The sequence below is a fragment of the Mya arenaria genome, chromosome 14 (genome assembly GCF_026914265.1).
Source record: "Mya arenaria isolate MELC-2E11 chromosome 14, ASM2691426v1".
NCBI lineage: Eukaryota > Metazoa > Mollusca > Bivalvia > Myida > Myidae > Mya > Mya arenaria.
In genome coordinates this window covers 56,316,537-56,388,625 of record NC_069135.1, presented here as the reverse complement: position 1 = coordinate 56,388,625, position 72,089 = coordinate 56,316,537, and the positions used below count along the sequence as shown (strand labels likewise).

At 36.5% G+C, this 72,089-nt stretch overlaps 1 protein-coding gene and 1 pseudogene across 1 annotated transcript; one reads left to right on the top strand and one right to left on the bottom strand.

Moving 5' to 3' along the window:
- Positions 1-1,943: 1,943 nt before the first annotated feature.
- LOC128218530 (uncharacterized) lies at positions 1,944-30,182 on the bottom strand. Its single transcript, XM_052926216.1, has 5 exons — positions 30,001-30,182; positions 11,072-11,163; positions 8,953-9,961; positions 8,531-8,647; positions 1,944-3,591 (listed from the first exon to the last, which is right to left on the bottom strand). The coding sequence occupies exons 3-5, from the start codon at positions 9,947-9,949 to the stop codon at positions 2,741-2,743; spliced, it is 1,965 nt and encodes a 654-aa protein (XP_052782176.1). The 5' UTR covers positions 9,950-9,961; positions 11,072-11,163; positions 30,001-30,182; the 3' UTR covers positions 1,944-2,740.
- A 25,011-nt stretch (positions 30,183-55,193) lies between these two features.
- Positions 55,194-58,124, top strand: LOC128216272 (uncharacterized; annotated as a pseudogene).
- The last annotated feature ends 13,965 nt before the right edge of the window (positions 58,125-72,089 follow it).

The following is a 72,089-nucleotide window of genomic DNA, read 5'->3' as shown; positions in this document are numbered from 1 at the left end:
CAAGTCATTTTCCAAACTTAAGTCATTTTCCTAACTTAAGTCATTTTCCAAACTCAAGTCATTTTCCAAACTCAAGTCATTTTCCAAACTTAAGTCATTTCCTAAGTTTAATCATTTTCCTAACTTAGGTCATTATCCAAACTTAAGTCATTTTCCTAACTTTTGTCATTTTCCAAACTTAAATCATTTTCCAAACTTAAGTCATTTTCCTAACTAAGGTCATTTTCCAAACTTAAGTCAAACTTAAGTCATTTTCCAAACTCAAGTCTTTTCCAAACTTAAGTCATTTTCCTAAGTTAAATTATTTTCCTAACTTAAGTCATTTTCCAAACGTAAGTTATTATCCAAACTAAGTCATTTTCCTAACTTTTGTCATTTTCCAAACTTAAGTCATTATCCAAACTTAAGTCATTTTCCTAACTTAAGTCATTTTCCAAACTTAAGTCATTTTCCTAACTTAAGTCATTTTCCAAACTTAAGTCATTTTCCAAACTTAAGTCATTTTCCTAACTTAAGTCATTTTCCAAACTCAAGTCATTTTCCTAACTTAGGTCATTTTCCTAACTTAAGTCATTTTCCTAACTTAAGTCATTTTCCAAACTTAAGTCATTTTCCAAACTTAAGTCATTTTCCTAACTTAGGTCATTTTCCAAACTCAAGTCATTTTCCTAACTTAAGTCATTAGGTCATTTTCCTCACTTATGTACCTTCCTTATATGATAAAATACGTTAATATTGATAATATCTTAAATGCTTGATATTCACCCAATTTATCAAAATTACGCTTTTTGTATGTTAAAAATACATCTACTTTTCTTTTGATTTGACTATGAAACAAGGACACCGACCTAAGTTAAGAAATATCTTAATATGTTTGATGACTACTTCCCATGTTTTTTTGTATTAAATTGACTTGATTGTGAATACATACAAGATCATGGAAATAAAAGGAAATATCTGCCGACTTTAACTTTGTACATTTTTGGACATTTTAAACGCATTGTTGTTCATTGTGTTAAATGAAAGCCACACCATTTAAAACGCATTGTTGTTCACTGTGTTATAGGAAAGCCACACCATTTTAAACGCATTGTTGTTCACTGTGTTATAAGAAAGCCACAACATTTTAAACAACGGTTTTGTTCACTTTCAAATCTTAATATTATTCTCGAAGTTTCATGGACACGCCTGTTATCTGTAGACCTTCGGACAAAATTGGAGACAAATGTTCCATCTGCATACATAAGCTATTTCTGAGAGGCTTTCCAGGGGATTTGGGTCTGAACTCATGGGGAGTTATGTCTGTATCTAGGGGAGTTTGGTCTGAACTCCAGGGGATTTTGATATTAGATCAGGGAACTTTACCCAACAGAATAAAGCAGATATTTAATTTATGATATAAGACTAAACCCTACAATCTGAATGATATTTACTAACATTTATTTATGGTTTAATATGCATACAAGAAAACAATAAATGTCGTATTATAAAATAATAATCAAGTCAACGTATTGCATAAACATCCTCATTTAAATAAAATATATATAGAAAAGCCAGACATTGTGATTTAACAGCGCTATAAACTGACAAGTTTTTTTTCCAGGTATTTTCTCTTCAAAAGTATAATTTCATCATCTATTGTCATTATTGTATCATTTTCCACATCAATTAGTCTTCAATTAAGGTAGTGAGACCCTAATGGGCTTCATTTCAAACAATGCTTAATTAATAAGTTCTAATGTGTAACATGTCCTGGATTCAAATACAGAATATACAGAACAGAACAGAATATTTATTAGACTTAAGCATAACAAGCTTATCGTCATAATAACATATATACAAACAAAACACACACACACACACACACACACACACACACACACACACACACATATATATATATATATATATATATATATATATATATATATATATATATATATATATATATATATATATATATATGGCATGCAACAATTTTAACACATATCATATTATACGCTAAATTCATTTGATTTGATTGTTTCTGGAATATACATGTGAGAATGAATTAATATTATATGATATAATATTTAATTGAATATTACATAAAATATAGAAGAATTTACAGTGAATTAACAATTAAATTCAAACGTGAATTACTATAGAATCTATGCCCATCTGAGCTTTATTCATCAAAACACATGGGTGAGAAGACCAAGTTAAACAAAACTTGCATTTGCATGTTTTTAGATCGAACAAAACGTGCTATAAGTCGTAAGAATAGAGTACTATCGTTAAGTAATATCGTTATATTTCTTTTATTATTTCCATGTTTAAACGAAACGCTTTTAGTTTGAAGTGACACTCGTATTCGAAATCAATACATACACATGTATAACAAAGATAAATTTTGATTGATAAACTATTAGCTAGTTACTAAAAATGCATTTATAGAAATTATCAACTGATAACAATTGTTAACCGTTAAAATCGTATCTGAAAACGCACGACTATAAAATGACCGATGGGTCTTAGATCTGTCAGGATGACTGCATATTCTTCTGTGAACAGTAAGGCACATGCGTCGGCATAGCAGAGATAACCGTTTAACTATTATTTTAGTTGTTATCGGCAAAGTATTTAAATCATAAAACAATTGATACATAAATAACATTGGAAAACGTGTGCATTTTCCCAAAGACATAGGTATACCATATATTTACAATGACATAAAATCATGTAAAACTAAATGCAATTGTTACGCAACTTTGAAAACTTTCACGAAATTCCGTATGTTATAGTGCATGCAGGTGACAAACATCATCTTTCTCAGTGAACAGTAAGCCACACTGAGTGGCCTCTCTATCCCCTCTTCCTTCCCCAACAGTTGGGTTATCTTGCCGGTGAGCGTATCCAATAACAGGATGTTGTAACTGTCCCTCCCACACACGAGCAGCTGGTTGTCCCCCACGGCTGTTAGACCGCGTGGTGATCTCAGTATCGGGTCTCGGTACGACTGGAGCACCTCTAGTGAGATGTTCAGCTTGGTTATGGTGTGGGTGTGCAAGTCTGAGACATATATGACTGGAGGGGTCTGGCTGTCTCTGGTCACTGTCAGATACAAGAGTTCCTGAAACAAAGGTTTTCCACTGCTGTCTTTGTCCACACTCTTCTTCACCTTTCCCTTCATGTCCATCAACACAACCTTGCCTGGGTTGACAAAGGACACTATCAAGTTGTCATCACAGAAATCTATTCCGTGACATTCTCCATCTACTTTAACAAGATCCAGTAATGTGGCATTTCCCTGAGTAGATACGAACTGTATCATTTTCACCTTAGGCAGAGTTACAGCTGCCCTGTCCACAGGCAGGAGACACAGGTCCCACGGATGACCTGGAAGTTCCACCTGGGACACTATCTTGTTGGGAGTGGTGTCCACAAGCTTTACTGACCAATTGAAGTGGTCAGCCAGTAGGAGCCTGCCTCTAGACAGGAGGGCCATACTGGTCAGGAAGCATTCACAGGTGTCGGCTGCCTTCTTCACTGGAATGTCAGGCAGCTTGCTAAACTGGGATTGGCTTAGATCTGCTCGGCACTGGTTTAAGGCTGAAATATCGAAATAAAATTGTTCATGAACAACAATTTGAAATAGTGTTTATTTATATCCGCTTCGCTGGTATTTAACATTTAGCAAACGAAGATATGTTCATAGTAAACGCATGTATCTAAAGATGTGTTTACGACCTTGATGGAACGTGCATGTATGAAACAATATAAAAAAAATGGGCATGTACACAAAGAGATATTTGAAGCTTTAAAATACATCTTCTTGGATTTTTGCAAATCTATAATTAAATTGTATAACTATATATTTGAAACTTGGTTTTGGTGTTAAAAATGTTTTTCACTTAAATGTTATAAAATTATACTTAAAAGAATATAAAGATTAAGCCTCTATTTGGAACATGGATATGTATTTAATCACACTTTCTGAATGAAAGCAAAAGCCAATTACAGGCTATATGAGTATCAGTCAGAAATATATTATGTAACCATAGGGGGCAAAATAAGTCCGAGACGTATACAGTGTAACCAAAGGGGGCAGTATCTGGAAGAGGTATGCGGTGCAACCCTTGGGGCAATATCAATCAAAGAAGTATACGTTGTAGTAAAAGGAGACAGTTTCAATCAGAGAAGTACGTTGTAACCATAGGTGGCAGAATCAGTCAGGGAAGAATACGTTGTAACTATAGGGGGCAGTATCAGTCAGAGAAGTTAACATTGTAACCATTTATAGGGGAGTTATCAGTAAAAAAGTATATGTTGTATGCATAGAGGGCAGTATCCGAAAAAGGAGTATACGGTGTAACCATAGGTAGAAGTATCAGCCAGAGGAGTATACGGTGTAACCATTGGTAGCAGTATCAGCCAGAGAATTATACGGTGTAACCATAGGTAAACGCTGATTTGTTCATAATAATACATGTATATATACAATACTTAACAACCTCTGACTGAAACTGCCGCCTATGCTAGATATGATATATTCTAGCACACTGGATAGGCATTTCCGGTGAATTCAGCCGTGCTGGAAAACTCCATCTGGCATCCCCCCATGCCAGATGAATCACGCGCTGTGACGTAACAATTTCAATTTCTTTTATAATACACTTTATGTAATCATAATTATGATATTTAAATAGATGAGTTTCATTAACATGAACTTCACAAAAATATACTTTAAAAAACAAAACAAAATAACCCTTAAAAGACGTGATGTCGAAGGAACTAATTGACGTATGCAGTGAATACAAATTACTGCGCCTCATGAAGTCAGTTAACATGATCGCACGCGCTTTTTGGTGATAGGTACAAAAATGCGCTTTTTATGTATTTTCTTAACCAAAAAATATAATGCATGTATGCTAGAAAAAATATCTATCATGTGTGTCCGTTCCTGATAGAAAAATACGACCCTCGGGCACGCTGCGTAGCCGCGTAGCAACGCAGATGCCCTCGGGTCGTATTTTTCTATCTGCAACGGAAACACATGACATATATTATTAATACAGGGGCTTCTTATCATAATTTATATAAATATATAAAACAACCTCTGACTGAAATTGCCGCCTATGCTACATATGATATAATACAGGACCTTCTTACCATAATTTATATAAATATATTAAACAATCTCTGACTGATACTGTCGCCTATGACAGCAACAATATAACAGAGAGACCTTCTAATAGTAGATTTATATCTTAAACAATCTTTAACTAGTACTGCCGCCTATGATAGCAATGGTGTAACACAGAGACTTTCTAATAATTATATCAAGCAATCACTGACTGATACTCTCGCCTATGACAGCAACAATATAACAGAGAGACCTTCTAATAATATAAACATCTCAAACAATCTCTGACTGATTTTGTCTTCAATGATAGCAGCTATGTAACAAAGAAACCAAATATATCAAACAATTTCTGACTTAAAATATCGCCATTGATGTTACACAGAGATCTTCTGATAACGTAAATAAACAAGGCTTTTCTGCCAAATTTCGGAAATAGACTCTAGACATTTTGCGGAATAAAAAGTGTTGTTACGAAAAATGCCTGAACTTGGAACTTTTAAAGTTAAAAGAACAAGCTTTTCAGATTGGAACTTTTAAAGTTAAAAGAACAAGCTTTTCAGATTGGAACTTTTAAAGTTAAAAGAACAAGCTTTTCAGACTCTTGCGAATGAGGTAATTATTAAATATTAGTTTCTTCTCGCTGTCAAAAGACCTGACACGGTTGAAATATCAATCCATCGGGTGTAAATGTATATTGCAATAAATCATGACAGATAATATTCCATACTGATCCCTGAATGTGATGAAAATCAACGATTCAGAATTAAATTATCCACACAACTTATCATCACATAATTATCAGGATGTTAAATGAACAAGTTCAGGTAAAAGACTTTCATAATTTATTCATTTTTATTGCTTTTTTAGTTTGATTTGGATTTTTTTCTAAAGATTGAGAAAAATATTGTTAATTTTGCTTTGGGAATGGGTCCGATAGTCGGACCCGTTGGTACTATAGAAAAAAGCCTGATATATACCAAACAATCACAGACAAATACTGCCGCTTATGATGGCAACGATGTTTGTACCATCTTAAAATGTGTGATAATGTAAAATATTTCATTTGATGTTTCAAACAAACAAATTTTGTATTTACACCAAGACCTGCGCTAGTAACGAATCACCGTAGATAAATAATTAAATATTGAACAAAATCTAACAACCGATGACCCTGAAGAGATGTTTGGAATGATCAATTAAACTTCTTAATTTTTTTTATTTGTTCTTGTAGATGACCAGTCTATGCTTTGTAAAAATAGTAAGGCTGATTTGAAAATGATGTCATTTTGTTCTCATTTCCTATATTCACCTACCGTTTAAATCAATACATACACACAGATTCAGTTCTAAGTAAAATATAGTAATAATTTCGAGATGTTACTTTTAGAGTACATACACTGTAACACAAGAAATGCACACGCATACAGTAGTAAAAGCTACAGAAACAAGCTCAGTAGCAAAAAGTTTAAACATAAACCCGGTTTACTGGCACTGGGTTAACGCCAAAGACATAGAACATAAAATCACAAACAAGAAGTGATATTCATGTTTCGTCAGACGGCCGTATTGTAAAACTGAGTGAAACTAATCACCCTATCAAACTTCGGTATTAAAATGAAGGCGGGGCTCTTTAAGCGGCATATACTGCCCTTTGTTTTACTTATAATGGTGTAGTAAAATAAAAGTTATTAGTCGGCGCCCAGAAGGGCGCCGACTATATTTGATATTACTTTAGAAATATTCCAACTTAGGGACCAATTCATAAATTGCAGAACAATGCTTTCAATAGTTTCCACGTTGCATGATAAAATATGAAGTTTAGTTTGTTTTTATAAAACTTTACACTTTAATTGATCATGAAACCTTCAATTATAATAGCCCTGCTTATCGTTTTGATTTTAAATACCAACTCAATCATAACAACTCGGCCATCTCCGAGATAGATACAGGCCGAGGTGTTCCGATTGATATAGATGAAGGTTACATGGTACTATTAAAATATCCTTTATGTCTGTAAACCTCCTACGCAGTAATCTCCCTTGGTGACAGCAGAAATGTCGAGTTTTGAAATTTTTTACCTTGAGCTTATTTGTTTGTTTTGAAAATGCCATTCGAAAAAATGAACTCCAGATAATTCCCCTTTGATATATAATATTTTTATCCCCATTCTATATACTCATATGAGTGAAATGTGTTACATAAACTTGTACAAAATATAAAGCAAGGAATTCACAGAACATGCCGGTACAAATAAAAGGTGAGTTTCATGCTATTGAAATTTATGTATTAGACCATTGACTCTATTTAATCCGAAGAAACGTATGTATATTTTTATTATTATTCAGTTTTAACCGGAGGATTAGCTTGGGGAAAAAATAACCATAATGTCTTTCGAGCATATGTACACCCAACATAAAACAAAATATTTTCATTGAAATAATAACCATTTTTGGTTATCTGCATGCACGTTTTTCTTCTTATTTAATTGCGCCGACTTGATGCTATGCATCAACTTTTTTCTTGTCTTTGATTGTAGTCTTTATTTTAAGCCAAATGTTGCCTTCCGACGTATCATATATGACGTAATTTATCATGTGGTATGCACACACTGAATACGATATTAAGGATAAAAAAGCAATATAAGTTAGCCTTTTATTAATTATATTCCTGGCTAAATGTCACATGTTTTCATTATAAATGCAATTTTAATTACGCAATGTTTTGTTTAATGACGTCATTTCAACATTCTCACATTTCTTTCATTCGGAGCTCCTCGGCCTTTTTTCCCAAAAACAACCTCGGATGCATATCAATAGAAGTAGTTCGTATTTTCTTAATTAAATCATCAATTAAATTTAGTGATTCAGAGTTTTATCAATTATCTAAGTTTAAATTGATTGCCAGTGAAGTGTATTATTACAAACATAGTAAAGATTCCCATGAGTCTTAAGTCATTAACTGCTAAATTAAATTACTACGCGATCTACTTGCAGCAAACATTCCAATCTCTGAGTATGTGAACAGTCCATATATATCCGATGTTATTTTCGATGAAATGGCGGAGGAGTTCCGAATGCATTTTTGTAATGTGACGTCAGCAGAGTAGAATACAGCCATGTTGCACTGACAGAAGTAGAATACCGTAGAAATACCGTATTGTAATACCCACATAATATGGTTTATAGCATTAAAAAATATATGCCTAAAGTTTATTTGGATCGTTATTTATTTGCGCAATATTATTTGTCGTAGTTCTTAATTAGTTTGCTTTTGTTTAGTACTTTACAACATATCGTTTAACTCAGCGTCAACGTGCCTGGTTATCTTGAGTGACATCAAAAGGCTTTTGAAAACAGACTGTACTACATAGGGCAATGTCAAATTTGTGTGTGGCTGTACACAAACCTTTTGGTGATACGTCTTGCATGTATTTTTGTAGTTGCTGCATAGTCTCGAGTTGCCGTGGTTGCTGCTCCTTCTGTTGTTGTTGTTCTTGCTGCCCTGCAGCAGTAGTTGATTCGCCTGGAATTATGATTGGTACTGATAAAGAATATACACTTATTATTTTACCTAAACAATAAAGTATATATCATTCAAAATAGATGCCTTAAGTTTATTTGTATCTCAATTTTAGTTGCGAAATATTATTTGTCCAAAGTATTTCATTATGCCATTTTTGTAAAGCACTTGATGAACTTTACAACATGGTTTTTAACGTAATGTTAACGTGCCTGGTTAACTAAAGCGAGGTCGACAGGCTTTTGAAAACAGACTTATCAACTGCATTACTTAGGAAATGTCAAATTATTCATTGGTTGTACCCAAACCTTTTTGTGATACAACTTTCATCTGTTTTTGGTGTTGTTGCATCGTCTCCTGTTGCCGTTGTTCCTGCTTCGTTTGCTGTTGTCGGTCTTGCTGCCCTAACGCCGACGTTGATTCGTCCTCTTCCAACCGTCCTATTGCTTTTTCGGAAGCTACTAACTTCTCAGTTTCGGGGTCCCTGTGAAACTTGTATCGGGGAACTTCACTCCTCCTGCTCACATCTTCCAGGGCTGCCTGGAGACCTGCCAGCTCTTTTATAGCTCGTTTTCCTACTATTAATAGCTGGTTGCTATTGTCGTCCTGTGCTTGTAGCTCCGACTTTAGTTTCTCAATGGATGATTTCATGTTTGTGCATTTTGATTTCAGTTCATCTAGCAGTGTCTTAGATGTTCGTTTCTTCTGATCAATGTCTGCCAAGAGTTCGTGTTCCCTTTTATCCAGGTACTGGTTAATTTCAGTCCTAAATTTGCGAAGCTCATTGATATTGGTAAGGCTTTCTTCGTCAACTGATTTCATGATCACCTGTATGTTATGTGACAGTTTGCCAATGTCAGTGGCCGTCTGGACAAGTCCTGTTTTCAGGCTGTTGTATTCTGCACCCTCCTTATACCGTTTTGCAACTTGAGAAATCCTTTCAATATTGCATGAGCGATGAGCTTTTTCAGCCAAGCAGTCTCCACACAGAAGTGTCTCATGATTAAGACAGTAATATTTTATGAACTCTTGAGCATGATGCTGACATGTTTCTGTAAACTTTTCATCTTCACTCTCTTCGCGGAATGAGGAAGGCATACTGTCCTTGTCCTGGAGGGCGTGACTTTTGGTTATTTTCTGGTTCCGGTGGACTCGGGCACAGTTAGAACACAGGAACTCCTTACAGACGGGACAGAAGGCCTCAGGGAGGATTTTCTTTCCGTCCTCCGCGCATGGCTGGCAGTAGGTGAGGTCAGGCGCCGATCCAGATGCCATTTGTGCCTTTCGTCCGGGAACTGCATCCATCCTTCCGAGTGCCTTAAATGTTTATAAATATAAGGACCATGAATTTGTTAATACGGAAAAGAAATATTGATTCCATAATTTTCACCTCTCCATCTCTCTCTATCCCTCTCTCTCTCTCTCTCTATCCCCATCCCCTCTCCCCTCTGTTTTCTCTCTCTCCCTCGCTCTCTCCCTCTCTCTTTCTCTCCCCCCCCCCTCTCTCTCTCTCCCATCTCTTTCTCTCTCGCTCCCCATCTCATTTCATCCTATCACTCTCTACATCTTGTTCACTCTCTGAACCGCACACCCACCCCCTTTATCCCGTCTCTCTCTTTCTATTTATCTCTCTGTGTCCCTCTCCCTATTCCCTCTCGTTCTCTCCCTTTCTGTCTTTCTATGTATCTCTCTGTGTCCCTCTCCCTATTCCCTCGCTTTCTCTCCCTTTCTCTTTCTCTCTTATTCCCTCTCCTATCCCCCCTCTCTCACCCCCTCTGTACCGCCACCCCCCATTTCCCCCCTCTCTATTTCTATCTGTGCCTCTATTCCCATCCCCTCTCCGTCCCTCTCAGTTCCTCACCTCCTATTTCTTCTCTCTCTCTCTCTATTTATCTGTCTGTGCCCCTCTCCCCATTCTCTCTCTCCACCCCCCCCCCCCTCCTCTCTCTCTCTCTCAAATATAAAACATGTTTTAATTGTTATGCTTTATTATGTTCAACTTAATTGATTAAACCAAATAAGGCTCAGAGTTGTGTACCATTAAAACAGTTAAGCCTTTATAAAGGGATTTTTAGTTTATAGCTACGTGGCCACAATTATCCAAAAAGGGCTAATATATCGCTAATGTTTTTCATACGTTTACAGTTTCATAGCTGCATGGTCGATCTGTATTGATTTAAGTTTGGTAGGTCAAAGGTCGAGGTCAAATGTCATTTTGTAAGAATATACAAATATTGGTTGAATTGTTGGGTGGTCGTAAGATACGGTAGGCTATATATAGTTCTCCTCATTCACTTTATTACAAAGTATCTATATGTTTTTTGTTAAACAATAAACTTGAAGTGAATTTAACAGGGAAATCCAGTCACCGTTTTGTATAATTCTGATAAATACGATTGATTTACTACTGAGTATATATCTACTTACCTAATATGGAGAAAATTGTTTTCTGTTTTGACCAATTCCCGTTGTTTTGACAGATTTTGTTCGGTGGGGACTGGCTGCCAAATCAATTTTGTCTGAAAGACAGAACACAGTTGATTAATAGACCAGCCTTTTGAAATCGAAACTAACAACTTCCTGTTTCCCTATAATTTCATGATTGTGTTGAAAGGGAGCTAATCGCTTAAGCTAAGTAATGTTGTTCTTTGCTTTACTTCCCTTTTATAAATGACAGTTTAGCACATTCATGATGGCAGGTGCCATATACCTAGGACATTGTTTTACATATTTACCCGGTGACTGAAGTCATACACATAGATGATAGTTCCGGATATTGACCGAATGGCAGAGGCTCTATGTGTTTATGGAGACAAAGTGCGGGTGTGCGTACGTGTGTGTGTGGGGGGGGGGACAGGTCAAGCTTGTGTTCGTACGTGTGTGTTGGGAGAGGAGGTACGTGTGAGCGTGCGCGGAGATGGAGTGCGTATGCGCATGCGTGTTTGTGTGGAAATAGAATGCGTTGTGTGTGTGTGGAAATGGAGTGCATATGTGCGTATGTTTGTGTGTAGAGATTGGGTGCTTGTGCGCGTACGTTTTTGTATGTGAGTGTCGAAATGGAGTGCATGTGCGCCTACATGTATATGTAGCGATGGAATGCATGTGTGCGTAAGTGTGTGTGGAAATGGAGTGCGTGTCCGTGTACGAGTGTGTGTGTGTGTGTGTGTAGAAATGCAGTGCGTGTGCGCTTACGTGTGTGGGGAAGATTGAGCGTGAGTGTACGTACGTTTGTTTGTAGAGAGGGAGTGGGTGCGCGTACGTGTGTGTGCGGAGAGGGATTGCGTGCTTGGGGAGGGGGAGTGCGTGTGCACGTACAAGTGTGTGCATAGAGGGAATTTGTGTGCTCAAACGTGTATGGGGGAGAGGGAGTGCGTATGCGCGTACGTGTGTGGGGAGAGGGAGTGCGTATGTGCGCACGTGTTTGTGTGGAAATAGAATGCGTATGCGCGAACGTGTTTGGGGGGAATGGAATGCGTATGCGTGTTCGTATGTGTGTGTGTGTGTGTGTGGAGAGGGAGTGCGTACGCGCGAACGTGTGTGAGGGGAAGGAGTTTGCTTAAGTGTATGGGGGAGAGGAAGTACGTGTGTGCTTACGCGTGTGTGTGTGGAGATGCAGTTCATGTGCGCTTACGTGCGTGGGGAGAGGGAGTGTGTGTGCGCGTACATGTGTGTGTGTGTGTGTGTGTGTGTGTGAAGATGGAGTGCATGTGCGCGTACGTGTGTCTGGAGAGAGGGAGTGTGTGTACGCGTAGGTGTGTTGGGTTAGAGTGAGTGTGTGTGCACTTACGTGGGTGGAGATAGAAAGCATTTGCGCGTACGCGTGTTGGGGTAGAGGGAGTGTTTGTGCGCTTACGTGAGTAGAGATGAGTGGGTATGTGTTCGCGTACACGTGTCTGGGGTAAAGGGAGTGTTTGTGCGCGTACTCGTGTTTGGGTCTTGGAGCGTGTGTGCGCGTTAGTGTGTGTGGGGAAAAGGAGTGCGTGTGCACGTACGGGTGTTCGGGGAGATTGAGTGCGTGTAGGCGTACGTGTGTGAGGGATAGGGACTGTTTGTACGCGTACGTGTGATCGGGAAGAGGGAATGCGTGTGCGCGTACGCGTGTTGGGTAGAGGGAGAGTTTATGCGCGTACGCGTGTTTGGGAGAAGCAGTGTGTGTACACGTCCGTGCGTTCGGTGAGAGGGTTAGCGTGTGCACTTATGCTAATAACCGTCTTTTTTAGTTCTTATGCGAGTACTGGTATATATATGTTTTCAATACTTACACGCATGCTAATCTGTATTAGATTTTAGGTTCCAATTTTGGCCTGGTAAATAATAGTGTCCCTTCCGGTATTGATGAATGTTTTGAAATATATATATATATATATATATATATATATATATATATATATATATATAGTTTTAAAACCTCTAAAATATTGGGGCCCTGTTTATATTTACACCCGAATTATTGGGTCCACGGTGTATTTATTGGGGCATACCTCAATATTGGGTCAAAGACCCAACATATAAGGACCCAACATAATTGTTTGTTTTAAATGTATCTGCAGGGTCAAATACGTGATTGCAACCTGTATTCCTAAACACATTTATTGGGTCGCAATTTCACTGTTGGGTCGCCAAATATACACGCACCGTGTTTCGTGTATATTTGTATATTATATTATATATTTTGACCCAATATTGCAATATATTGGGATATCACAATAAAGTGGAAAAGCTATCGTTATTGGTATATGTTATACTTATTTTTTTCCATACACAGTAACAACAAACCTTAACGTAGCAATATAACACCTTAACCGTTTAGTTGATGTACTATTATATAGATGATGACATCATTTTCTATAAATAATTCAATTTTTTTTTTTGCTTGTGAATAGCTTTGAAAATATGATGTAAAATGGAGAATTTGCTCCTTAGGAGCAAAGTTTCCATGTTTCATCGTGTTTTTAAATATCACATTCTACATTCTCTAGATGCGTTAGAATGTGTCTCTATCAGTTATTGGGTAGATGTGAACATTAACATGTAACTCAAAATAATTTAATTCATAAAATAACTCCTATGTCAGCCAGTATAGATCCCAGGAAAAAAAATCAGGCATTCTAGTGCAAGAAAACTTTCTAAATATTACTTTCTATGAAGTTTAATGCTCCTTCCCTAAAAATCTGTTTCTTAAATGCTAAATAATGGTTTATTTTTTTATTTCTTTCCTGTACATCATCGTATCACTTCATAAGCATACAACTTGAATCCAAATGAGACGCCGAGTAATTGGACGTCCCATTCGGATCCAAGCTGGTTGACATTCTGATATGAGTTAACAATCAACATACAATAGGGGAGTGGGTACACTGACGAGCAATGAAAATGCAACAAGTATTTTTGAGTGTAACTACAAAACGTGCATTTTCGTAGACAACAGACCAAGACATATTTCATATTAGTTACCTATGCTACTCCCTGAAATGGGTTTTGTTTTCTGAAATCAACCATGACTGACTACGGCCGGACTTCTGGCGTATTCAACGTCCGCGACGCGCACGCTTTCTTAGCGACGTTTTTAAAATTCGTTTTTACTTTTATTGCACGTGTGCGTTGATTTACTTTATGAAAATCACCTGAAATAGCAAATCTCTAAGAAATAGGCAATGACACGATAAAACAATCGAAAAGTCAGTCTTCAAATTGAACGGTATAACGTCACGGGCTCCGTTTCAGACTGTCCATGACAAGGTACACAGCGTGCAACGCCGTCAAGACAGAATGTCTACCAACGTTAACGTAATCGATTCCTTGCAGCCCAATCGACGACAGAAGACTTGGTCAGGACACGGTGGTAAACCAAAACATTGGAAACTGTGTCAAGAAGACTTAGGGACTACGGTGGAAGTTGTCATCGGCTTTGCAAATTGTCGTGTTGCGCCGTAGCCATCGTATTGAAGTTACAGTCAGCTTGACACAGGCGTGGTAACTGTGTTGCTCTGGGTACCACATCTTGCACACCCGTCTCTCAGGCAATGCCTTGTTTAAATTTTCTTTTTCTGCAGGCATTAAATCTTAACACTTTGCTAGATGAAATGACGACCTTAAGAGATGTGTATATGTTTGCATTCAAAAGATATTGAAGCATATATTCTTTGTTGCGTTTTCATTGCTCGTCAGTGTATAATCCGAAAGCAGACGAAGACAACCAAAAATAACACATAGGCAAAGCAAGTTTGTCGTCACTAAGTATTATCTAACAACTGTCAACAAGTGTGTATGTGTTTAAATTTTCCAAACACTGCTGTCTGGTTGTGAAAGATGTTTGTAAAGCACTGACAAATCCTGACGAGTCCTGACTAGCAATTGTGTATAATTAATCAGAGCTTAAGATAAGGTGTGTATTGCATGTTCTAAAATATCCATTTCTCAATCTATTCCTATGTTTGACCACTTATTAGAATCGCAACCGGATGTTTGGATTCCTAGAACAGGGGGAATGTCTAATATATGGGCATCGCAGATACGGCCACAGTACCACTTCCGGGTTTAATCAGCGTGTTTCCTGGTAGTATCGTGTCAGTGTTACGAAAGCTTTCCATTTTATTAAATCATATTTTAAAGTATTTCAAAACTGGATAAAAATATCTCGAGAACATTTCAAGGATACACCCACTCTTATCCAGAAGCAGTTTTAGCCACTTGTGCCTATTTTATAACAACATGCTGTCGCATTTATAATTCCACAAAGATGTAACGCCCTCGCATTTTTGAAGGAGTAACATTTTTGTGGACTTAAGGTGACGATGTGACATCATGTGAAAATTTCATTAGCACCTTTCTCAACCATTTACCTGTTTATCACGTGTTTTCACGCCCTTGCAAACAGAGTAGACCCAGATCAGGCAGCTCCTAAAGATCTGGGTCTGCTCTGCTTGTTTCACTCAGGGGTGACAAAATTCCAGAATTCCGGATTTTGGGCAAGTGTCCAAAAAAAATAAAAAAAAATGTTTTGGACACTTGCCCACTCATTCTCAATATGTTTCTAAAACACATTAAGAATTAGTGGGCAAGTGTCAAAAACAAATTATGTTTTTTTCTCAGCTCAAATACAGTTTTCACATAAGCTTGAGTCGGATATTGTTTATGAAATTTGGACCAGGTCTCTTATTCTTGCATGCTCAGACTTCACCCTTCCTCCACACAAGCACAGTGCACCTATTGAAACCTTTGAAACTTAAAGTGGTTGAAAATTTAAATGAAATTAGAGTATGTGCTCCTATAGAGCAAAATGCTCCATTTCCCATGATATTTTTAAAGGTATTCAGACCATCATTTTTTTCAAGTTCATTTTGTGCTCTTTTTTTTTAACTTCATTTTCTATAAATTTGTAAACAATACAAATTTATAGAAAATGAAGTGATGATCTAAAATTAATGTATGAAGTAAATAGGACTGCAACGGTTCACCGAAGTTCGGTTATTTTCGATTCTTTTTTCTCGGTTCGATTTTCGGTTTGGCGCCGCAAAATTTCGGTTCGGTGCGTCAATTTACGGCCATGACGGCCCATTAGACTATACCGCTTATTTGGACCAATCAGCTTGCCGATAATATTCTGCCTACCGTTGTTAGGTAAAAATGTCTGAATTGTGCGATCCACTGGCTGCTTTAAAATCGGCACTTTGGAAGCATTTCGGCTTCTTCAAGAAGGCTTGCAGCATAACTTGATAGTTGATACAGTTGACAGATGTATATATTAGTCTTATTAGATGAATATTGGCAAGTAAATGAGTTGTTTTAAAGTGTTTCTATAATTATCTTGTGTTCCCTATTTCCGAACCGAATAATCGATAACCGAGAGGGTAATAATCGAAACTGAACCGAACCGAGAAGTACCTGTATTGTTGCAGGCCTAGGAGTAAAGTGTTAAGACTTTGGAATAGTCTTGTGTGAATGGAGAAAACGTTCGAACAGAAGCTGATAATCATTATCAGCTTCTACCAAAATGGTTATTTCATTCATTTGATTGAAAAGTCCCAACTGTGAACTGAATACATAACACTTGACAGTTCAAAAGGTAGCAGGAGATTGCATTTTGAGTCTTGATTTCCATTTAAACCCAGGAGCTTTCGGGGGCTTTGCCCCCTGGCACCCCTGTTCACTAAACAATGTAGTTTGAACTTCAGACCAAGGCTTGTAAGACAATTAACTCTCAAACCAGGACTGGTGGGACATTTTAATCTTAGACCTGGACTAATGAGGCAGCAGGCAGTGCAGTGCTGACCAGATGGAAACAGTTGACCCAACAATGTTATATATATTACTTGCAAAACCCTTAGAATTGTTGGGTCATAAATTTTCTCGCAAAACCTGGTGAAAGTGATGATATATAGTAGACAAAATTGGCTAGGGGCCCAAAAAGAGTCCCTTTAAGCCAAAACATAAGTGACAGTTAATATGGTTCCGAATTAACCAACAATGTTGCCTAGATGCCCCTTAAGGTTACCTTTAGAGCTAAGAAAGCTACAAGCTGTAATGGAGATCAGTGATCCAACAACATATTATACATGAATACCTGTTGGGTCATAAATTGTTTTCATACAAGTCCTGTTCCCATAGAGACCATGACCATTGAGACAGTTTACTCACAGGCCAAGACTAGTGAGACAGTTTAATCTCAGACCAAGACTAGTGAAGTATCAGGCAGTGCTAACCAAATGGAATTGACACAACAATGTAATATATACTACTTACAAAACCCTAAGAACTGTTGGGTCATTAATTTTTTTGCAAAACCTGATGAAAATGATCATATATAGTAGACAAAATTGGATAGGAACTCTTTTGAATCCCTTTAAGCCAAAACAAAAGTGACAGTTTTGGTCAGACCTCGGGCCAAAAACTTGCTCAGGATGTTTTTCTTGATGATGTCTTGATCGAGTTCAGTCATGGATGGGGCAAGGTCAAAAAATAGGTCAGTAGGTCAAATCTTCGAAAAATCCTGTTTACCCTGTAGGAGCCCCATTTTTTGCCCAATCTTCCTGAAATTCAGTCAGAATATTTGTTTGATGATATCTCAATCGAGTTTGACCATGGGTTGGGCCAGGTCAAAAAGTAGGTCAGTAGGTCAAATCTTTGAAAAATCCTATTTAGGCTTTAAGGGCCACATTTTTTACCCAATCTTCCTGAAACTAGCTCAGGATTATTTCTTGATAATATCTTGATCAAGTTCAATCAAGGGTGGGGCCAGGTCATAAAGTAGGTCAGTAAGTTAAATCTTAAAAAATCACAAACCTTCACCTTTGACATTAGTGCGTAAATGGGCACTCCCAACCCCTATTGCATGCACAATTGTGAAAAAGTGCCTTCATGCTAGACCCAGTCCTTTTGGGGCATGTGTCATGTGACTGTGACAGCTCTTGTTAATCATTTCTTTTTATATGCCCAAAGAAACTTTGGTTGTATTTTGTTATGGCGCATCTTCCGCTTGTCCATCCCTCTGTCTGTTTGTCTGTCAGCCATTCTTGTCCGCTCAATAACTTTAATACTATTCAGCTTAGGGCAACCATGGATTAAAAATTTATGACCCAACAATTCTTAGGGTTTTGCAAGTTATATATATATTACATTGTTGGGTTAATTTTTTTATGACCCAACAATTATTCAGAGTTCTCATGGAATATATAAAAAATGTATAATACATTGTCTTTTTGTCTGTTAGCCATTCTTGTCCGCTCAATAACTTTAATACTATTCAGCTTAGGGCAACCATGGATTAAAAAATTATGACCCAACAATTCTTGGAGTTTTGCAAGTTATATATATATTACATTGTTGGGTCAATTGTTTTATGACCCAACAATTATTCAGAGTTCTCATGGAATATATAAAAAAATGTATAATACATTGTTGGGTCACCAATCTCAAATACTACCAGTAGCTATCTTTAATTTGAAGGTTATGTTATCGGGCACCAAGGCAACACTTAATTAGGGACCAAATCAATGTCAATGTCACAGTTATCTGATATATAGAATGCCTGTGCACTCAAACATTTCTGCTCAATACCGTAACTTGAATAACTCGATCAATAGGTCATCGCCACCGTGATCTTTAATCTAGTCAGTACCATTAATTGAAACGCATTCAGCTAAGGACTACCTTATGTGGTGTTATAGATGATCATGGTCTGTAGTTGATGCTTATTTTTATACCCCCAGAAACCAAGTTCGAGAAGGGGTATATAGGAGTTGGCATTGTCGTTGTTGTCGTCATTGTCATGGTTGGTGTAGGCATGAAAAACTTTAACCTTGGCTATAACTTCTTTGTTCTTGAAGCTACTGCAATGAAACTTCACACAGCTGTTTACAATCACAAGGGCTTTAATCTGACCAAGAGCCATAACTCTGTGATGCTTTGTTGTCAGAATTATGTTTATGGTCTTGGGAAATAATAGACGAGAGTTGACCTCCATGCACGGGACTTATAGTTTTGAATTGTCTCTTCAAGACGATTATTGAGTAATAGCCCATAATAACAAAACCTTGTTGTGTCAGGAGCTGGGGCAGAAGTACTGATGGTTCTAGGGTTTTTGTGTCACCTGCTGTAGGCAGAAGGTGACACTAAACGATCACTTCTCTGGCGTCTGTCTTAGTCCGTCTGTCCAGCCGTCTGTCCGTCCATCTGTCTGTCCGTCACACTTTTCATGTCACGCGTTTTAGCTCACCTGAGCAAAGCTCAGGATGAGCTACTGTGATCGCTCGAGGCATCCAATAAATCGACTATTATTCTTTTGATATAATTAGAAATAATATAAATGATAATATAAATATAAGAAATGAACGCCTACTCGCTACATTTCAACGGGTATATGAATACAACAGGTCGCATGCATAGTTAATGTAAACCCCTTCGGGGTTTACGAACTCTGCACGCGACCTGTTGTATTCATATACCCGAGAACAGACGCGAGAAGGCGTTCATTTCTTAATTGAAATTAAGTTTTAAATTTTATTCATAATTACACCTGTAATAGCCTATAGGACTTATTCTTTTTGGCTGAAATCTGTTAAGGTTTTGGGGTTAGTGTTGTAATGCACTGTTGCTCCATGAAATAATATTTGCCCTAGGAAGCTTATATGTGACGTCGTTTGAAAAAATGGGACCAATTGCGGGACAAAAAATGCAAACTTAGATCAGACGCCGCTCATTCTGCGCGACGTCTGATCAAAGTCTGCACTTTTTGTCACCCATAGACGTGTAGAGAAAACATTTTCTCTCTCTGTGTGTGAAGATTAAACTAAAAAATAACGACACATGTGTGAAAACAGCTGATATATAATGTCACCATGTTTTCCGCAATTGGTCCCATTTTCTCAGACGACGTCACATATTTGAAATGGAAGTGCCCTGTATGCTGAACATAGATTCTGCATAGATACTGTTTCAAACAATTGATAATTTTAGTCAAATTTCACAGGATTTGAACTGAGTCATTTTTAGTTTAAATCTGATTGATAGTTGAAATATTTGCTGTAGGGAGCTTATATTTGAAATGGAGATGCAATGGAAGGCTGAATATAGATACTTCATAATTAAAGATGATGAAAATATGTTTTATCCAAATTTTAACCCTTTACCTGTTTAATGTTCATGTAAAAAAAACTCTGCCTACTATGCATATATTATTAGATCATTTTCATAGTTTGTGAATTATACTTGTAATTTGTAGAACAATATCCAGACTACAATATTTTATGTTGCAAACAGAGCAGTGTAGTGGACATGGTGTTTATTATATTAACATATGATAATAAATATCATGTCCACTACAGACCATAGTTATCTCCCCTTGATGTGTTAAAGTAGGCAAAATAAGCCCTGTCCGGGATTCTTCTTTGTTATTATTCAACAAATCTTTATCAAACTTTCAGAAATTAATGGCCATGTTGTAAACTTTCGCCTCTGTGAATTTGGTACGGGTCACATGACCCTGACCAGAGTTATCTCCCCTTGATGTGTTAAAGTAGGCAAAATTAGCTTTGTCCGGCCTAACTCCAGGGCAAAAAACCTAGACATGGAGGGGATGTACTTATTTCAAACAGTTAGCTCTAGGCGAGCTTTGCTCTTTGTTACTTTTTGTTGTATAAATGGTACAACATGTATTTTTATGCCCCCTCTCTTAAAAAAGGGGGGGGGCATATAGATTTGCCTTTGTCCGTCCGTCTGTCTGTCTGTCTGTCTGTCATTCCGTCTGTCTGTACGTTCCGAAAAGTTTGTGTCGCGTGTATCTCAAAAACCGTTAGTAGTTCAGACTTGAAACTTCATGGATGTAATACTCTGGGTGGGAACTTGCGCACCTGGGTATTTTCATCCGGCCAAAATTGATATTTACGGAGTTATGGGCCTTGATTTTGTGAAAAAATGGCATTTTTAGTTTGTGTCATCTGTAACTCTAAAAGCCTTTGTAGTGCAGACTTGAACTTCATGGATGTATTACTCAGGGTGTGAACTTGTGCACCTGGGTATTTTCATCCGGCCAAAATTTATATTTACGGAGTTTTGGGCCTTGATTTAGTGAAAAAACGGCATTTTTAGTTTGTGTCATCCGTAACTCTAAAAGTATTTGTAGTACAGACTTGAAATTTCATGGATGTATTATTCAGGGTATGAACTTGTGCACCTGGGTATTTATCCGGCCAAAATTTATATTTACGGAGTTATGGGCCTTGATTTAGTGAAAAAGCGGCATTTTTAGTTTGTGTCGTCCATAACTCTAAAAGCGTTTGTAGTAGTGACTTAAAACTGCATGGATGTATTATTTAGGGTGTCAATTTGTGCACCTGAGTATTTTTAGCCAGCTAAAATGTATTTTTACGGAGTTATGGGCCTTGATTTAGTGAAAAATCTGCATTTTTGACAATGCACTAGTGGGGGCATCTGTGTCCTATGGACACGTTTTCTAGTTCATAAAAGAGTTCTTTAAGAATAAAAGTTAAAATGAAATTTTAGCTTTGTCTGATTTATTCCCAAATCATTTGAATTTTATGTATTATTAACTTGGAGGTGTGTTTCTTGAGGCTAGGAAATCCAGTCCCTACCTAGGTTTACAGACCGCTTAAAACTAGCACCTAGGTTTGGAAAGGTTGGGGAATAATCTTTCGTAGGCAAGCAAGGTCATTTTGCTAAAAGCTAGATCGTTTCTTTTTAAGCAAGATTAAAATCTACCTCTGACTTCCTCTTACTTTGAGAGTCTAGCTGAAGGAAACGCACATCTGATGACTTTAAAAAGTAGGACCCATGCAAACATTTTTGGACTGATTTTTCAACGAAAAAAATCGTCTATTAAAATAGTGATGTCCGGGCGGGCGGGCGTCCGCACAGGACCACCTTTTGGTAAAAGTGCTATAATTATTTTATCCTTCAATGGATTGCTTCCATATTTGGACAGTTGCTTCATTGGATAGTCCCTTTCATGTGACATTGACCTTGACCTACTTTTTGCCCCGGAAAATCCGTCCATAATGCGTTTCTCGATTTTATTTTTTTAGCTCACCTGAGCACAGCTCGGGGTGAGCTTTTGTGAACGAGCGTGGTCAACAATTTGCTAATAACCTAATAACCACTTTATAGGCCAGAATTTAGAACCTTGTGTCGCCAAACTTGCTCATAATGTTTTCTATTGATAATATCTCGACCGGAAGCTTTTTTTTCTTCACTATTAGATCTATTTAGACAAATAATTGATATTTTGTTCCATGTTTAGGTCAATTATTTCAGGGTGACATGGCTTACGAGCATGTGCAAATAAACAAACTAGCTATAGCTTAGGTGGCCGAACTTACGTACTTCAAGGGGCTAGCTCACGTAAGAAGACTTTAAAAATTCCAATCATAGTCACACGGCCTGTAAACGTGGGCGCCACCTCTTTTTATGCCCCCAGAATCTGTGATTCGGGGGCATATAGGTTTTGCCCTGTCTGTCTGTTTGTCTGTCTGTGTCACGAAAACTTAACCTTGGCTATAACTTTTCAACCATTGGTCATAGAGCTTTCATACTTGGCATGTGTCTTCCTTGTGACAAGAGCTTTCCAGCTGTGCAAGATTTGTAACTCTGTCTGCAATATTTAAGGAGTTATGCCCCTTTAACCGAAAACTTAACCTTGGCTATAACTTTTCAACCATTGATCATAGAGCTTTAATACTTGGCATGTGTCCTTCTTGTGACGAGCTTTCCAGCTGTGCAAGTTTGTAACTCTGTTTGCAATTTTGATGGAGTTATGCTCCTTTGAAATTTTGAGTTTTTTTACAAAAGTGCCGCCTGGGGGGCATTCGTGTTTCACAAACACATTTTTCTTGTTTTTAGATGCATTGAAAATGCCCCTATGCAACTTCACAGATACCAAGACATATTTCCACAATTTCCTAGATTGAAGCAGTTTGGATTAAGCAGACGATAATTTTATCGGCGGGTTCAGGGTTAAACTATCGTAAGCAAAATTATGTGTGGCCGCAGCCTCTTAATATAGCGACAAAAACATTTGACGTCATCTGCGAAAAGGACCTTATTGCGGAACAAACCATGACGTACGTCATAAAGCAGCTGCTTTCACACGTTTATGTTGATATTTATAGTTTATACTGCACACAGAGTGATAAAATGTTTTTCTACTAGACTATACAGTCCTATGTGACAAAAAGTGCAGGCTTTGATCAGCCACCGGGCAGAACGAGGCGTCTGGTCAAATCTTGCACATTGTGTCCCTCCATAAGGTCCTTTTCCCACACAACGTCATTTTTCAGCCGTTTTAGATCTGCAGTCTTGTGCTTTTCAGCTTATTGTAGAGCTAAGCCATTAAAATGTTTAGTGTCCTGAAAAAAAATGAAACTGCGTAGACGGTCAGTGTGGCACGTGCTCGCTTAGCCCATTCAGCCCTAGCGACGAGTTTCAGCGTCCTTTGCAAAAACGTGTAAACCAGATCAGAGGGAGCCCTCTGATCAGGGTTTCACTTTTTGTAAAAAAATTAGATTTATTCATATTTTTTTCTCAAAAAATTCCCCCAAAATCTCAGACTGAATTTGTCTTTATAGATCGCATGGAAAAGTCCATTTTAAGGCTAATGCTCAAGGAACTATCTGCACTTTTGTTTTAACGCACTTATGCCTAAAGTCGACAAAAGTAGACATAGGCAAATGGTGTAGACCCAGATAAGCGGACTATGTTTGCTCAACCTGAAATTTCCAAAAAAATCAAAAATCTTAACACTTTGGAAAGTTTGTCCTTATTGTATCAAAATAGACTGTTCCGTGGAATAAATTGGAAAATCCCACTATTAATTCAGGCATGAATAGTAGTGATGTACTGATTAATCAGAAAGTCAACGAATCGTTGACGAGTAGCCCTCTGACTTGACGATGACGGCCGCAAATATTCGTTGACGAAATTTGCCCAAACCCGAAAATGCTTCATTAGTACTGTAGAAGGCATGCGTCTTTGCCTTCGAAAAAATACTGCACTTTTATCACTAGTTTTTAATTGAAAGAAAGTATTTTTCTATAAGTTCTCTATATCCTCCTATATACCCCCAACTTTTGTGTCGGGGGATAACAATACTGTATCAAGCATCAAAGAGTATTATAGTAGTCATTTAACCTTTACAACATTAGTTCTAATGAAGTTTTGCAACTTTTCTCACAAACATTAATACTGTCCCTTTTAGTTGACTTTAGTCGATTAATCGTCAACTTTGACCACTGATTAATCGACGAACTTTTTGGGGGCTGATTACAATCACTAATGAATAGGTTAAGTGATTACCGAATTATTTTTTTTAAAATGGTTCTTTCATATTTTACCTCATTCTAACTGCAAGTTCACGATTATACTAGCAAATGTTACTACCGCTGTTATGATATACCACTATACCGGTATATCGAGGGGTTGCTGCCAGAAGCACATAGCTCCTTCTGGCAGTAATCCCTCGATATCATTCGATGTAATTTACACAGGTTCTTAAGACCTCCAAACTGTGTGCAAGAATAGCGGTCCATTCAAGACCTAGGGACTGTTACAGAGGGACTTCGAAATTTCCTTAACATTGAGTTAATGTTTCGTTAATGTTTGCTGGTAAATAATGGTTACAGTAGTGAACTTGATTAAATTGACAACTCTTCCGGTTCCGGTTTGGTATTACTGATTGAATTATGGGATGTGTCAATTCTTATGCAAAATAGTTTGGATGCTGGGACTCTCACAGCTGGCGGTGTCTCACAAAGTTTCCATCTGTAGGTATTTGCAACGCTCAAATACATGTATAATGGCCACAAAATGTTTGAAAACGCTGGATTTTCTTAGTTTGTTAAAGCTTTTAATGGCATCATTGATTAAAAGGTTAAATACTGTGGTACACGTATTAAGGTTAGGTGTTGATAATAATGACAAAAAGTTATGTTTATTGTTTAGCGATTTATTAACACAACGAGCTTCATTAATACTAACCCTATCCAATACAGTAACAATTATTAACGTATAAAACATGATAAAAAGTATACATAATTCGAATTATCTGCACCTGATTAACCCAATCATCCAAATTGGTAGAGCTGTTACGAGTATCCGAGTACTCGGATATCCGTGAATCAGGCCTAAAAATCGTGTACGGATATTCGTCATTGCCGAGATCGGTGGATCGCAATCTTTTGCACATTATATAAGTTATACAAAGTATAACGTTTTTGTTCATTATCTTGCCATTTTAAACTGTTCATTTCTGAACAGAAAGTAAAGAATCAATCTATAGGTAGCAACGAACCTTTGTCATTATATAAGATTCGATGATATTCTTGTATGAATTTTCAAAACACAAAAACATGTTTTGAAATTAAATCTTAAATCAGAATGACAATGAACAAAAAATTAATTATAATTTTATGGATATAAAATAATAAATAAATAAATCGGGCTTATTGGTTGACAGGACTGATACACACACACTTTGTAAAATAAATAATTTGCCAGCATTAACGTTTGACTTAAATGATTCGTATGTGAGCTATTCACTAGGAGAAAGAAACTACTGAGTAAAAACAGTCATAAGGGTATTGCTAGTATTTGCTATCTTTCCATTGCTGTGTTGTTATTATTATGTCTCCCCTTCTCTGAAAGGGGGAGACATATTGTATTTGTAGTTATTCTTATTCTTATTCTTATTATTCTTAGTCTTCTGGGAATTTTTTTGTCCGAGGCAGAACTCGGAAACTACTTGAAGGAATTGATTGAAACTTGGAACATAGCTAGATGGCGATGTGAAGTTGTGCCCCTTGCAAGAGTTATAACTCTAGACCATTTTTTTGCAGAGTTATCTCCCCTTTTTCAATTTTTTAATGGTGTACTTTGTCCAGAGCAGAACTCAGAAGCTACTTGAAGGAATTGATGGAAACTTGGAATATAAATAGATGGCGATCTGCAGTTGTGCATCCTGCAAGAGTTATAACTCTAGGCCACTTTGTTGCAAAGTTATCTCCCCTTGTTCAATAGTTAAATAGTGTAAACTTTGTCCAGAGCATACTATGACAACTACTGGATGGAATTTTATAAAACTTCATACAATTGTAAAGCTCAATGAGAGGAAATGCATTATTCAGGGGCCATAACTCTTAATTACATAATCACAGAGTTATGTCCCTTTGTTACTTTTTCTTATCTAGTTCTTCTTCTTATTCTTCTGGGAATTTTTTGTCCGGAGCAGAACTCGGAAACTACTTGAAGGAATTGATTGAAACTTGGAACATAGATAGATGGCGATGTGAAGTTGTGCACCTTGCAAGAGTTATAACTCTAGGCCATTTTGTTGCAGAGTTATCTCCCCTTTTTCAATATTTTTATAGTGTACTTTGTCCAGAGCATAACTGAGAAACTACTTTAAGGAATTGATTGAAACTTGCAACATAGATGACGATGTAAAGTTGTGCATCCTGCAAGAGTTATAACTCTAAGCCAATTTGTTGCAGAGTTATCTCCCCTTGTTCAATAGTTAAATAGTGTAAACTTTGTCCAGAGCATACTATGACAATTACTGGATGGAATTTTATAAAACTTCATAGAATGGTAAAGCTCAATGAGAGGAAATGCATTATGCAGGGGCCATAACTCTACTTTACCTAATTACACAGTTATTTCCCTTTGCTACTTTTTCTTATTTGGAGCATACCATGAAAAGTATTGGATGTAATTTGATAAAACTTCATAGAATGATAAAGTTCAATGAGAGGGATTGCTTTGTACAGGAACCATTACTCTAATTTACTTCATGACAAAGTTGTCTCCCATTCTTTAGGTCAAACATATGCTAGGGGAGACATCTGTTTTCGACGCTATACTCGAAAACAACACCCATCTAGTTTTCAAACTGAATTTCGATGAACAGATGATGAAAGCTATAACACAAATATCAAAATAGATATTATTTTACAACACAAATTTAAAGAAAATGATTTTCGTAAGGTGTTTATGTGGTCGTTAATTAATACTAATGATTCGTGGTTCGATCTGTGAATCGTCATCTCTGACTCGTGGATCGAATCGGATCGCCACTTGACCGGCGATCCACAGCCCTACAAATTGGACAATCATTATGTAATAATTAAAATTGATAATAGAACTATCACTAAAATATTTTGATGCTCTTTTCTGACAATATTGTCAATATTGTCAAACATTCTATTTTATCTAGAAGTCGGAGGCAAAATTACCTATTTATATTTCAAAGTGATATAAACCTTCAAAGCAAATAAATAGGATCCTGATGAAACAACTACAGATGCTGTCTCGACGGGGTCCAAACTATTTACATATCAAATTGGTTACAGGGTTGATTGTTCATACTTCTTTATATCCAGAAGTTCTTTTTACAATATTCAGTTAAAAAAAACTAATGTCTTGCTGTCAGTTTTTGATTGCCTCCAACTGTCCCCACTTTCAGGAAACGACTTAAGCCTCTTGGTGGGCCAATTTGGAAATTGGTTCCTGATCCAATTTTGTTAACAGATCTGATCATCATGTCTACTAGAAGTAAGACATGTTATATCTAAATCCATACATTTTGAAATTTTAAATTCATTCAGCCCTAGTGTCAAAGATAAGCGTGGAATCATACCGATTCGACCCAATAGCTTAATGCATTTTATATATTATATATAACATATTGGGTCTAAAGCCCCAGTAAAATGATGGGTCTGACCCAAGAAGTTGGTGACACTAAAAAGGTACCTATGTCTCAAGATTTTCTGATGTATATTGATATACATAGCATTCCAACAATCAATCTATACTGTATATAGGACAATGACGCCTGTATCACTATTATATCTAGTAGGTCCCAATAAATATGGATAGGATTATAGTCCCAATAAGTTGGCGAGTTTAAGTATATATATATATATATATATATATATATATATATATATATATATATATATATATATATATATATATATATATATATATCATAGAGCATTAATTATTATTTTGAACACTTGTGTAAATACATTCAATTAAAGTAAACAGTCGATATAAATCACTCGCGTATCCATTTAGTACGCCAGTGTTTCCATATCGATAGAACATGAGATTATTTCCCTGGTGGGGCTTGAACCCACAACATCTTGGGTGAAAGGTCGATACCTAAACCACTAGTTTACTCTCTATGACTGGTCTTAATATCATTGAATATATACGTGTACTTAAATTGATATGAGTGAAACTACACCGCTATTGGCAATTACTTACTGCCGTATATGATTTTAATGCTGGTATGTTTGTTTATTTATCACACTACAGTGGTACATGTGACATGACGATTGGTGACCGATATCTTAAATATTTATACTTATCACAAGATACAAGTTACATGATACACTATTCTTTATTTAAAGCCGGGTATATGACAACAAGAAACATTAACTGAATTAGCTATTATCCGATTAAACATCTCACCTAAGCCATTGTTAAACGTAACTTAAGCCTAAAAAGAAATGTGTGTTTATCAAATGATTTTACAAAAGTTTAGATAGGGTCGGCTTTAGTTTATAAATTATTTAACACGGAAGTTAGTTATATTAATATTACAATTAGTTTAATCTAAACTTATTTATTTTACAACGATTGTAAAACAAGCAATTGCAACTAATATTAATCACGATTGGAACGATGTTGCATGAGAGTGTGGTGTTGTGGGGGAAATCGGAGGAAACCCACTTGTACGACTTTGTAACCACAAACCAAACTCGCATGTGGCCAAGCCGGGAATCGAACCATAGTCGCCTATGTGAGAAGCGAGTGCACCAACCACTGCGCTAACCGGACAACCTAATTGGTATTAATATTAACATTCGCACTTCAATAAAAGTTCGTAAATATAATAATCTTTAATAACGAATTTCAATTATTTCCTGAACTGTGAAGTTCTACAAAGGAAAAGTGCAATAGTCAGAATATTTAGTTGTTTGGGTAACATTCACTTTATGTGATAACTAAAATTGATCATACGAAAGGTAGCGCCTTATGATTTCAAATAAATTTTTATGCCACGTTTTCTTATTGAAATGATTTTTTCTTAAGTATTGGAATTATTGTAAAACAGCGAAGCGTGGAGACCGTATGTGTTACAACACGAATTGATTTGCTTATATACGCGAGGTAAAATATTTATAACAAGTCATGGCCGCAATAATATTTTGCCTTCGTTATCTAACTAACAAGAGGCGATGGAGTTTCAACAGTTAAGCGACTTCATAGCTACACGGTCAATCCGTTTTATCAGAGTTTTGAAGTTCAAATGTCGAGTTTAAGTGTCAACATTGAAGGATAAGTCATAAAGAAAATGTTTGTTAAGGTAACCCGACCGACCAACTAAAATTAAATGTCATTAATTTATGACATATTAAAGCTCCATAACAACAGCAATATATGGATGACATTTGTAAAAGAGAGCATTATTTGCAAGAAAATAATCTTTTTTATCCATAAAAAAGTATATTTGAATAAAAAAGTGAATATATACCTACCCAACAAAGTTTTTTTTATATCTTGCCCTAAACAAACATTTGTTTGACCTAAGCAGGTATGTGTTGGTTTAAAGGATGCTTATAAAGTACTTTAGACCGAATATTGTCCGCTATGGCCGCCCGCCTCATTCACTTTATTACGAATAATATATAAAGACGATCTTCTACACAAAGGTTTAACAAATACTTGGGGAAGTTCTTTTCAATTTGAAATTCATGTCTCCATTTTAAATCGTAATCTTTTGGTTCAAGTCATTCGAGAAATAGTTGTAAGAATTATATATAAAAATAAATGTATCTACTTACACAATATGAAGAAGTTTGTTCACTATTTTGTCCAATTCTCGTTTTTCGACATATTAAAATCGGTGTGGACAGGATACCAAATGAATTGTGTCTGAAAAACAGAACATAAGTCATGGATAGACAAGCATTTTGAAAACGAAACTAACAACTTCCTGTTTATAACTTCCCGATTGTGAATGGAAGGGAACTAACCGTTAAGGCTAAGTTATGATGTTATTTTGCTTTACTTCCCCTTGATTAATAATAATAAAAGTATTGTCGCCAAGGTCATAAACACAGGTGAAAGTTTGCATCTCCTTCGATGGACGAGGTCACACAAACAGGTGGTAGTTTCGCAATTTAAACCGACTGCCGAGGCCACACAAACAAATTCATTGTGTGGGAACGGACACCGGATATAGCTAAAAAAGTGATAAATCGATAAGCGTTTGGTTTTGACACTTGGATAGTTTTCTATCATTTTTTTGTATTTTATGGTGATATATTTAACAAAATCGAAGAGTTTTAATTACTTGATACTGTGCAATATACGACTATGATGGAAATGGGTCTCCTCTTTTGTATAATAGCCCAATTCTCGCCGAAAGTTGCATGATCGCTCACAAATGTTCATTTATGTGGTACGATTTCAAACATAAATCAACAAATTGAAAGTAAGAATAAAAACTGAATCGAGCGATTTCATTGCAATTACATAATCTAGTAATGTGTAAAATATCAATATGATATCTTTTGTTGTTACGGATATATTCATACCTTTTGATGCCCTGGTAGTGTACTGGGGATAGGTGAAGCAAATAAATAACTGCACAGGGGATAGCTATTTAGTGGACTGAGGATAGTAACGATGTATTTAGAAAAACGAGACTGTGATAATGATTACGGCTATTTATCTATACGCGAGCTCGAGGGAAATTGTTCGATGTTGTCCATATCGAAGGATGAGAGCAAAAACATGTTGTTGATCTTTGTATATGTATGCATTTAAAACTGTTTCATTCATACATATTTGTCAATCATGATGTGTTTTTTCACAAGGATCAATATCTAAATATTTGAAATTCGCCGGTATTCTGATTTATTGAGAAACACAAAACATATGGCCGTAGAATTTATGTGGTGTTTGCTATTCATATATATAATATTGCTTTGTAAATCACGTAGGTACGTTTTTGCAAACAGAAAGTCACCAGTAGGGATATTGTGATCAGATCTGGAACACGTAAAGCTTTGTTCTAAGCTTGGGTCTTTGCTGGTATTACTTAGAACAGAATAATGGTCTCTGCTCTTTCACTTTAGTGAGAAAGAATGTATTGTGACCAACCCTGATATTTACGCAGCTTGCATATATACGTTCATTTAGGAGAGCACGGATCAAACTCATTGTCAAACTCAAATTGTACTCTCACTTTTTTGCAGATTATTTGAAAGTTCGAAGTAGACATATACATTTATAGTGTATATTAACAGTGTTACTATAAATATCTGTCCCATTTTACATGTTATCACCAGGACACACATTTCTCAACTTTGAAACTATCACCAGTACATAATACGACTATCCCCAGTACAGTACTTTGAACATTTCTAAGGGCATATCTTTAACAGTTTAAAAGTTACATTGCCATTTCTTACAATAAAAATTGTTGAGCTTATTCTTGTGAAATCTTCGATTCAGATTTTTTATTTATTCGATATAATTCCTAAAAATAACAATACTTGTCGAAATTCAGTAAGTTTTGAGGTGATCATCTCAGATTTGAAGAAACCTTTTACGAGGTCTGCTAAATCGTAAGCACTTTAAAGTATACCATAGGCCACATTTAGCATTCAGCTATTAGTTCAAACACTTGCTTCATTTGTGGATACGGTAGATATGCGTTAACACAGCAAGATCTTACCTCTGGTAAATTAAAACAACTGCATAATTGTCTGTTTACTTATCACTTTTTGAGCTATATCCGGTGTCCGTTCTCACATAGTGAAATTGGTGGCAGTTTTATACTTTCACCCGATAATCGCGGTCATACAAACATGTGGCAGTTTAACACTTTCCACCCGATAATCGTGGCCATACAAACATAGAGTAGTATCGCAATTTCAGCCGATGACCGAGGTCTTACACACAAGAGCGGCAGTTATTTTATAATAATAACTATATTTAAGTATATTTTGTCCTGTTCTGTCATTTTCTTCAACTAATATTCCGCCTATTATACTATATTGAATGATCTGCCTGTTTATGTAAATAAATGTCCATCTTTCGCTGATTTGTATTGTACATGTTAACCTTTACGTTTAAATTCAGCATAAAGCCCTGCTTCACCTTGTTTTAAGCTTATGAAGAATTCTTAAAGAAACACGACAAGGGGGTACATGCAGGGGGATGCTCCTACATCAGGGGGCAAAACACACGAGATTACCTGACACCTGGGCTTTACACAAGGGTCAATATACAGGCTACTTTCTGATATCAGTACAATATAACGGGAACTGTCCGACACCAGGACAATATACCGGGATCTCTCCGACACCAGGACAATATAAAGGGTACTCTCCGACATAAGTACAATATACCGGGAACTGTCCGACATCAGTACAATATACAGGGGACTCTCCGACATCAGTACAATATACCGGGAACTGTCCGACATCAGTACAATATACCGGGAACTGTCCGACATCAGTACAATATACCGGGAACTGTCCGACACCAATACAATATACCGTTAACTGTCCAACATCAGTACAATATACCGGGTACTCTCCGACATCAATACAATATACCGGGAACTGTCCAACACCAGTACAATATACCGGGTACTCTCCGACATCAATACAATATACCGGGAACTGTCCAACATCAGTACAATATACCGGGAACTGTCCGACATCAGTACAATATACCGGGAACTGTCCGACATCAGTACAATATACCGGGTACTCTCCGACATCAATACAATATACCGGGAACTGTCCAACATCAGTACAATATACCGGGAACTGTCCGACACCAGCACAATATACCGGGAACTGTCCGACACCAGGACAATATCCAGGGTAATCTCCGACATCAGTTCAATATACCGGGAACTGTCCGACACCAGGACAATATACAGGGTACTCTCCGACATCAGTACAATATACCGGGAACTGTCCGACATCAGTACAATATACCGGGTACTCTCCGACATCAATACAATATACCGGGAACTGTCCAACATCAGTACAATATACCGGGAACTGTCCGACATCAGTACAATATACCGGGAACTGTCCGACACCAGGACAATATCCAGGGTACTCTCCGACATCAGTACAATATACCGGGAACTGTCCGACACCAGGACAATATACAGGGTACTCTCCGACATCAGTACAATATACCGGGAACTGTCCGACATCAGTACAATATACCGGGAACTGTCCGACATCAGTACAATATACCGGGAACTGTCCGACACCAGGACAATATACAGGGTACTCTCCGACATCAGGACAATATAAAGGGTACTCTCCGAAATTAGTACAATATACCGGGAACTGTCCGACATCAGTACAATATACAGGGTACTCTCCGACATCAGTACAATATACCGGGAACTGTCCGACATCAGTACAATATACAGGGTTCTCTCCGACATCAGTACAATATACCGGAAACTGTCCGACACCAATACAGTATACCGTTAACTGTCCAACATCAGTACAATATACCGGGTACTCTCCGACATCAATACAATATACCGGGAACTGTCCAACACCAGTACAATATACCGGGTACTCTCCGACATCAATACAATATACCGGGAACTGTCCAACATCAGTACAATATACCGGGAACTGTCCGACACCAGTACAATATACCGGGAACTGTCCAACACCAGTACAATATACCGGGAACTGTCCGACATCAATACAATATACCGGGAACTGTCCAACATCAGTACAATATACCGGGAACTGTCCGACACCAGTACAATATACCGGGAACTGTCCGACACCAGGACAATATCCAGGGTAATCTCCGACATCAGTTCAATATACCGGGAACTGTCCGACACCAGGACAATATACAGGGTACTCTCCGACATCAGTACAATATACTGGGAACTGTCCGACATCAGTACAATATACCGGGTAATCTCCGGCATCAATACAATATACCGGGAACTGTCCAACATCAGTACAATATACCGGGAACTGTCCGACACCAGTACAATATACCGGGAACTGTCCGACACCAGGACAATATACAGGGTACTCTCCGACATCAGTACAATATACCGGGAACTGTCCGACACCAGGACAATATACAGGGTACTCTCCGACATCAGTACAATATACCGGGAACTGTCCGACATCAGTACAATATACCGGGAACTGTCCAACATCAGTTCAATATACCGGGAACTGTCCGACACCAGGACAATATACAGGGTACTCTCCGACATCAGTACAATATACCGGGAACTGTCCAACATCAGTACAATATACCGGGAACTGTCCGACACCAGGACAATATACCGGAACTCTCCGACATCAGTACAATATACCGGGAACTGTCCGACATCAATACAATATACCGGGAACTGTCCAACATCAGTACAATATACCGGGAACTGTCCGACACAAGTACAATATACAGGGTACTCTCCGACACCAGGACAATATACCGGGAACTCTCCGACACCAGGACAATATACAGGGGACTGTCCGACATCAGTACAATATACCGGGAACTGTCCGACACCAGGACTATATACAGGGGACTGTCCGACATCAGTTCAATATACAGGGGACTGTCCGACACCAGGACATTATACAGGGGACTGTCCGACATCAGTACAATATACTGGGAACTGTTCGACACCAGGACAATATACAGGATACTCTCCAACATCAGTACAATATACCGGGAACTGTCCGACATCAGTACAATAATCAGGGTACTCTCCGACACCAGGACAATATACAGGGTACTCTCCAACATCAGTACAATATACCGGGAACTGTCCGACATCAGTACATATACCGGGAACTGTCCGACATCAGTACAATATACAGGGGACTCTCCGACATCAGTACAATATACCGGGAACTGTCCGACACCAGGACAATATACCGGGAACTGTCCGACATCAGTACAATATACCGGGAACTGTCCGACACCAAGACAATATACAGGGGACTGTCCGACACCAGGACAATATACAGGGGACTGTCCGACATCAGTACAATACACCGGGGATTGTCCGACACCAGGACAATATACAGGGGACTGTCCGACATCAGTACAATAAACCGGGAACTGTCCGACATCAGTACAATATACAGGGTACTCTCCGACATCAGTACAATATACCGGGAACTGTCCGACATCAGTACAAAATACCGGGAACTGTCCGACATCAGGACAATATACAAAGATAGCTCAAACACCAGGGAAATACAAAGGGAATGCTCTGACATTAGGGTAAATACACAGGGGTTACTGCGACACCAGGGCAATGAACAGGAGACTCTTCTACGCCACGGTATAAAGATAGGAGGTTCTTCGACAAACGGGCAATAAAGAGTGAATTTTTCGATACCAGGTCTGTGGCGAAGTTTCTGTGGCGAAGGCCACACCGGAATTAAGAGATCACAAAACCACATTTATTATGTGTTCTAACTTTAATTTCCCTTTTTAAGTAAACACAATTTTATTCAAAGGTTTATGTCAGTAGTATGTCCAATAGTTAATAAAAGTCCTAGTACATATTTCAAACACCTTGCAATCAAATATGAATTGATAAATGTAAGTCAAATAAGTCCAATAAGTCTTCATGATACAAAATTGCGCACCGATTTATATACTAATTATTCCCGCCAACTACACATGAAATGCACGAGGATTGCGGGTAACATGGAAGCACATGTTAAAAGAGCAATCATACCGGTGAAAGCCGTTATGTAAAGCCTTAACGGTGTAAATGTATAGAGTTAACAAAAACGATTAACTCATGATGGAAAAATACCACGATGCAAAACAAACACCGAAAAAGACGTGATACAGTTTGTTTTTTTCATAATACAATAGACAATATGTCCATGAGTATACACCTCCCCGCCGTCCTAGTTATTAACCCCCTGTTCACCATCTTGATTGACTGTTCTTCCATGCCGCTCTTGGTTTTGCCTTCCTGAAGTCTCGTCGCTGTTCCGATCCTTGGATTTACTCGACACAGATCTGTGGGATCCCACACTCTGTTTTACCTCCGTTTTATATTGGGAACTGGTCACGGCCTGTTTACCTAGTCCTCTGACTTTTCCCGTCGTCTTCGGTGTAACCACGTGACTCGGCCTAAGTGATTTTGCTGCTCCCACGGACTGTATTCGTAGTTTAGTGCTACTGTTTGTGTTTTCACGTGAAACGTTTTGGGATTGTTCTTCGTCTGATGAAGTGTTATCACACTCAATGGCTTTCGGTAAGTGTAATTGACTTTCAGTTTCCGTTGCTCCTCATGTACATTAATGTCATGTAGGTCACGTGGGTTTGTTTTGTTTACAAATAAGTGGGCGTTACCGTTATTATTTATGACAGATGGATTTGACTTTTTACTGTCAATAAACACATCATCCTCGCTGCTGGCTTTGTCCTCATAATTATCAATCACAGTTTCACGCGAATATATCCGTGCACTTTGCCCACTTGATCTCGTTTGCCATTAATAATGAGCTTGGCTGGGTACTTAATTTGTACTTTATATTGTTCCTCCCTGTCTCCCTTTGCTTCCTGTGATTTATACAAAACTGAACGTGCCTGTGATATTTCCTTTGGAAATTGTCTATCTACACCAAACGGAGTTCCCTTAGTTTGTATGCATTTCTCATTGCATTCTCAGTATCTATGTAATCTCGGAATCTGATTACGATTGTTTTTTTGTTTTTTTATCTCTACCTCTATTCTCATATAATTGGCCAATTCGATGTGCTCTCTCTATTTCAATGTCACTTGTGTCCATCATGAGTTCGTTCTCTATGAACCATAGCACGAGTTGTAATGTACTCCATCTCATACTCTCTGTGAGTCCATATAAAACAATATTGTTTCGCATACTACGGGCCTCAGAGTCAATGGATTTGTAAGATAGTAGTTTTGAGTTTCTTACTTGTGTCTCGCATAACTGTTCCATTCTTGTGATTCGATCATCTAATTCTCGATATTGCAGATTGATGTTTTTGATGTCTTGGTTGCAGATGACCTGCTGCGATTCAATGTTATCGATCTTGTCATAGTTTTTATTTACCTGTTCAAAGATGCCTCTCATCCATAGTCATATTAATAAAAGAAGCTACTGTCGATCCACTAGAACCACTCTTGTATTTTCTCTTTTTCTGTTTTTGGACTACCTGAAATCCGTCATGACCGCCATTTTGTTCACCTGCCCGTGTCACACGCCTCAAACCGATTTTTCGTGCAAACAGCATATTTCACTCCTTTTTCAGAGTCTATTGGATCAGTTTCATCCACCGTTTCCCATTCTTGTCCACTATCCATATTGCAACATGTATATCCAACGTGATCTTTGATAAAATTTAAAAAATTCACTTTTCTTCTGCACAAAAATTTACCTGACTTGACCTTGACCTATGATACAAGTCGTCAGAAAAGCGTATTCCTTTTACTATTGTATTGTGATTATTTCCATGTTTAAACAAACCGCTTTTAGTTGAAGTGACACTCGTATTTAAAATAAATACATACACGTGTATAAAAAGATAAATTTTGAGTGATCAACTTCTAACTACTTACTGAAAATTGCATTTATAAAAAATATCAACTGATAACTATAATTATTGTTACCGTGTGAATCATATCTGAAAACGCACAAATATTAAATGACCGTTGGGTCTTTAAAGATTTACAGTTATCAACTATGATTTTATGAGGTAGACATGCCATATGTCTGCACCATTCTTGCAGATTAAATACGGTACCCTTCATTAGAGATATTTATTCCTTTTTTTCCGGTAAATATGAACATTTGTATTTATTGTGGTACATCTTGTTTGGGAGTAGGACTGCGTCTTCAAATCGTTAAAACGACAGTAGATTTCACAAATTACAGTTTAAACGACATTTTCAGAATGTATATCAAATCAGCAAATTAATCCATTCGTAATCAGTTTCTTAGGAAATATCATATGTTTATGAAAAGTATGTTTCTGAAGGACAAGTTTATGTTTACACTACCTTGAATAAACGTCGGTCTGCAAACGTAAGCTCTCAACACATGCTTCTATGCTTATATGGGTTTGGAAAATGGCAGTAGTGTAGTAAGGATTATAATACAGCCTGCTGTCTTTTCAGTGTTGGATAAGGAAAAAAGAAAGAAATAGGTATGTAATTAAATTATATATGTAGTGACATTAAGTGATTACATTATCCTAGAATGTGATAAGCAACTATTCAATTCAATTCAAATTTTATTTGTAAAGAAAGGCCTCCGGCCCATAATACAACACATACAATACAAAGCATAAGATCTTTAGAGTTGTGATTCCTTAATGACATTCATTTTTCCTTATCTTTTTGTTGCATTATTACATTTACAAAAAATGCTATATTTTTTATTCGATCATCGTTTCGACTTTGCATAAGATTTATGAAGTTTTGGCAGTCTTGCCTACCCGTGTACCATTTATAGATATAAAATTGCCTTTCTTGCCTGAATTTGTTACATTGAAAGAATACATGAAATTCTTCTTCTACACATCTGATATCAAAATTAATTAAGCAATATCTACACAGTCTATTTTCCCTTTCGATACTCAAATGTCGACCAGTCTCAATAAACAATTTATGGCTAGAACATCGGAATCTCGCTAACGATTTTCTCACATAAAATGGTACATTAATACATAAATATTTTTTCTGGATTTAACAAAGTTTTAAAATGCTTATATGTGTCACATCGTGTTGAGTCTCCCACATTTTCGAACCAGTTTTGTCTTTTACAATCAACTAACCTTTGCTTAAATGATATTAAAAAATCGCCAACATTTCCAACTTCCTGACTTAGCCAAACAAAACCAAAACCATATTTGAATAATAGATTCTTTACAGATGTAACCCAATTTTTTTCTTCCAATATCATCATGTCGTTTAAGCATTATATAGCAGTTTCTTGGATAACGTTCATTGGACATACATAGCAGTTTATTATTATTATTATTGAATTTAGTTGTAATTGTAATTCAATGGCAGTGTCAGCGCAGTTCGCAACGCCATCTGCAAAAAGTATGCATATTATATCCGCGATTTGCTCAGTAATAAAGATACCAGTATGTCCCTTTGATCGTAGGAAGGAAGATAACTCATTAATATACAGATTAAAAATTATTGTACTGGTTACGTCCCCTTGTCGCGTGCCAACGTTACAAATAAAGGGTTGCGTAACTGTGCCGCCGCCAACTCGTACACAACCGCGTAGATTTGAATACATAGACGTTAATATACGGAAGAGCTTTCTCTGAACTCCTATTTTATGCAAACTATTGAACAGGTTACGGTGTTTCAATCCATCAAATGCCTTTTTAAAATCGACGTATAATACATAGAATCTCCCCCCGGGCTTACTGGTATATTTCTGAACCATACTTTGCAAAGTAAATATATTATCTGTTGTCGAATAACCAGTCCGAAATCCAGCTTGTGCCTCATCGATTTTGTTAAACTGTTCCGACCATGTACATAATCTGTCATGTATTATATTTGAAAATATTTTATACATAACGTTTATAAGAGAAATACCCCTGTAATTTGATGGGTCTTATTTAGAGCCCGACTTGTGCACTGGGACAATAATACTATCTCTCCAAATATCCGGAAATACACCCGTATTTAAAACCCTATTAAATAATTGACGCAACACTGGAGTTATGGTTTGTTTTGTACTTTGGTAAAATTCAGCCCCAAATCCATCAGGTCCCTGAGATTTCCCCTTTTTCAATTTTGAAATGCTTGCAATAACCTCCCCGTCAGTTATATCACAATTTAAAATGGAATCATATTCTTCATTAAATATATTCGTGCCAAAAGCTATATCGTTCAGGTTTGGTTGATCTTCATTAAATAATAATCCTCGAAAATAGTTCCGCCATGTAACAGGGTCTACGCGCAGAAGCTCTTGTTTTCTATTACGTTGGGACATTTTTAACAATTTCCAAAAGGATTTTGGATTACAACTAGATAACACTAGCTCATTCCTTTTAGCTTGCTGATGCAATTGCCTTTTAGTGAAACACGTAATTTTGAAATGTCTACGCAGTGAAATATAGTTTTGAAAATCTAACAACCCACTTGTCCATCTAAATCTTCGTAATGCAGCGTACTTTAATTGTTTAGCTAAAGCACAGTCTCTATCCCACCAGGGTTGATTATTTGAAATTACATCGCGATTTGTTGGATCACGGCTATTTAAGCGCATCATATAAGCAGAATCCCGATAAAGTCCAAGTATTTTCTCAACCGCGTCATTTATATTTATATTAATTTCAAGTGCGATTTGAGCGACGAGCGTATTACATTTATTTGCAAATAACGTTAAAAATTCATCTTTACATGCGAGTTTCCATTTAAACTTTTCTACACGTACAAAACCATCGCCGTTTGGTGGCCCCGCTAAGTTTTCATCAGTATACTCTATTCTATCTAGGAAGAATGACAATTTAGAACAAACTGGTAAATGATCCGACTCATCGCGCATTGTGACACTGAAAGAACTTATATGAGAAAAAAGCTCAGTAGACATAATATGATAATCAACAACACTTGCACCATTATATGTTATACATGTAAAATTGCCAACAATGTCGTCATAAATACGTCCATTTAAAATATGTATGTTATGAGTACAACATAGCTCAATAAGAGATTTCCCAAAGTTATTATATCCTATTTTATCTTTGTTATTGCGTGTTAACTCAAATTTGTCTGAATTATATTCAACATCAGTATTAAAAATGTTTTGCAGATTATCATCTGGAATGTAATCTAACATTTCTTTCGTGCGGGCATTAAAGTCCCCAGCTAGATAAAAATATGAACCGGGATACTTATTTCGTAAAATTGAAATATTATTATCAATAGATTTAATTCCATTTTTCTCATCTCTATTGCTATAAATGTTCGAGCCCTCGGGTGAGACATAAGCAACATATAATATTATATCGTGCATAGAACGAAATTTAGTACAGTTGATACAGAATACTACGCAATCTGTATATTCATGGCATATTCTAGTAATAAAATCATTTTTCAACAAATTATTCTTAATGTAAACAGCTATTCCACCACTATTACACAAGGCATTTAAGGATTTTGATCTAACACAATAAAAACATGTAAAATTATCAAGCAAATTCTCAAATTCATTACTAAAATCACTCCACGTTTCCAAGAGACCAATAATGTCAAACGATTGCAAATAGCTTGTAAAATGTTTATCATCAGTCAACTTTCTTAAACCGCACACATTCCTGCGATTAATTAAGCATGTATTGTTGGCATTGTTAAGATAATAGTACACTTATTTTAAAGGGACTAGACACCAGACGATACATTTGGAAGAAAATAAGAAATTTGTCAAATAGATAAAATTGCCATCGTTGTATACATGCATTGAATATTTCTCAATGATGTATCACATCGCTTACGAAATATATATCTTTCTCAGTTTTAGCGCATTTTACCAATTTTCTCGGGTTGTCTACCACGTAAATACGAGTAAGTTTAAAACTAGCGAGGATAAATATTTCTTGACTCATACACAGATATGATTTAAACTGACAAACAATTATCCACTATTCCTACACATGAAACTCAGATTAGACAGCAACCATCGTACAGTCTATTCTATTACCACTATTTACGTACATATTTATTAGTCTACCTTATCAATCAAATGCCTTTATGAAACAAATCAATGATTTATTCTCTGAGTTTGTTTGGGATGAAAAACCTTAAATAAAAAGCACAGTGTTTGTGAAAGATTTTAAAGAAGGTGGTTTAAATATGATAGATGTTGTAAGTTATACATATAATTTTAAACAAAAGAGCTTAAAATAATATTGTCCATAAAGATAGTAAATGTTTCAAAGTGATGGCTGGCGTATTTGATGTGGTTAAGATGTTTTCTTTTGGTAAAATGTTTTGTTTAAATATTTGCCGACAAATGTCAAATACCTTATGGGAAGATGTAATAAAAGCATATACGAGTATGCTATATATAGATAAAACGTGTATAGACAAAGTAAAGCAGATTTTGCATATGCCCTGATTCTATAACCAAAACTTGGAAACTATGTATTTTATATACCTTATTTAATAAGGGGTTACAGTATGTAAAATTCCTTTTAATGGTAAAATGTATGGTCTAATGGCTTTAGAATTGATTGTTGGAAAAAAATGAATAGTTTACATAACACTGGACTTAAATCTGCAATCGATTCATATATGAGGAGACATAACATGTACTTTCCTTTTTGTAGTAATCCATGTATAAATTGTTATTTATACCCTATTTCGATAAAACAGGGCCTAAAAATATAAAAAACAATTAAAAACACTGATATACCAACTAGTCAACAAAAGTAGGTGATGTAATATGAAAATATCAATATAAAATGCAAAGTTGCAAAAAGCTGTGTATTCTATTGCACAAGAGACTCCCATATTCAATATTGTCAAACAAAACATGTTCGCAGAACACGACCAACAAAATCGTTGCTATATAGATTGAAATTAGTTGATGATAAGTTGATGATTAGCAATTTTCTTTTTGTGAACGTTGTGAAGAAACTCTACTTCATCTATTTGGGAATTGAAATACAGCTTTTGCTATTTCATATTTTACAAAAAGTGTATTCCATTGATCAAAATATTGTCATAGAAATTATGCTTGTTTTGCAAGAGTCTTCAAATAAACATTTCAGGTTGGCTAGAATTTAAAACAAAAATCTATTTTCTTTTTAAAAGCAAAAAATAGCTCCAACGGTGCCAGGGCTTAATAATAGCATTAGACTGGCTTTGTAAATTTATATTAACTCAAACTTATAAGATAAGAAAAATTGTAATTGGACAGTTGTGAAACATTTTCTATTGTAACTACATTTCTACTAAAATATAAAACATCATTCAACGTTTTACTTGTTATAATACCAATATTTCAATCAATTTCAGTTTTGTTTTCATATAAGAAGTTTAACATACACATTGACAGCTTGAATTTAATATTTGTATATATTTTTTATTAAGTGCATATCTTATAAATTTCCAGTCTAAAACATCCTGAAATACATGAAGTTTAGATAAGTCAAACATTTTTATCGCCTGATAAAATATTCTGCAAATATATTCATTCTGGTTTTCTGATACCATTTGGGTTAAGGTTACCTATTACCCTTATTTTGTTGGATAAGTTACCCGTGTACAGGGATTCATTCTTGTTTTGTCGATTATTAAACACCGAACACAATCTTGTTCTTTTTAGAAATGTCATTACTTGCATATTACGAAAATGATAAAATTACATCAGAAGTTCTCATCGAGAAAAGGGCACGGAACTCCCTAGGGTGATGATTTACATATATAGTCGGAAGCCGATGGAGCCTCGACGAATGTGGTCCTAGAAAGAGGAGTCTTTCAAATTGTCACCGCCGTGGGACCACTCTAGATGCAATTAATCGCGGATCTCACAGCATTTTGGCTTTAATATTATTTCTTTGGCATCTATCCCTCATACCGGTGGGGTAAATTTCCTCGATCGGCTTCAAAATTTGTTTTAGTCACATCGGGGGATGGGACGGGGTTAAGCCATAATGTAGCCATTACAAGGCGCGGACAGACCATTATAAAACTCGAAAGAAGGAAGTAGGTATTAAAATATGTGACAAAGAGCGCGTGAACATGTATTTATGTTTATGTATTGGCTACTTTTAAGATTGGAAGGAATATACTCAAAGTGATGGACGTGTCTTTCATTGTTTTAAATAAATCAATTGAAAACTAATTAACACTAGAATATATTTGTATTAAAACCGGACCAGACCAGACTAATATATACAGATAAGAATTTATGTGAATCCATACATTTATATCATGTACGACACGGCTTTGTAAATAGTTACTGTAAAATACTAATTTTGAGTTCTAGTGTTGTTCTCTTCCCGTCCCAAGTTCCTGGCATGGCTAAATGAATTAACATTCCAAACAAACTCGATCATAACTTTTGTCACAGAACGGCATATTGACTGGCTGTTTTGGTGTCGATGCTCGCGTTGCTATATTATTTAAATATTGAAATTTATTCAAGACCAGAGACTGCGTTGACAATTTTTGTTATTTATTCCTCTCTTTCCCTAAACCTTTTTTAAATATGTTCATGACCATATATAAAGAGTTACTCTGCTTATCTATATTAAGACAGCAGAAAATAAAAGTGTCTCCCGATGATGATGATGATGATGATGATGATGATGGTGATGGTGACGATGACGGCGACGACTACGACGACGACGGCGATGATGATGATGCTGATGATGATGTGATGATGATGTTGATGATCAAGCTATACAACTCTGATAAAAAGGTAAGTGGAATATGCTCCGACAATATAGGATCCACACACCAAAGCAAGCACAAGGAAACTGGAGATGGTCCATGGTTAACCATCTCCAGTGGCACCTACTGCAGGAGAGAAAAAGAAAGGCAAAGGTCGTCATGACGTACCGCATTGCCAACCAACTCCCTGATATACCCAGTACTAGTCTCACTGCCACAGCATCGGCGAAAGCTCACAACATTACCTTTCTGGTACCGTACACCATCAGATTGTGGAACAGACTTCCTCATTCAGTTGTTAGCTGCCCTACCATCGAAAGCTTCATGGGAGGGAGCCCTGTCTGTCACCATACGATATAAGACATTACTGGCGTTTTTTCCCTGCATTGTATTAGAAGTGTATTATCTTTAAGTGAATGAAATAAAGGCGAGGATCAATAACTGGACCAGAAGCGTTTTAAAATCAACACCATCACCTAGCATGGCATGTAACATGTATCATCACGGACTTCTTTTGGTACTATGGATGTGTACACCGAGTATTTAATGGTTTAAATAAGTAGTTTTATTAAATAGTTATGTCTCTATAATTTTGAAAAAAATACCGATATTGGACGATAAGCTAGTTCCTTATTCATTCTTCCCTATTCCTTTTTCGAACAAGAATAAAGAACTAGTTCCTTATTCATAATGCATTATTGTAGAAATGCATAAACTCATTTTTTTGTACTATGTTTCGTATTTCCACTAAATAATTTAACAACTTTGTGAATAAATTAATGCAGGAAAATAGAAAAAGTCGAAAAAGGAACAGGGGACTAGTTCCTTATTCCTTATTCAACTACCCTGTAATGTGCTTATTTTCTCTTTTCTATTGCATCCGTTTAAGAGAAAACGGTATCTGAAAAATGCATCAGAAGTATGTTCCATAAGCTGCGCCCATTTATGAAAGATTAGGGACAGAAAAAGAACCCACGAAAAATGAAAATGGCACTTGATTTGTTTTTCTTATTCCAACTCACATACGGAACTGGTTTCTTTTTCCTTAGATAAACCAAAAATAAAAACAGAAATATAAAAGTGTTAAAATTATAATTTCTTCATCTATGTTTCGATTTGCTATTATATAGCCGTGCAACATTGTTTTTAACTGCAAGTTTGCGTGAATGCATTCATTCGGAGCTCCTCGGCCATTTTTTTTTATCGAAAACAACCTCGGATGTATGCCGAAACATCGGTTGAAGTAGTTCGTATTTTTTTGAATTATATTATTAATTAAATGTATTGTTAAAGAGTTGCATTTATTGATCTAAGTTTAAATTGATTGCCAGTGAAGTGTATTATTGCAGACATAATTAAAATTCCCAAGAGTTAAGTCATAAAGTTGAACTGCTAAATAAAATTACTACGCGATCTACTTGCAGCGGACTTAAACGTACCACTTTTCGAGTATGAAAACCGTCCAAATACATCCAGGGGTGTTTTCGAGAAAAAAATGGCCAAAGAGTTCCGAATGAAATGCATTATCATTCTGGAAGGATGGAGTGCTTCAACTACTTAGTACCACGCTATGATCCGAATAAGAAATTATACATTATTCCTTATTCAAACTTGAATAAGGAACAGAAACGATGATTTTTCAACTCTACGTAATACATTTTTTATCAAATAATACGCAGAAGTGGTCAACATTTAAAGTTCGCAGAAATGCATTGTCTATTCAAGATATTTTTAGCACTTAAAAGTCCTTTAAAAACGTACCAAACTCCGAATAAGGAACATAAATCTTGAAAACGTCAACAAATTAACTTACCGATTAATCACTTTTCGACAAAAAACAATGCAGAAGCGGTTTATATAAAAAGTGTACAGAAATGCATTGTCTATTCAAGAGAGTTTTAGTGCTTAAAGTGCTAGTTCCTTCTTCCTAATTCGACTTATTTTGCGTAAGAGTTTGTTTTGCATTCTTTATTTTTTATTTTTATGCATGTTAATGGAACATTTACCATGCTTTGGCAGTAGCTTTCATTTATTTGATGTAACTCTGCCGTGACCCAATAGTATTAAGCCAGGTTTCAAAATGTACAGGGTGCCGCTGAAACGTGCACAATGTGTCGGGCTGTGATGATTTTCAAAATTATTAATTTAATAAAAAATGGAACTGTGCTTAATTTAACTAAACTTTGTCCAGCTGCCAAGAATGTCAACTTTTTGTATGAACTAAAAGAATAATTTTATTATATTAGTCAATAATTGTTAATAAAGCATGTAGGTGTATATGCTGGTCTCCATTATCGTAGAAGACTGCTTCATAAAAAGGAATGGATGCTTCACCATTCCGTTACTCTTTAGCTAAACCCCTTAATTTGATATTATAAGCGCAATATAGTTTGCCGTTTTTAAATCCTCCCTTAAATTGAACCAAAATTATATGGAGTGACCTGGCATCGTGTTGAAGATCTAGTTGTTGTGTTTTTGTTCGGATTGCATAACATGGGTCAGTATTCACAATATATGTGCAATGTATGCTTTCCATACTTATTTTATTTAATTTTGAATACAGTTAAATTGGTCCTGTTTTTTGTATGTATCTTGTATGGACATGTCATAAATCTGAATGTGTAGAACTCTTTTGAATGTATTGGAAAAAATAAACACTGTTTTAATGCCTTAGGCCACACCAAATTGATATTTCGTTCCTCGGATTTACCGCTCTTATTTTTTTGAAAATGTAAAAAAAAATATTTTTTTTTTTGTGCGCCCGCACCTTTTAATCGCCAAGCAGTTTTATTCAGGAAATAATTTATTAAAAGGCTAAAAATAATCAACTATAATTTTTCTACGCTAGTTTTCGTGTTTTTGTAAAGGGAAGTTACCGATGCGTAGTGTTTTTATACACTATCTCGATCGGTTTAGCATGGGTTTCAATAAATTCAATCAAAATGGCGGCTTCCGGTATAAATGTGGCTCAAAGTTTGGAAATTAAATCTTATTTTTGACAATAAATATGTTTTGAGCATGCTTGAAGTCATTGTTGATCGTCTCATGCACTAAAGGATCATTATTTAAAGAAATCATTATGCAATAAAGCATGTGTATCTGAGACCTGTAGCGATTATATTGCGTAATTAGTGACTCGTTTTGAATGGAAATCGGAATGATCAACTTAGTTCTGTACTATTTTATTCAAGTCATAATACAAGGGACCAAAATTTTACCTCGTTACGACCATGCTGAAGATGATATGGAACATGAGTCATTGTTTGGTCCAAATTGATGTATCGAGCTCATTTTTGATCAAATTCTGACAAAACAACAGTTTTGAACAAGTATCTTTTCACAAATAGCGATATAAACACTGGTCTGGATATAACTCAACATAAGTAAGCGTAAGTTTATCACCTTATATTTTGTTTTTATTTGCAGCATAATCCGGGATTGTAATGCACTTGTCAATTGTAACCACTGCCCCGCCCACCCCTCGCCCTTGTTCCAGGGGTATACCAGGGACAGTAGAGAAAATGGGCTGTGTTTTTACCTTACAGGTGGCCCCGCAGTGCCTAGTGAATGTGGTTTTGTCTTCATATTGAAAATAGTCAGGAATGGGCCTCACATAGGTATTCGGGGTTGCGGGGCCATTTGGCAGGAATTTTACCAGCAGTGTGTCCTTGCAGGTCGGGTATTTTACCCGGGTTTTGAGAGACCGGAAGTCAAAGTCCCCGCTATTCCGGAATTAGGGGGGGGGGGTGAGGTGGCATATACATTTGGCTGGTGCATAAAAACATCTAAATAAGGCCTAAAAAAGAAATGGTTTGTTTCTGGTTACATGCCCAAAAAATATTGGGTCGGTAGGTAGGTTTTTTTTTTTTTTTTTTTTTTTCCCTGGCAGTCAACTTCAACATCTTCTTATCTGCCATGTAACTCATCGATAAGGTATTTTATAGGTTGTCCTTGTTCTACACACTTTATTTCTTTGAATCCCAATGCACAATGAGTGCAAGGGTATACATTTACTGCAATCAGGCATGTTAATTTCGTCGCCATTCCGGTCTACTCAATGGGCATTTTGTTGTCAGGAAAAAAGAACTAATGCACCGGTTGGTGCTGGAAAAATATCTAGTTGTGAAATTTAGCAAATGGCATAAATTTCGGACAATTTTTTCCGGATACCGGATTTTTTTGGCAAGTGAATTTTTTTGCAATAAAATATTTTGAGTCGGTGGCAAATAAATTGAGTCGGTCGGGTTACCAGAAACAAACCTATTTTTTGTTTAGGCCTAACCAAAAAAAGTACTCTAAAAAATATCCTTCTTTTTGTTTTAATAAGCACATGTCATTGCAATTCCTGTGATAATAAAAACAAAATTTAGTCTATGTTAAATGGAGTCTGATGTTTGATGATGCCTGTGTAAGTGATCATTTTTTACAAATACAAAATCAATCCTAAGTTATGTCTAAATACAGTTGCATATGATGTTAAACTGATTCAGGTAGATGTATATAAGTTATTTCAAACTTTTTACTAAAAGCAGGGTTATTTATTATTATGAATGATCGTCATATTAAAGTATGTTTTAATTATATAAGAAATTAGATTTATCCATATAATGTTTGTACAAAAAACACGGATGAATAAATAGTGTGTATTCCGACATTTTCCCAATGTCCATTAGAGGTTCAGTTCAACATGGCGTTAAAATGGGTTTAATGGCAATTATTTTGAACAATCCTTCTTATCTATATTGAATATAAGGAAAAATATATTTTACGCTCTTCGCTCGCTTCAGTTTTAATGAAAACTGACAAAAAATGTTTTTGTTTTTTTTTCGTTCGCTCGCTCCAATTTTTTTTGGCAAAAATCCGAGGAACTAAACATTAATTTGGTGTAGCCTTAGAATTAATAACATCAATCAACAGCAGAATTGTCAAATCAACATGATTAAACGCGTTACGGACATGAAGTGAGCAGGAATACAGTTACTAATGTTTCCTTGTATAATATATGCTTTCATGAACAAAAATGATGCAATGATAAAAATAAAATGCTTTTGTTTACCTTGGAGGTAATTGTACGTAAGCCACTCTTAAGCTTTCATTTCAAGCATAATAACCTTTTTATAAAGATTAAATACTGTAGAACACAATGATATAGCGCGATAGCTATTCGGATCGCTTTTCTTTTTGATTCGTTTGCTATCATTTTTTACGTCATATAAGAATGAAAGTAATTCATGCGCAGAGGTTGAATATGGTTCAATGAAACTAAGTTATCTCGTACCCTTGTAATTAGGTACCCTCTAACTCTCGGCCATTTTGTACCATTCTTTCGGTCAATTCGATGCTACCCTTATTCACTTGGTACCCTACTGATCAATCAATAGTTAGTTCGTACCCTATGCCGGTTCAACTAACAGTTTGATCGGTCGGTCCTGTAAAGGAATGAATTGTGGGGTTGATGTCATTATCGGGGTATGAACGCAATTGGGCTGGTCAAAGTGTGTGGAGTCAGCAGGACTGCGTTCATATCCCCGATAATGACAACAAACCCGCAACTCTTTACTTATATTTACACCAATAGTTCATTATTTCATTCAAAAATTGTTAAAACATAACTACATTTCATTTAAGAAAACGTTTCAGTAATCCTTTCTTACCCATTCTGTAAATAGAACGACCCGAATTTACCCGGAAACATTTTTTAAATGACGTCACAATAACGCGGGAAAAGATCAAACACTTGAAATAACTTTTAAACGTAAAATTGAAACACTTATGGCAACAATACATTAAAAATATAATAAATAAACACTTTCTAAAATGTTTATTTATAATTTACGGACCTTCTGACACAGTTCAAACAATAAGAAGATCAATAGTTTGTATGTATACTGTTATGCGATGAATTGTTATCCGAACATATCCGAAGATGTTGCGTTCATTTAAGGAATGGAAGTTGAGGTGTAAATACTACAATGTGACCAACGGCTGGTTTCGATGAATTTTGAAATATTCTCAAATACGTCGGCGTATGATATTTTAAACGATGATTTTTTAAGACAAATATTTATTTCATGTTCTTCTGTGGTATATTGAAATACAGCTGTGGGTACTATCTCGATAAATCAAAATAAAAGTTCACTGTTTTCTCAGATTTTACCCGTTTCAATGTAAAACATTTTTAAATGTAACATACACGTCCTGTCGGTCCGTCCACAATGATCCGATGAAAAAAATCGCTGCGCACTCGATTTCAACTATCGTGTTGTCAACAAATCCCTGGGGTTGATCACTTCATCTCCACAATACAGCACGAGACTCTCCCCGATATGGCCAAATACGGGACGCGAACATGTAGAAGCGGTTGCAGCTTTTCCGGCTGAATATAACGGCGGTTGATGACTTGGCGCATGCCATATCAACCGATGAATCAACTGTCTCACTTGAGCAGAGCAAGCTTGCCTGATACCACCGACGGGGCACAAATGTCACTGCCTTTTAAAAGGAAAGCACCACACGAATGTACATGGTAGGGGTGGAATCAGCCGCCGCGGTGCCAACCAGGTCGCTATCTCACAGGGAAGTATGTAGAACACCTCCTTCACCCACCAGAATTTGGCGAATCGGAAGCTTCCATTTATTCGAGTCATATACCCAGAGGGCCACCGTTTCCACCAGGATAAAGACATCGATCACAGGTCCCATCTGGCTCGGGACTTCATGCATGACAACGGCATTCACTGGATGGACGACTGGCCATCAGGGTTAAATAACTAATGCAAATAGTGAGTTTTATGCAAGTAAAAATACATCCCTGTTGTGTGCATGAATTGTAACTATGCCATACAATACACGTTACAATACGTGTCTCTTTTACAATATGACTGTTGACACGTGGTGCCAATTAAAAGTTTAGGTCGGGTTTCTCTATTCAACCATTTAACCAATTATTACAATATCTTGTACTATTTTCTTTCAGTGTGTTCATTGTGAATTTCAGAATCACCTTTCTTGAATCCGATCGAGATGGTTTTGGCCGATATGAAAGCACATATCTAAAAGTAGGCGTGCTCCATCGTCAACACGCTCGTGGCAACCATCCTTTATTAACTACTTGGAGATAGAGTCCACAGTTGATACGTGCTACCTATACATTTACTACGTGTTCAAGGTTGCTCCGGGCTATGCATTAATACCGGGTGCAGCCACAAGCGACGTCCCGAAAAATGTTTTCCTTGAGCATTCTGCTGGACTTTCCTTTCTATATTTCAAGTCCGTTTGTGGCGTGTCTATTTAAGAATTAAAAGATGTTTGAATGACTTATGAATTTTTTTACATGAAGTTTATATGTTTAAGATTGTTGGAGCCTCAAACAATGCTGCTGTGTAGTCTGAATAATTGTCTTGACCCAAAAGCTCGATTTCTAAATACATGTAAAAGTTAGTTTACGAATCATATTTATAAAATAATAAATGTTACAAGTACATAAATATGCCATTACATTATTTCATATTTGGCATGTTGTTATTTTATTACACGTGTGTTTTAACAAATTAACATGATATCAGTATCAACTTATCGTCTAACATATTTAATCTGATTGTGGGATGTGTCTTTTTATCGGTTCACTCCTAATGTAATAAGAGGTGAAACATTGTTTATTAAATCGTTTCTTGCTAGAGCTTGTTAAGAGTACTTGGAATGTATACACTTATGTTCCATGTTATCTTTTCTGTTTACAAGCTTTGTCTATACTAATGTTATAAGTACCTGTCAAAAGCATTAAACAAAGTCAAATTAATAAATAACAAATTAAACACCGCACTGCGAAAGCAGGTCTTCAATGATAGATAGAAGAACTTCATCCTTCAATGTGTGATTCAGTTTGAACAGTTGTTTTCTATTTTTTGTAACAGTGACCTTGACTTTTACCGTAAGGCGTCCAAATGGAATGGAAGTTCTCCATAAACACTTCATACATACAAAGTTTGGCCACAGTAACTAAACTTATTCAGTAACAAACCGTTATCTTGTTTTAATAGTAGTGACCTTGCTTTTAATCATAGGGAGCCTCAATACAATCTAATTTAAAGGCTCCAAAAACTCTTCCTACATACCATGTTCTGTAGCAATATGTCAAACCTAGCTAAAGTTATTCAGTACAAACCGTTTTTCTATTTTTAGAAACAGTGACCTTCACCTCGAACATAGCTTCAATCCAATTAAAGGTCTCCATAAATTCTTCATATATACCAAGTTTTGACAGTATGTGTCAAATCTTACTAGAATTGTTCGATACTATATGTGAGTTTGACGCCGCCCTCTCGCTGGCGAGCCAGAACAATGACGTACGCCATTCTAATAACCAGGTTTTCACCTGATTAAACATATAAAAATGTGCCTGTTATTTTAAGGTACCGATCCTCGATTCGTTAAAATCAAATCAAAACATGAGCATTCTTTTTTACTTCTGCAGATAATATTCATCACGATCAAGGGTAGCTGGTGGGGTTCTGACCAACAACAGGCTTCTGGGATTTCGTGCAATTATTTATTCAGTGAGTACAAGCCTACAAAATGATTATAAATATAAAAACATATCGAATATATGAAATGTACAATACAAAATACAAGGGCCACGCCCATTTTATTGAAACAAATACATATGGGCTTAATAATTATCTATAGTTTAATTCTTACAAATTCATGACTATCATGTATGATAAACAAATCACCAGACTGCGTGAACGTATAAATATAACATGCACAAAAGTTCCGTGAAGAACTCAAGTAAAGTTAAGTTGAATCTTGGTGTAATAAGTTATATAAACTTGAACCTCGCAGTTCGAGTGCTAGTAACATAATACCTATAAGTCGCCAGAAAAAGGGCGGTTCATAAATAAGAACCAATGCGAATGTAAGATAAAAACATAAAACATGTTTAACCATTAAAACACCACACCATACATACATACACTCAGAACATGACAAGTTCATGGACAAACATTAGTGCTAATAACATAATGCCTATAAGTCGCCAGAAAAAAGGGCGGTTAAGTCATAATAAGAACCAATGAGAATGTAACATAAAGATATAAAACTTGTTTAACCACAAAAACACCACACCATACATACATACACTCAGAACATGACAAGTTCATGGACAAACATGTGACTAAACAACACAGGACAACTGGAGTGGACTTACACTTGTCTACACCATTGCTGGAAGCGTTTAATAAAATCAGTACAAGTTTTTTTACCTCTGCAGACAAAATTTCAGCACGATCAAGGGAGTACCTTTTAAAAAAAAATCAATAACAGCATATGAATCCTTCATCTTAAAACATGTAAACTAACTCAAAGCGGGGAATCAATTTACGTGCTCATGCGTATATTGTTTCAGTAAAGGGAACGTAAGAAATACCTCACTATACGCCAACTAAGCAATCGATTGGCTAGATTTCATTTTAAAATAGTTCGTGATGTGTTATAAACAAAAATAATGGTTGTCTGTTACCTCTTTAAAACCCCACGGAGTGCCTCAATTCAATTGAAAGATAAAAAAGTGATTCTGTTTATTGAACCTTTTGTTCATATTAACTATATTTCCTAGTGATTACGAGGTTTCTATAGTTACTTTCAGTTATAAATGTCTGCTTGAAGACATATGTTTTTTTTCTTAGATTCTTAAAGCTATGTAATTGTCTGCTTTTGATAATCATGTATATATGGTTCCTATCTAACTTTTCTCCCTGAACATTATGGTATCCCGACGATACACTTGACTTGGAGGTTCTGGTGTCCCTCGATGATATTTGAGGTCTTCGGAATCCCGGACTGTTACGAAAATAACCAGTATATATATTACTTTACACATACTGATAAAATATTTAAACGCAAGTTTATTAAGTTACATCTCATGCTTTTGAACACACATATTTTTTGTTAACGGCATAATGCAAATAAACAAATAGACACTAAGGCTATCTAAAAGAAAGATAAACGAGTAATATGGGTTGGTGAAGAAATGTGAAATTAATTTAAGTCAGAAAAAAAATTGACTTAATTTGTAGCTAAGTACATGTATTGCTGGAATGAGTTATAAAAGATTAAACTTGAATCGATTGCTCTTAACTGGACAAATACAACAGGAAGTTATGTGATATTGTAAACTTTGTGAGAAGGTCGTGTCCTTACGAGCTGCTTGAGTTTAATTGTGGAAAATTGGCATATTGACTGATGATAGAACCACACAAAAGGTAATGTCCAAAGTTTTAAAGAGATAGGATCTCATAATCGACGTTACATTTTTGGACGAATCGAATAAACTTCGCTCGGAATACAAGTTTTAATGTATGCATGCACATAAAAACATGCACATGCATTAAGCAGCCCGCTAATGAGGTTGGTCGAGATAAATTTTCACTCGGTATTTGAGACATCGTTGAAAGTATTACCATATGCGTTTTGTTCCGTCATTGCTTCAACTTGCTAACGAAAACTAAGAGTCCGCAAGTTGGTGAATAATCAATAGACAACAAGAATGAGGGGTGAAATGAGTATTATTGTGAACGTATGCTTAGTTATGTTTGTGGTTTCGCTTATTGTGGGATGCAATCAGCGGATCCCTTCCATTGCTTCCGGAATCAGAAAGACGCCAATCTACAAAGTTATCCAAAATAAAGGCAGGTCAAAAGGGATTCCGATGAATACGTCGTCACAGCATACAGTGACTTCTTCTCTTTCATCGATCACTCAGTATGGCTTGAGGATACTGTTAATCGTATACAACCGTGCTCAATCCATGTTACGTAGATACTCAATTCTATCAACGAAGCCAATTTTGATGGTGATAACATCAAACTGGAGGTGTGGATTGATAGATCTAAGACGGGGGATGTTGATTCATTAACAGTTGAAACTGCTGAAGGATTTGTATTCAAGCACGGTCATTATGAGGTCCTAAAACATTCGCAACATGTCGGAATTTACAGAGAATGGCTCACGACTTGGAAACTAATAGCGAACAGTTTTGAAATCGCCGTGATTCTTGAGGATGACCTCACAGTATCTCCTCATTTTTACAAATATTTAAAATTAGTGCACAATAAATATGACAGCATACCTGAAATTAACGGTTTTGCATTACAGGGAATGTCAATAAAGCATGGAATAGGTTATTCAAGCCAAACATTAGAAGGTCCTGAAGGCTGTCTAGTATTCTTATACCCCGTCCTAGGAACGTGGGGTTTTTCGCCAAAAAGAGACAACTGGATTCACTTCTTGGAGTGGTTTTCGAAAGTAAATCAAGACAAGACATTCCAGCCTTACATTCCTGATAATGTGATGACTGAATGGTTTAAGACGTTCCAGTCCCAGGGAAAGGCAGGTGGGTGTGGTCCATATGGCACATCTATCATTCCTGGAAATTCGAGGAATATACGCTGTATCCAAATTTTGAAGGTAAGCTTTATCAGGCGATCACGCACCAAGATATGGACTTTACGTGTATGAAACATTTTCCACATATCTCCTACATTATACCGCAGACATTTGATGCGAAATATCTCCATCCGGGTGGTTAGGGATCATGTTTTATTTCATTTTTAACATATTTTTTACAACATAACGTTTTTTTGCATGCTTTACGATGAAATATGGGGTTTTAACAGTGAAATAACAGCAGAGAAAATATCTATTCACTCTAAAATAAGGAGTGAAAATATCAACTTTCAGAACTACTTTTAAATTCCTTTGTTGTTTACATGTACTTGCCTTGATCAAAACAGAACACTGGACTTCAGTAAATTATGTCAAAAAATGTTAAAAAAAAATAAAGAAATGTTTTATAAATTTATATAATATATAATTGGAAATTAACAACTTACCTTTTATTACCGATTATCCCGTTTATCAAACATTTTACTGATCTTTGAAGCTGAATGTTCGAACATTTCCTTTTATACCAAACAAATTATACTTTAATCTTTGGGTTAACAAAGGAAAATAATTGAAATCTGTATTAAAATTAACAAGTTACCATAACCCATTCTGTTTAACAAATCAGACATAGCTGGGTGCCATATTTTTTTGCTAGTAGGACGTATGTTATTATTATGATAAATATTGGATTGTTTTGTTAACACATGGTGCATTAATGAATTAGGATTCATATTAATTTTTATCCAATATTTTAATGCCCTTTCTTTACAAATAACTGACAATGGAAACCGTCCTAGCTCGCCTAAAACGGCGGCATTAGATGTCTGTAAATACCAACGAAATTCCAAACTTGATCACTGACTCCTTATATGCTGATGAGGTGAGCGGAGCATAGCGCTTTGCAAGCAATGCCTGAGCAGTTTCCTGAATTTACTTAAGAAATTATTAGAGAAATACTGTACATTTTCTAATAGAAATTAAGCTCCTGTTTAGAAAATAAATGTGATTATTTTCGAAAACAAATTAGCATTCTTGTTTAGTGAAAAAGCGCAGATTGGCATTTGCTCATGTTTTTGTAAAATGTACTTTTTTTGTGTATGGCGAAATAAAGTTTTGCAAATCATTAGGAGTGTTAAAACTAAGATACTAAAATTTGAAACCCTTTAGCAAATGTTGACATTTGCTCAAATATCGCTTTTGAAGACTTCAATTTTCATAAAACAGTTAACAGCTCTGTTGCGTAATTGGTTTATTGACATTATCACGTGATGTTATCAATGTATAGTTAACATATCAAAATATCAACTGCATATATGAAGGTCCCGGTGCTCTTGTGGTTCAGGTGTGGATTAGCTAGGATATTTTTTTCTTTACTTAACCGGAGTAAACCAACATACCTTTTTATACTATAACTGTAGTTTTTGCAATTTCTTTGTCATAGATTAAAGTAATGATAAAATCAGTGTTTTCAGTTTTTTTATACAAAGCACATACGTCTTAGTAAAAAAACGCAAATCAATGGTATATTAAGTAACATATAGTTTTAGGTACAGAACGTCTCGTGATATGCAAATTTCGTTATGCCGATATGCGCGTGAAATTTAGATTATACTTAAAGTAGCTTACTGTTTTTAAACATTTTGTAGTTTCTCCATTTTCCCCGAACATTTTTGAATGGATGAGTTGGTGTATTCTTGAAAAAAAAATGCATTTTATCTCTTTCTTGTATCTTTTCTGTCTATTTTAAAAGCATTCTTTTCATTTCTATAAAAAAAAATGGAATTCCTAGTTTCAGTCAAATGCGGCATTTTCCCAATCAGAAAACCCCGGCCCTATTCTCAAAATGTGAATTTCAGCCAATCAGAAAACAGTTTTTATTCAATTAATCTGGTATAAAATGTTCATATTTACAGGTCACAAAGGTTTGGCCGCTAATTGGATGGAGGCTGGATTACACTTTGCCAAATCGGCAAACAAGCCTACCAATGACCTTCTCACGGAATGGGAATCCGATTACGAAAACCTTCCAGACCAACCAAAACACCTGGACTTAAAGGGAGGTGTTCAGGATTAACTGATGTAGAATTTCTTTGTAAACGATTAATACAAGAACTGTGATGAACATAATACGGTTTTTAAATAAATAAATATGATTTAAAAACGCTTGTTATTACAACATTACATCTGGCACGATATATATCGCGAACGTGTGTTCTTTTGTTGTGGGAGAAATCGGTGTACCCGAAGGAAACCCTCTTGACAAGCTTGGTGAACAGAATTGAACCATGAAGCGAGTCAGCTCATCACTGTGCTGACTGGACAACTGAACTGCAGTGCAGTCTTATATATAAAATGTACATAGAGTGGAATTGTTTGAGCAACTAAACGGTACATGAACAAACTGCTAGAGTATGCTTCTATAGTGATTACATGTATATAAAAAAGTGGAATTATTAGGTAATTTTGCCATGTTGCTCCTTTCTTCTAGTTCTGTGAATTTATAATTTATGTTCGTGCACATTATTATTGTTTTGGATGTAAATAATACTCTTTTGGTGGATTTTTTTCTCATTTTTATGAACGTACATGTAACGTTACCTGTGCTTCACAGTATTATTCATATATTATATGTTACGTGGTCAAGACATTTTAAATCCTTACGTGCATTGTTTACACTGTCCGATACATATGTGTATGAATTCTGAATGCCTGATTAGCCCATAGTATTTTGCCAGGTTTTAAAAAGGGTATGGCAGAAAAAGGACATGGTGATGAGTGAGAAAAGGGCACATTGTGTCGAGTTGCTGTGAATTTGAACATAATTTTTCTTTCTGAAAATGGAAGTGTGCTTTAAACATAAAGAAACGATAGATTTCAGCTGCCAAATATGTCAAATTTGTCATTTTAGTTAAGTGTTAAATTTTAGTCGAAACAAAGAATTACAATATCTATCACCTGTTTCCAATCCCGATCGATAAATTCGACTCGAGGGCGCGCCCATTATAAAACCGAAAAAACAAACTTATTTGATTATTTCATTTATACCTAAAATATCAATTTGTGGGGAAAGTGACATAAAGAAATGATTTTTGTATATTATACCAAAAAGCTTGTGTGACATTGTTTACGGAAGTCATGACGTGTATCAGTTTTAGATAACCTTTGACGTTAAGAAGTATGCCCCAATCGCGGTTTTTGACGATTATTAATTATCATTTTTATTATTCAATTATATGTGTACACATTAATTTGAGCTTTATTGATATGACATGACTTGCTTTTCATAAAACCTGCATACATTAAAAGAAATAAGAAGTAGCGCGTTTTTGCTCTTGAGTCATCAAGTTTGACTCTTTTTGTATGAAAACACATTTAAGTGTCTTTAAATGTTAGAATAATTTTAAATGCTATTTGCATGCATTTGAATAACTCTTAATTTTCGTTTGAAAATCGGATGTTCGTAAATAACATGACTTTGTCATGTCCTTAAAATTTAACTCATAAATATAATCACCTTTTGATTTAAATAAAACATGTGTAATTTATAAGTTTTCTGTAATTTGTATTTGCAGGAGGATATTTCAACCAAATCTATTTTAAAATTGAATCTGAAACAAATATTCATTTTCAAGCATGCTCCCCAATACAGTTTGTATAATTTTATACGGCTGTCGTATCCGTCTGTATATTGTTATGTTAATTTGCCTAAGTTGTAAAATAATTTGATAACATGTGTTTGTACATATTTTTTCTTCTTACAAATGTTCTTACAATGTTATGAATCACAGGTTATACAAAATGTAATATATTTGTGCAATTGTTCATAACTTTCTTAAAGGGAACATTTAAACATTTCAACTTTCAACTTTTATTTGACAAAAGCATCATGTTCCCACATAGGGACAGGATTAGCAAATACAATATAAAACGCACAATGGGCACGGCTACATGTATATGAGATATTAAGTATGTTTGTACAACTATATGAGATATTAAGTATTAATTATTTTAACAAGGAGGTAGTTCATATGTTTTACTTTCTATTGTTACTAAATTCTAAAATTGAATAAAACAATTTGGGTTATATTGTTTGTTTTTTAAAATATTGTTATGGATAATTCCTGGTTTCGACAGAAGATGAACGCACTAAATAGTCGAGTGTAACCGGCTATGGTAGGTTGCCTTTCCTTGTAACTAACGGGGTTCACTTCCGGAATAAATCTAACAGAGGAAAGTTCTACACTAGTCTAAAATAATAGACGTGTGATACGGGATTCTTCCAATCCCTAACGTCTAAACGGGAATGTGCAAAAAACGGTGGTGTTTTAAAAATATTGAAATTGTTTTAAGTGAAGTATTTTATGGTTGAAATTGATCATAAAGAGTTATATTCATGTTTTACCATGTAAGTGAAATGTTATTTTGCACTAAACAAGCATTTAATGCATTAAAACAAGTTGTTTACCTTTCCAATAAAACGAAAGTTGACTGACACAGAAAACAATTATGCGAGGGGGAACAACTCGATACACTCGTAATAAATCGGCCTCCTCCGACATAGCTTCGAGATAGACATCGTTACACAATCGTAACAACTCGGCCATGGCCGAAATGTTCCGAGCGATTTAAAACTGTGCCCTGAAGCCTTGCAGGTGCCCTTCATGTACATATCGTTATGTTTTGACAGAATGAAATAAAGAAAATCCGTCAAACTCATAATTATAAGTTGGATATTTATTTTTTGTGTACGGAACTGATATAAAATAACATTATCTGGTAACATTTCTTGTTTTTATGATATTTTATAGGCGCTATATGCTTTAACCCGGAATACTGATCGGAACAACTACCCACTTTTGATACTAAACAATTTGTACGTGAAGGATTTGCCATATCAAAAATCTAAAAAAATCCGTCAACGTACAATTATTTGGACTAAGTTCTACACATGTGAAGTAACGGATAAATTTACAGTTAAATGAAACATTTGATGATGTGCTCACATATTTATATAAAAACAATTACAGATGAAATCCTCGTCCCAAATCCGCCCCAAGCAGATAACAAGTGTATTTCATTAAACGGCTTGAAAATAAACAACGATAACATTAATATTTATGTGAAAAACTTAACACTTGACCGAATATCAAGGATAGAAAAAGAAGGGATATTGTCATAGCAATGGCGTTGTCATGTAATTCTTTAACCTTGACCATAACCCACAATGTTTTCCAAAACACCCAAATCAAAACTGGCAAATATTCATGTAATGCTTACGTAAAACCTATGCCATTGTTCTTAAACGTTTTATAAATAACTAGCACATGACATAGTAACATTAGAGCTGTATATGAAACAACGACACTTAGTGATTATCGACCCCGAGTCTTAACTTAAGGTCTTAATAAGCATGGGCGCTGAAATTCAAAGTCACAGTCTGAGTGAGTGTGGGCTCTGATTCTGAATCTCAAGGTCGTAGTGAATATGGCCCTTGAGTCTGAAACTCAAGCTCTTAGTGAATAGGTGTCCTGAGTCTAAACTCAAGCTCTTAGTGAATATGATCCCCGAGTCTTAACTCAAGCTCTTAGTGAATATGATTCTCAAGTCTTAACTCAAGCCCTTAGTGAATATGATCCTCAAGTCTAAACTCAAGCCCTTAGTGAATATGATCCTCAAGTCTAAACTCAAGCTCTTAGTGAATATGATCCCGGAGTCCAAACTCAAGCTCTTAGTGAATATGATCCTCAAGTCTAAACTCAAGCTCTTAGTGAATATTATCCCCGAGTCCAAACTCTAGCTCTTAGTGAATATGATCCTCAAGTCTAAACTCTAGCTCTTAGTGAATATGATCCCCGAGTCCAAACTCTAGCTCTTAGTGAATATGATCCCCGAGTCTAAACTCAAGCTCTTGGTGAATATGATCCCCGAGTCTAAACTCAAGCTCTTAGTGAATATGATCCCCGAGTCTAAACTCAAGCTCTTAGTGAATATGATCCCCGAGTCTAAACTCAAGCTCTTGGTGAATATGATCCCCGAGTCTAAACTCTAGCTTTTAGTGAATAAGATCCCCGAGTCTCAACTCTAGCTCTTAATGAATATGATGCTCAAGTCTAAACTCAAGATCTTAGTGAATATGATCCCCGAGTCTAAACTCTAGCTCTTAGTGAATATGATCCCCGAGTCTAAACTCTAGCTCTTGGTGCAAATGATCCCCGAGTCTAAACTCTAGCTCTTAGTGAATATGATCCCCGAGTCCATACTCAAGCTCTTGGTGAATATGATCCCCGAGTCCATACTCAAGCTCTTAGTGAATGTGATCCCAGAGTCTAATCTCAAGCTCTTGGTGAATAAGATCCCCGAGTCTTAGCTCAAGCTCTTAGTGAATATCATCCTCAAGTCTAAACTCAAGCTCTTAGTAAATATGATCTCCGAGTCTAAACTCTAGCTCTTAGTGAATATGATCCTCAAGTCTAAACTCTAGCTCTTAGTGAATATGATCCCCGAATCCAAACTCTAGCTCTTAGTGAATATGATCCCCGAGTCTAAACTCTAGCTCTTAGTGAATAAGATCCTCAAGTCTAAACTCAAGCTCTTAGTGCATATGATCCCCGAATCTAAACTCAAGCTCTTAGCGTTTATGATCCCCGAGTCTAAACTCTAGCTTTTAGTGAATAAGATCCCCGAGTCTAAACCCTAGCTCTTAGTGAATATGATCCTCAAGTCTAAACTCAAGCTCTTAGTGAATATGATCCCCGAGTCTAAACTCTAGCTCTTAGTGAATATGATCCCCGAGTCTAAACTCTAGCTCTTAATGAATATGATCCTCAAGTCTAAACTCTAGCTCTTAGTGAATATGATCCCCGAATCCACACTCTAGCTCTTAGTGAATATGATCCCCAAGTCTAAACTCAAGCTCTTAGTGAATATGATCCCCGAGTCTAAACTCAAGCTCTTAGTGAATATGATCCCCGAGTCTAAACTCAAGCTCTTGGTGAATATGATCCCCGAGTCTAAACTCTAGCTCTTAGTGAATATGATCCCCGAGTCTAAACTCAAGCTCTTAGTGAATATGATCCTCAAGTCTAAACTCAAGCTCTTAGTGAATATGATCCCCGAGTCTAAACTCTAGCTCTTAGTGAATATGATCCCCGAGTCTAAACTCTAGCTCTTGGTGAATATGATCCCCGAGTCTAAACTCAAGCTCTTAGTGAATATGATCCCCGAGTCCATACTCAAGCTCTTGGTGAATATGATCCCCGAGTCCAAACTCAAGCTCTTAGTGAATATGATCCCCGAGTCTAAACTCAAGCTCTTGGTGAATATGATCCCCGAGTCTTATCTCAAGCTCTTAGTGAATATGATCCTCAAGTCTAATCTCAAGCTCTTAGTGAATATGATCCCCGAGTCTAAACTCTAGCTCTTAGTGAATATGATCCTCAAGTCTAAACTCTAGCTCTTAGTGAATATGATCACCGAATCCAAACTCTAGCTATTAGTGAATATTATCCCCGAGTCTAAACTCTAGCTCTTAGTGAATATGATCCTCAAGTCTAAACTCAAGCTCTTAGTGCATATGATCCCCGAATCTAAACTCAAGCTCTTAGCGTATATGATCCCCGAGTCTAAACTCTAGCTTTTAGTGAATAAGATCCCCGAGTCTAAACTCTAGCTCTTGGTGAATATGATCCCCGAGTCTAAACTCAAGTTCTTAGTGAATATGATCCCCGAGTCTAAACTCATGCTCTTAGTGAATATGATCCCCGAGTCTAAACTCAAGCTCTTGGTGAATATGATCCCCGAGTCTAAACTCTAGCTCTTAGTGAATATGATCCCCGAGTCTAAACTCAAGCTCTTAGTGAATATGATCCTCAAGTCTAAACTCAAGCTCTTAGTGAATATGATCCCCGAGTCTAAACTCTAGCTCTTAGTGCATATGATCCCCGAGTCTAAACTCTAGCTCTTAGTGAATATGATCCCCGAGTCCAAACTCAAGCTCTTAGTGAATATGATCCCCGAGTCTAAACTCAAGCTCTTAGTGAATATGATCCCCGAGTCTAAACTCAAGCTCTTAGTGAATATGATCCCCGAGTCTAAACTCAAGCTCTTAGTGAATATGATCCCATCGACTTCACTCAAGCTCTTAGTGAATATGATCCTCAAGTCTAAACTCAAGCTCTTAGTGAATATGATCCCCGAGTCTTAACTCTAGCTCTTAGTGAATATGATCCTCAAGTCTTAACTCAAGCTCTTAGTGAATATGATCCTCAAGTCTAAGCTTAAGCTCTTAGTGAATATGATCCCCGAGTCCAAACTCAAGCTCTTAGTGAATATGATCCCCGAGTCTAAACTCAAGCTCTTAGTGAATATGATCCCCGAGTCTAAACTCAAGCTCTTAGTGAATATGATCCTCAAGTCTAATCTCTAGCTCTTAGTGAATATGATCCCCGAGTCCAAACTCTAGCTCTTAGTGAATATGATCCTCAAGTCTAAACTCTAGCTCTTAGTGAATATGATCCCAGAGTCCAAACTCTAGCTCTTAGTGAATATGATCCCCGAGTCCAAACTCAAGCTCTTAGTGAATGTGATCCTCAAGTCTAAACTCAAGCTCTTAGTGAATATGATCCCCGAGTCTAAACTCTAGCTCTTAGTGAATATGATCCTCAAGTCTAAACTCTAGCTCTTAGTGAATATGATCCCCGAATCCAAACTCTAGCTCTTAGTGAATATGATCCCCGAGTCTAAACTTTAGCTCTTAGTGAATATGATCATCAAGTCTAATCTCAAGCTCTTAGTGAATATGATCCCCGAATCTAAACTCAAGCTCTTAGCGTATATGATCCCCGAGTCTTAACTCTAGGTCTTGGTGAATATGATCCCCGAGTCCAAACTCAAGCTCTTAGTGAATATGATCCCCGAGTCCAAACTCAAGCTCTTGGTGAATATGATCCCCGAGTCTAAACTCAAGCTCTTAGTGAATATGATCCCCGAGTCTAAACTCAAGCTCTTAGTGAATATGATCCTCAAGTCTAAACTCAAGCTCTTAGTGAATATGATCCTCAAGTCTAAACTCTAGCTCTTAGTGAATATGATCATCAAGTCTAATCTCAAGCTCTTAGTGAATATGATCCCCGAATCTAAACTCAAGCTCTTAGCGTATATGATCCCCGAGTCTTAACTCAAGCTCTTGGTGAATATGATCCCCGAGTCTAAACTCAAGCTCTTAGTGAATATGATCCCCGAGTCTAAACTCAAGCTCTTGGTGAATATGATCCCCGAGTCTAAACTCAAGTTCATAGTGAATATGATCCCCGAGTCTAAACTCAAGCTCTTAGTGAATATGATCCCCGAGTCTAAACTCAAGCTCTTAGTGAATATGATCCTCAAGTCTAAACTCTAGCTCTTAGTGAATATGATCCCCGAGTCTAAACTCTAGCTCTTGGTGAATATGATCCCCGAGTCCAAACTCAAGCTCTTAGTGAATATGATCCCCGAGTCCAAACTCAAGCTCTTGGTGAATATGATCCCCGAGTCCATACTCAAGCTCTTAGTGAATATGATCCCAGAGTCTAAACTCAATCTCTTGGTGAATATGATACCCGAGTCTTAGCTCAAGCTCTTAGTGAATATGATCCCCGAGTCTAAACTCAAGCTCTTAGTGAATATGATCCCCGAGTCTAAACTCAAGCTCTTGGTGAATATGATCCCCGAGTCTAAACTCAAGCTCTTAGTGAATATGATCCCCGAGTCTAAACTCAAGCTCTTAGTGAATATGATCCCCGAGTCTAAACTCAAGCTCTTAGTGAATATGATCCTCAAGTCTAAACTCAAGCTCTTAGTGAATATGATCCCCGAGTCCAAACTCTAGCTCTTAGTGAATATGATCCTCAAGTCTAAACTCTAGCTCTTAGTGAATATGATCATCAATTCTGAACTCTAGCTCATAGTGAATATGATCCCCGAGTCTAAACTCTAGCTCTTAATGAATATGACCCCCGAGTCTAAACTCAAGCTTTTAGTGAATACGGGACCTGAGTCTCAAACTCAAGGTTTTAGTAGTCCCTGAGTCTGAAATATGGTGGACTCTATCTACACAACACAATACTGTATGTACACTTTACTTTTATAATGCTTATTTCAATGAAATAAAAAATGCAACAACAATTCATATTTTTATATGTAATTTACTTCAAAATGTATCCAATACAAATTTATGAGCTGTATCAATAAATCACAGTCCTTTGATTACAATGAACTTTAGTTGAAGCTATATTTGCACACATGATCAGTCTATGGGCGATGTTCGGTGGTGGTTTGGATGCTTGACCCTACATGTAGGTTTGAGTTGAGCATTGGGACTCACTCTCATGAACACCGGGATCGTGAAGAAGTAGACTAAAATTGGTGCATGGTAATTTTAGTGCATACCAATGTATCTTTTAGCTTGATCTTGAAGACTTGTAATTTCCTGGGCAGTTTGTGAAAACCGTTAAGTGCTATGTCCATGTTCACTTACAACTTGAGTCAGAGTTTGGGATTCAGACTCAAAACAAGAGCTGTCACAGTATGTTACGAATGCCCCCGAATGGGGCGATACTATTTCCAGGTCTCTCCTCGTAAAATCCGGTCTCATCCAGTCTCATAATTCCTGGTCATAGCTTATTGCCCCGGGCAACGCATTGTTTTGCCGGTGTTTGTTAAACTACTTTGACAATCTAATTTTATTTTATATGTAATAAAATGGGATAAAATATATACACCATGTCTTAATTTATGCAATCTTTTATATGTGTTAACTATTTATGCAATTTCACGGTTAAAGGTGTAGAGAAAGATGCGATGACAATAAAAATGCTCATGTTTTCTCATATTTTTTTGTTTTTAAATTTGGTTATATGTTATTATTTCTAAACTTCATGACAGCTTTTGCACAACAATTATTCTATAACATAGCCTTATATTTATACAACATTATATATATATATATTTTTATGCTGAACATGAGAAAATAAAGGTATATACATAAATATATGTAAGAACCGAACAGTAGCTAGTATTGTGTATTATAAACAAAAGCATAGTGACCAAAACAGAGAGGCCCGTCCAAGGAATCTGACACAAACTTTTCTGTCAGTGATATTTTGAGGGAAGGCTAGTGCTGTGTTGTTTCAGGATACAAACGATTCTGTGTATGAGGAGAACACACGCGAAGTTTTCAACAAAACACCTGTGTCGGGTTCGGGGAAACGCAGTTGCAAGTTGGCGGAAGGCGGCAGCGAACCCACAAACAAAGACTTGCTAGACTGTATCATAAATTGATTAAAATTAAAACCCTTGAACGTAAGGTTACGGACTTTGAAAAGGAGTTAAGGAAATTATGGATAGCCCTCGAGGACCGTGTGAAGCGTTCGGACGAGCGAGTGAACAAGGTTGAGGACAAGGTTGAGTCGGTTGACGTGGAGGCGGGGATTATGGCGGACAGGGTGATCATGTTGGAAAAACAACGGGGGGAGCTTCGGGACGACGTTGCGTACTTAAAGTCGCAGTCAATGAGGAATAATTTAGTGTTCACCAATGCTCCCGAGAATAACTCTTCAGGAAACGAGCCAGCCAACGTCACCGAGAGCAAACTTCGAATACACATGCAGGAGAACCTCAAGATCGCGAAAGAGACGGCTGAGTCGATTCGCTTTGAGCGCGTCCATCGCTCTCCGGGGCAGCCAAGGCAGGGTAAAGTACGAAATATCGTAGCGAAGTTTACCTTTTACAAGGACAGGGAGGTAGTTCGGCGGGAGTGGAAACATTTGGCTGGGACGGGATGCCAAATGTACGAACAGTTTCCACCGGAAGTGCTGGATAACCTCCCCCGGCTGGTCCCCATGATGAAGGACGCCAGGAAAGAGGGCAAGCGGGCATGGGTTGCTTATGACACCCTGTACGGACGGCAAGCAGGTGCGGATGTAGGGGCACGATTGGGGTGAGCTATTCGTCCTCTCGTGGAATGTCTATGGACTTACGAGGGAGAAGAAGGAGAGCCTTGAGTTTGTAAATATTTTAGAAAAACACGATATTTGTTTTTTATACGAGTCATGGTTTGATTCTACTAGTAATATAGATTTAAATGGTTATAAATCGCATATTTCTTATTGTAAATTTCAACATAGGAACGCTAAACGAAATAGTGGTGGAGTAGTTTTATATTACAAAAACCATTTAAAGTTGCACTCTCACAGATTGAACGTTTTAACAACTGTTTTATTTTTTGTCTTGGAACGAGCCATTTTTTTCAAAAATCCATGGAAACCAGTGATTTAAGACTGTAATTAATTTTCGAAAGGAAATATGCAAATCTGCGATCTGTTCTTTTGTCAGCAATCTTTTATCATTGGTTTGCAGATATTAATGCAAAAATTTGCTCTTTCCAAGACAAATAAAAAAGTTGTAAAAACGGTATATCTGTAAGAGTGCAGCTTTAAGTGATGGCATTGAAGTAATTAAAAATCATTTTGATACAATTATTTAGCTTAAACTTGATTATTTGTGTGGTACCTACATTTGAGTGAGGACTCGCCCATAAACAATACTGTTAATGTTGATTTATTTGATATCTTAGAAAAATGATCTGTTTTTATACGATAGTCTTGGTTGTGTATTTGTATTATGATGTTTGTATTCAAGATGTTGGGTAAATATGCAAAACCAAAACTTTGTGCAGATGTACATCTTACTTGAATACAAAATGTTATTGTTTTGGCATTGGTTGTGTTACTATTTCCAATAGTTATTATGTTAGAGATAAATATTTTGGGCATTGTTTGTGTTTCAAATCTTGTATAGTAAGTTATGGATTATCGGGCATTGGTTGTGTGCATATTTCCAATCCTTGTACACTTTTGGTCGGATTTTCTGGCATTGGTTGTGTGTCTATTTCCAATCCCTGTATAGTTTGCGATGAATATTTCGGGCATTGGTTGTGTGTCTATTTCCAATCCCTGTATAGTTTGCGATGGATATTTCGGGCATTGGTTGTGTGTCTATTTTCAATCCCTGTATAGTTTGCGATTGATATTTCGGGCATTGGTTGTGTGTCTATTTCCAATCCCTGTACAGTTTGCGATGGATATTTCTGGCATTGGTTGTGTGTCTATTTCCAATCCCTGTATAGTTTGCGATTGATATTTCGGGCATTGGTTGTGTGTCTATTTCCAATCCCTGTATAGTTTGCGATTGATATTTCTGGCATTGGTTGTGTGTCTATTTCCAATCCCTGTATAGTTTGCGATGAATATTTCGGGCATTGGTTGTGTGTCTATTTCCAATCCCTGTATAGTTTGCGATGGATATTTCGGGAATTGGTTGTGTTTCTATTTCCAATCCCTGTATAGTTTGCGATGGATATTTCTGGCATTGGTTGTGTGTCTATTTCCAATCCCTGTACAGTTTGCGATGGATATTTCGGGCATTGGTTGTGTGTCTATTTCCAATCCCTGTATAGTTTGCGATGGATATTTCTGGCATTGGTTGTGTGTCTATTTCCAATCCCTGTACAGTTTGCGATGGCTATTTCGGGCATTGGTTGTGTTTCTATTTCCAATCCCTCTACAGTTTGCGATGGATATTTCGGGCATTGGTTGTGTGTCTATTTCCAATCCCTGTATAGTTTGCGATGGATATTTCTGGCATTGGTTGTGTGTCTATTTCCAATCCCTGTACAGTTTGCGATGGATATTTCGGGCATTGGTTGTGTTTCTATTTCCAATCCCTGTACAGTTTGCGATGGATATTTCGGGCATTGGTTGTGTGTCTATTTCCAATCCCTGTACAGTTTGCGATGGATATTTCTGGCATTGGATGTGTGTCTATTTCCAATCCCTGTACAGTTTGCGATGGATATTTCGGGCATTGGTTGTGTGTCTATTTCCAATCCCTGTATAGTTTGCGATGTATATTTCTGGCATTGGTTGTGTGTCTATTTCCACTCCCTGTACAGTTTGCGATGGATATTTCGGGCATTGGTTGTGTGTCTATTTCCAATCCCTGTAGAGTTTGCGATGGATATTTCGGGCATTGGTTGTGTTTCTATTTCCAATCCCTCTACAGTTTGCGATGGATATTTCGGGCATTGGATGTGTGCCTTTTTCCAATTATTGTACATTTATTGATGGATTTTGTGCACGGTTGTGTTTCTTTTTCCAATCACTGTGTATTGTAAGTGGATCTTTGGGCATTAGGCATTGTTTGTGTACTTATTTCCAACACTTATATACCACCATATATTAAATGGGTATATGTTTATACCCGCTCTCTGGTATTTCTCTTTTGATAGTTTAAGCATCATTCGCTCTCTTGTTTTTCTCTTTTTGATAGTTTTAATAATCATTCCAAAGAAAACCCCCAAATCTGCCAAGTCGGGGAACCGGATGGAATCCCCTGTTGCTGATGCGATCTTCAAGGGCAGACGATTAAATTCTTCAGGAAATCGGAAAGTTGATCGACAGTGCTGGATTCAGAAACAGATCAGAAACTTACTGACAAAAAATTGAATTGGGAATATGTTGATTTTGCACCTACCATCCACAAGGACCAACATGATGAAACAAGATATATCAGGAAAACAAACAATTCCTTGTTACATCAATACAAACACCATCTGCTAAACACATTATTGAAATCGACCAGTGGAACAAGGCTTTTCAAATCTACTCGGACATATACTCGGCCAAATATCATTCTCAAGCACCAAAACTTTTCCGGTATACATGTCCATCAGCCAATCTCTCTACCACATCTGGCGACAATGGCTAGTCTATGATGAGAAATTTAGGCGTCTGCGTGCAGTCCCTCCATCCGTTCCTTGGGGAAACTATCCATACGGAAAGATACATCTTTTTCTGTATGGTGAATAATTCCTCTAATGACCCCTCAAAGCTCAATTCTAGATCACACGCAAAACATAATCCCTTTACACGTCCTCTACAAGAATGATACTGTTGGAAATTTCAAGAATCTTGACCTACAGCATTCCCAAATGCACAGTTATGTAGACGTTACTCCAACATTGAAAAATAGGATATTGAAGAAGCTTTTTGTTTATCCTGATGCCACCATTTCATTAGACTACCATACACTATGGTTTCACTTGTGATAACAAATATTATTTAGTTTAAACGTGATATATTTTACAACGAGTGTGAATAAAGCTATGATAGCTTATTCTAAGTCACTCTCGTTGGCACGATGTTGCGCGAGAGTGTGGTCTTGTGTTGTGGGGGAAACCTGAGTACCCGCAGAAAACCCACTTGTCCGGCTTGGTGACCACTAACCAAACTCACATGCGCCCATGCCGGGAATCGAACCCGGGTCGCCTTGGCGAGAAATATTATTTCGACACTGTTTTACTAATAGGAGCTTTATCATCAGTAGCCATCTTCGAAGTTTTTTTCCTCCACTATACAATGGGTCTTACAACATAAACTCAAGGTCAACTTTGTATCTCATATAATTGACGACTTCATTTGAGTGGGTCTGGCAGGTACAAAGCGATAACCAAACAGTATGACATAGTTGAGCTCTTGAAGGCTAAGACTGAAATGATACGATCATGTGTGGTATATTTTATCAAGGTAAGTACAACTTGTAACATGATAAGGGAGGAGTATAAAACATAAATTAGTTTTAATATCTGTGACGCATCCTGGTGCAGTTCTAAAAACATCCAGCACCTTACTCTTTGATATCAACATGAAATAAATCCATTGAACATGTGGCGATTGTTTGTTAACACTCGTGATCTTGACTCATGACATGTGTGGCCTGCGACTAATGAAATAATAGTTACACGAATAGTAACTATAAATGACTTTAACAAGAAAATTTCATCCATTGTACAATATTTACTTTTAAACTCGAATTGAACCTAGGTAAGTCCGTTTCCATCGTTTCAGCCTTTCATTTATTAACACAGTAAATAACTCCGCAAAACAGCAAGTTAATGTAATGCCTCGATAATTATTAGGATCTGAATAATTCTCTTTTTAAATAT

What these genes read in the sequence shown, in the direction of transcription:
- LOC128218530 (XM_052926216.1), bottom strand. Translation starts at nt 9,949, where the DNA reads ATGGATGCAGTTCCCGGACGAAAGGCACAAATGGCATCTGGATCGGCG. An exon ending in GAAAGTTGTATCACAAAAAG is followed by an intron (nt 8,648 to 8,952) that starts GTTTGGGTACAA and finishes TCATAATTCCAG; the next exon opens with GCGAATCAACTACTGCTGCA. An exon ending in GCAAGACGTATCACCAAAAG is followed by an intron (nt 3,592 to 8,530) that starts GTTTGTGTACAG and finishes TCGATATTTCAG; the next exon opens with CCTTAAACCAGTGCCGAGCA.